Consider the following 72,089-nt stretch of genomic DNA (forward strand, 5'->3'; position numbering starts at 1 on the left):
CCTATAACCTACGCAGAACCGCCACCTGCCATCCTTCTTCTTAACAAGTAGTATTGGAGAAGAAAAGGGCTTCAACTAGGTTGTATCACACCAGATTTAAGCATCTCTTGCACTAGATGCTCAACTATCTCCTTCTGAATGTAGGGAATTCGATATGGCCTTTGATTTGGGGGTGTAGTGAGTGGCTTTAAAGGAATATGGTGATCATGTGCCCTGGATGGGGGAAGTGTTTTGGGTTCTTGAAATACAGATTCATATTTTTGTAGTAAGGGTAAAATGGGTACAGGAGTTAAGGATTATTCTTCACAAGCAGTTATAGCAAAAAGCCTACTTACCATTCCTCTTTTTTTCTTCTTAAGCCACTTATGTACAGCCTTGCCAGACATCATAGAAAGTTGAGTTGTAGCGGTATTAACTTGAAGATTGATGTTCCGTCCATTTTTGGAGAACTACATTGTCAGTTTGTTGAAGTCGAAAAACATTGGACTTATTCCTCTCATCCAGTCGACTCCCAGCACCATGTCACAACCTCCCAATGTTAAGAGCTGCATATCAAACTGGAAGTCGTGCCCTTACATCTACCACTTGAAGGATGGACATTTAGCATCACTAACCATTTTATTTCCATTAGCCACCGCTACCAATAATGAGCTTGTAGGAATAACATGTCCACCACATCTGGTTGCTGCTACTGGTTCTAAAAAACTGTGTGTATTGCCGCTGTCAATAAGGATGGTCAATGTATGCTTCTTGGCTTCTCCTTCTACTCGAATGGTGTTGTGGGAAACGTGCCAGCTAGAGCATGTACTGAAATTTCAACTTCCTCCTCTTGAGTAGGAGATAATGGAGTTTCTATAGGAGAATCTTCTCCAGATTATGTTGATTCTTCATCATCAGCAGCTAACATATAAATCTGTTGTTTGATGCACTTATGGCCTGCTTGAAATATTTCATCATAGTTATAACAAATACCTTTCTCTCCGCGCTTTCACATATTTGCATATGACAGTTTTTTGATAGGTGGTAGGGAACTTGCAGTAGAGGGAGAAATTTTTTTGGTGAAGGTTCTAGGACTTGTAACTGGAGAAGTAGTATTTCTTTGGGAATAGTTGTTTGAAACATAAAGTGGTGAGGGTTTGTATTGGGATTTAGTTTTCTTAGGTGCATTCTCAAGGAGTGCCTCTTGCATTCTAGCTAAGTAGACAGCATTAGTAAGTGTCTTAGGTGAAAACATTTGAAAATGTAATCTAAGCTCATCCTTAAGGCCACTAATGAAACTGGAAGTAAAATATTCTTCAGCGAGGTGAGGGTTTTTGGCTAACATTAAGGCCTTCAATTCTTCAAAAATTTCCTGGTAATCAAGGACAGAACCAAGTTGGCTGAGCTTGTTAAACTCTCTTACAACATCATGACCAAGCTCTTGGAAACGCAAACAGATATCTCTAATGAAATCTTCCCATGTTACCACTTGTTTACCAATCTGGTAACCTTGAAACCAGGTATCAGCCTTCCCTTCTAGGTACATGGAAGCTAGATTCACCATCTGAGAGTCTGACATATTATGTATGATAAAGAATTTTCTACACTTCCGGATCCAGGATCTGGGGTTTGTACCATCAAATCTAGGAAATTCTACCTTAGGCTTAGGTTGTTGAAATTGATTTTTCCATGATGTATAACGGAATAATTAGGTTTTATAATATTTTTACCTAAATTAATTTGGTTTACGTTTGGTGCAGAACCCAAAATTCCGATGTTATTGCCAAGCTGATTGTCTCGATTTGAGCTCCTTCCACCCGAAGCTTCAATGTAACGGTCCACCTGAGATTCAAAAGCAGCATTAATTACACTCATAAATTCCGCCATTGGTTTAACCTGAGCTTCTTTAATTTCAGCAACCGATTTCAACACTGCATCATATTTAACTGAAGAATTACTCTGAGATTCGGTAAGTTCATCCATCTTCTTATTAGAATCGCTTGAGCTCTAGTAAGCTCATCGATTTTCCTTGTAAGTTCTTCAACAACAACTTTGTCATCCATAATAGGTCCAAGTAATAGATGCTCCTGATACCACTTTGTAGTGATCTACACTATAAAGGATGTGAAATAGACCAATTAAGATGAGATTTAGAAGAAAAAGGGAAGAACACAGAGGAAAGAGATAAGAAGAGAGATATTTTTATAAAGAGAGTAATTGGTTAATTCATAGTTGTCCTCACCCCATGACGAACATGCTACATATACCAAGCCATTGGTCACACCTACCACATGACTAAGATAAACACACCCCAACTAGGATAAGGGCGCCCAACTAACAAGACTTATGGGCTTATAACAAATTGGGCATATGACATCAACACTCTATGATTGGTTCCGAAAGATGCACATTTTATTCCCTGCTGTTTACCTGTAACATTCAGAAGAATTAATCCAATGCCATATGTTTTCATAACATCATTATAGGATCCATCATTATTTATAGTAAGGGCGCCCAATTAAGGAACTAACCATCGGAGGTTCTTACGATTTTGTCTAGTTTCTTTTATCTGAGTAATAACATTTTTGTTATTATGTTCATTAGTAAACTGTCTGCATCTGAAAGAGATCTTACCTTGGGAGTCGTCGTAATTCTGAAACACTTTTTAGTACCTTTCAGACCATATACACCATGCTATGATACCTCTCTTAACTAGCTCTCACTCAGAAATTTGATTTTGATGAAGACTATCAAACCAGCTACAAATCTAGTCTCCTAAATTAATAGGAACTCTATCACTCCGCAATTTTCCCATAGTTTCCCGAGTAGTTTACCAGACTGCCTAGTATAACAAATGTTTATTTTTTTTATACACCAAAAATCGGCCTAATAGGGTGACCGATTATTGGGGTGGATATCAAATTTCATATTAGACAAACTGAAAAGGCGAGGGTACCCAAATACCTCAAGCTAAAAATTTTCCTACCTATAAGTCCTTTCTCTGAAAGTGATTGTCTATGGACTGAGTCGAGACAATGCAACTAATCAGTTCACACTTCGTGTGATTGTCTATGGATATGAGATTGAGACAATACAACAACGAAGTATGTTTACTTGATAAAAAGGTTCAGACTTAACCAAACACAATAGGATTGCTTATCAAGTAAATAGGAATTAACGTTTGTATAATTTACTTTAATTATAATAAAACAATTATAATGCGAAAATATAAAGTAAATGACACAACAAGATTTTGTTAACGAGGAAACCGCAAATGCAGAAAAACCCCGGGACCTTGTCCAGAATTGAATATTATCAGGATTAAACCGCTACACAAAATTACACCAACTTCATATAGTTGAGACCAAGCAACTAAATTTATAGTTCACCTAGTTCGGTCTGTATTCCCACGCCTCCAACTTATGAATAAGTCACGTACTTGGAACAATTCCGTTGGTTCGTATTCCAAACAGTAAAGGAACAACAAATCTGTTTGATATCGACTCTCTTCAACCAAGTGATGTGAGTTCAACAAAGGCTCTTCTGTCTATCTCAATAAACTCCTTCGTCAGGTTCTTAGATCTATCTTATGTTCAACTACCAAAGGTAATTGTTAAGATTTTGCAATCAATACTTTTAATCACAAAGAATTGTATTGATACCTATCTACACAACTAATCAATCCAATTTACCACAAGGATAAACCGACTATAGTTGGATCCTCTTATATCGAAACAAGTATTGTGCACATCAAAGATTATAAACTTCAAATCAGAAATCTTCAATATCTTTTTTGTCTTCAAATCTTCTTAGATCTTCAATAAACGCCTGCACATAACAACTTAAATCTCTTGTGATAAATCACGCACAGAACGGAGTCTGCTAACAAGGGATTATCACAAGATCGTCTTTAGTACTAAAAACAGTCTAAAGATCCATGTTGAAGCTTCGATCTAGTTTGCGTTATTCTTATATCGGAAGACAAGATTTTCAAGCATAAACAAACTAGGTGCAATCAAAGTTCAACCACCGCTAGTCAATCACATCAATCGAAAACACAAGATAAACCGCAATTATCTAGTTTCCCACCAACGGTACTAATAGAGCTTCTCAATCCCAAAGAAGACTTTAAACTGAGCGGCCGTAAGATATTTGGCCTAATCAGGTTACTCTCCTCTCCGAATAGGCGGCTTCACCAGTAACAACACAACCGAGGAAGTTTGCTGTCACGAAGGATTAGTTTGCTAGAAATTTAAACTTCAAGTATTTATAGACAAGGAAGTTTGGACACCAAGGAATTTCCAAGACCAAAAATATTCTCAATATATGCAATAAAGTTCCAAATTCAGTTTCCATAATTCCTGGAAATGCTCTGTCCAAAATAATGACCAAAAATCTCTTTGGAAAATCTTTAATTAGTAAATGCACATTACTAATTATCATTTTCCTAAAATAAAATTAAGACCTTAATTAAAAGATTCTTAACTTATTTATGTTTCGATCCTGGTATTTTCTTCCTTTAGCTATTAAGGAATAACTTTGAACAATAAAAGATAAAGATTATTGTACGTGTTCAAAGTATGTCGGCTTCCTTACTTTGTAAGTCCTCTTTCATACTTAGAACCTTGAAACCGATTTTCCACACTTCCAAACAAGTTTAGAATTGGTTCATCTGACTTTCAAGAACTATGTGATTGATTAAGAACACTCAATCACAAATCATGGGTTTAACGGTTCTACCAAAACAAGTTTCGGTTCTACCTCCATCTGAGTATTGTGCATAGTCACACTAACTTTCCAAAATTCGATTGACTAGGTATTAGGATCGGTTCCCCAAATATATGGTATCTAACTTATATGTGTTGCACATGTCCATAGGATCGGTTCCCCTTTGCCTAAAAACGTGTTGCACATGTCCATAGGATCGGTTCCCCTTTCTGCTACAAACTTGTTTCACCTCATATAAGGATCGATTCCCCTTTGTGATGTGTTGCACCTCTTACTAGGATCGGTTCCACTTTACCCAGATTCGGTCATACACAAATCACAAACTCGATCATACCAACTCAGGTGATTACTTAAGATCGGTTTCACTAATAAAAGTCATACCAATACATAAGTCAGGCCTTTGTGAATAGTTTTACCAAGAACACAAACAAGTCATGAGTGGTTATACTAAATCACACATATTGGTTGTTCACAAGATATGCAATGAATAACAATACCAATAAAGCCTGACGATTTCCTTTTCGATTCATAAACAAGTTTATGAACTTACTTCCTTAAAACACATGTAAAACATTGTTTCCTATGATGAAATCCTCACCTCATACCCATACATAATCACAATAGCATTTAAACAATTTTGTCGATGTCTTATCTACAAAATTTAATGGTTAAGCAATAAACCTCGTATTGTATTCCTTAATACTATGTCTATCTAGAGTGTTCATGCTTCGCAGTTTTGTTTTCAATATGCACGACTTGAAAGATACGTTAGGGAATGAAACAGTTCAAGTCAAATATCACTAACCTCAAGTGGAAGGATGATGATGTCGTTGTAGCTTCTTACTTCTTCACTTCTTCCAGTCTTCGCAATACTTGTAATGTCTCATATCCTAATACTTTCAAGCTAACCTTTACAAAGTTGACTCTAGTACATAATCAAGTGACTCTTAAAATGAGTTTTTATTCACTAAAATATGACAACCAAACTTGACATACCAACGCTTGGTGGGTTCAACCGAGCTATGCTCTAACACAAACTAAAGAGTATTTTGTCTTATATGGACTTATATACACTTCCCAGTAATCAGGTAATGTTATTAATAATGTTGCTGAAAAAGCGGGGTTACAAAAACCACACCCAATATTTCGCTTAGCAATCTGTATGGACAAATTCCAATATACTTTCAAGAGAATCAATAAGACTCAATCTTAATAAAGTATATCAAAGAGTTATATCTCTCTTTCTCGATTCAATTCTTACTCAAGCAAATAGAAATCTGCGAGTCTAATTGAATACAAGAGAAATCACTTGATCGGTACCAAAGACCAATGTTCAAGGATCAATCAATTTCAATCAACAACCAAAGGTCGGATTTCCAATTGATTGATTCAAACGCACAACCTGTGATATTTCAATTATATAACAAAATATAATGCGGAATAGAAATAACACAGACACCAGAATTTTTTTAACGAGGAAACTGCAAATGGAAAAAAAACCCCGGGACCTAGTCCAGATTGAACACCACATTGTATTAAGACGCTACAGACATTAGCCTCCTACAAACTAACTTCGGTCTGGACTTTAGTTGAACCCCAATCAATCTCACACTGATTCAAGGTACAATTGCGCTCCTTACGTCTCTGATCCCAGCAGGATACTACGCACTTGATTCCCTTAGCTGATCTCAACCACAACTAAGAGTTGCTACGACCCAAAGTCGAAGACTTTAATAAAGAAATTTGTATCACACAGAAAAGTATATAGAATAGATAAATCTGTCTCCCACAGATAAACCTACAAGTTTTGTTTCATCTTTTGATAAATCAAGGTGAACATGAACTAATTGATAACCCGTACTTGTATTCCCGAAGAAAAACCTAGTATTAGCAATCACCTCACAATAATCTTAATCAACGCGGCGAAAGAAGATATTGTAGAATCACAAACGATGCGACGAAGATGTTTATGATTACTTTTCTATCTTGCCTACCGGAGATAAAGATCTCAAGCCAATCGTTACGATTGTACTCAACACGATATAATCAGCAAGATCAGATCACACAACTACGAGAAAGTAGTATCGGTCTGGCTTCACAATCCCAATGAAGTCTTTAAGTCGTTAACCTGGTTTAAGAAGAAAACCTAAGGTTAAAGGAGAATCGTTTCTAGATAATACAACTAGTTCACACATAAGGTGTGGGGATTAGGTTTCCCAGTTGCTAGAGTTCTCAATTATATAGTCTTTTAAATCAGGGTTTGCAATCAATGTTAGCTTGGTAATAAAGCATTCAATATTCACCGTTAGATTAAAACCTGATTAGATTCAAGCTAATATCTTTCAACCGTTAGATCGAAAACTTAGCTTGTTACACACAAATGAAATGTACTATTTTGGGTTTATGTAACCGTACCTAAACATGAACATTTGTTGGTTCAACAATAGTTAACCAATGGTTATCCATATGAGCACTTTCATATCAACCATGTTCTTCTTCACCATAACTAGTTCAAATGACTCAAATGAACTAGTTAGAGAGTTTTTCAATTTCAAGGAAATCTTATGTAACTACAAAAGACACAATCGAAGCAAAAACGATTTGATTCACTCGAATCGGTTCATGAACTATATAGCCACAGTTTGCATTTAGCATTCCTTAGTTAATATGAATAAGTTCACAAACAATCGTTTTTAGATATAACCATCTCAAGTTCACAAACTTAGTTCGTGGACTTAAGATCCCGGAAGGAGTTCACAAACTCCAGCAGATATTCTCGGGTCGAAAACTTCCGCCAGTACGCGGACTAGGTTCGAGGACTGAGTTCGCGGACTTAGCTCACGCCACTATTCCGGTTCTCTTGATCAACAAATTTCGCAAACTTCGGTTCAAGGAAAAAGTACTTATACATATATGTGTTACCACACAATGCTCATCTCCATCATTGGTTATATAATCTAAACTCTCATTTCAATCATTGAAACATTCTCAGAGGACGTTATATAGTTGTTATTCACAAATCATTTTTCGTCAGAGCAATTTTTAAAGTGATTGAAACATATCATGACTTTCGTCACTAGGTAAAGAGGAACTTGGCCAAAGAAAAAGCTTACCAACACATATTTCGAGAAATAGATAGGCGAGATAAACTCGGCTCGAAATAGCAAATGTGTATAATCAAAGTCTATATAGCAAAACGACTTTTGTCTCAAAATAGGAGATAGAGTAGATATACTTTTGAGTGATAGATAAGTTCAAGTCTCCACATAACTTTTAGTCGATGAAGATCCACCAGTTCCTTGAGTATTCCTTGGTCTTGTATGATGATCTCCATGGAGTTCTTGAGCTCAACTACACTTTCTATCCTAGTCCGAGACTTAGCTATAGTAGACTAGAAATCAAGACTTATAGTTTTAATCACTAACATTGACAAACATGCTTGAGATAGAAACGCATGCGAGTTCGACCGAGCAATGCTCTAACAATCTCCCCCTTTGTCAATTTTAATGACAAAACTGTCAATACATATGGAATACAAAATAAATGAAATAGATTTTGTAGCTCCTATTCCACATGCCTAATCTTCAACATTACTCGAAATCTTCGTCACTTCCAAGTACTCCAATGATCCCAAAGGTTGTAAGTTCAACATCATCGTTGTTGAAAATCCGTAGCTATAACAACGAGAAAACAAGAGTTCTCAATCATTGTTATACAGTGTCATAGTATCATTATATAGTATCAAAGTTCAATTGCATCACAACTTCGAAAACAATACTATGGTGATATGTATCACTCCTCCTTAGTCAATACTCCATCTCACATGGAAACCACTCCCCTTTTCATAATGATCCGAAAACCATATGTATTTGTAGTGTGAACTACATATTAATTCTCCCCCTTTTTGTCAATAAAATTGGCAAAGGTACGAAAACGGGATCCTAATGAAATTTCCGAAAGAGACATTTCATGACCAAAAGAAAGGCACATATCATCTTATTTAGATGCAATCATATAGCCGAAGCTAAATGCATTCATCAAGGAGTTTATAAAGATACAAGATAACCCCTATAATATTCCACAGCCGCACTCCCCACAAAGATTTGGCAATTAAGCACAAGTTCAATTAAGAACTCTCCCCCATAATATGTCATTCCCGAAAAAACAACAAGAGCGACCTTAATTTCAAAAGAAAAGAAGGATTTATTTGGACATAACAAATCACATACAAGTATGAATTTGAATCCAAAATACTCAATTAAGTTAACCACAAGAGATCCCATGATTAATTTAATCAGAAATGCTCAACATAAGTGAACTTATGGAGACTCAAAAGTACACAATTGGATTAATCACAAGAGAACCCATAATTAATATAATCGGAATACACAACCAAATTAACCACAAAAAGTAATCAATTTAATTGGTCATGCTCGACATAAGAAAACTTACGGAGCAACAACTAAATAACCAAACGAGGATGATTAATTTAGTTGATCATGCTCGACATAAAGTACCTCACGGAGCAACAACTAAGCCAAACAATAACTCAGTCGATAGTGCTCAACATAAGATACCTTATGGAACAACACAGTATGTACATAAAAATTGTTGATCGGAGATCGATCTTATACCGTGGAATAAGCAAGGATTCATTCTATTTTCCATCACCATTTGCACAATGACATACAATAGACATAATCCTTGAAAAACAAAAGATTGTAACCTATCTTCCATCAATAATTGACATAATAGGCTTAACTTTTGTATTTGTCAAAAGTTTATTCCTTCTTTTATCAACACATGCATATCGACATATAAAGGACTTAACTTTCGACAAGATATGGGACAATCACAGTTCACGGATGCAAACATACATATCCTATAATAGATTGCAATATATAAAACCATAAAGATTAATATTGCAAAAATCATCTTCCAAACAATTTTAGAATTTAAACCAATAAATCTAAAAACATGAAGATGAAAACGTTGGACATAGTTATGTGTAATCACAATAATGGCTATTCCAAACTTCTAGTTATTCTTCTAAACAAAACAAGAAAAATAGAAGATTTACTAGACAAATAAACTCTTATAGAGAACATGATCTGAAAAACACTAAACCTTGTCAGCAACCAGAGATTGAACATGGAAGAGCTCATCAGTTGCTTTCTTCAGTTTATTTTTCAAAAACTCAAGATTCCTTGTTGCAATTCCGAGTTGTTCATGTACGACCTCAAAAGCTCGAAGAAGATTTCCTACCAGTTGTGATGACATCTGAACAGGTAGTTTGTTTTCATGATCAATGGCATGATAGCATGTTATGAAAACATGATTCTTGTGAAACTCGATATTCTTCCCCTTCTTGACTTCATCATCTTGGTTTTCTCCATTCATTGTGCACACCAAAAATTGGTAAAACCTTTTGACCTTACAGAACTATGTATCAAGAGATGACACATAAGTGTATATAAATAAGTTCCATGGAAAACCCTAGGAAGGCATGTACAAGTTCGTGTGGGTCAGGTGTTCGTGCACAGGTGGTTACGACCCTAAAGTGTGACCAAAAGGAAATAGAATGAAATTTGTGTGTCAAGACTAATAGTTGAGAATCAACAATTTGGAGGAAGCACACACAATAGGGAATATTTCTCAGGGAGAATGATCAGATTATCTTCTAGAGAAGAATTGGAGCGAAGCTCAATAGATTTTAAGATCAAAATAACAAAGAAGGAAAGAAAAACATACAACCTTGACATCACTTCTCAAGGCACACTTCTTGAGACTATGAGCATCCTTCTCAAACTTACAAGAAGAATGCTGCATTGTGCAGCTATCATGTTGTGTTTAGATGAGCATTTTTCTCACCAATACTGACTGCTTCTTTTTCTCCTCCAAGAGGATTTACAGAAGAAAAACTTGATTTACTTGGGAAAGTTTTATCAAGAGGACAAGAAATACCTGAGTCAGCCGCTTTCCTTGTCTTTTTGATGCTCCGTTTGAGTCTGTTTATGCTGATCTTAAGCTCGGAGACTCGATTATTGATATGAATGAAATCTAGAGCAGGAGACTTGGATCCACAGTCTTCTTTAGAAAGAGAACAAAGACTCAACTTTTCTTTCTTTCTCCTATGCCTTTTTCTCTTTTCGGAGTTAGTTTCCCTTCTGCCACTGTCGGTATTTTTTGTTTCAAAAACACAATTAAGAAAAGTCTTATCACGGAATTTTTCTTGATTGTCGACAATGCCTTTTACTCCAACAATATGAGAGACAAGTTTAATAACTTCTTTTGACATCCATGCAAGAATGTTGTGAAGTTTTTCATTCCTTAAACGAAGATGACATCTTCGCTCAGAATGTCCTTTATTTACGCAATAATAGCAGTTAAAGGAATTGTTCTTAACCGTTCTCATGTGAGTATATTTAGACGGGGAAAAAACCTTGTTTCTAGAAACATTACATGCTGCAAAGGGTTTCTCACAGGAATAATTATCATTAGCTTTAACAAAATTGATCTTGCTCGTTTTTGGAGCGTCTATTCCTTTATAGACCAGACCACGTGTATCACGATGTTCTTTACATGCTCCAATCATAGAGGATAATTTTGTAGAGCTAGAATTGAATCTACTCAGATTCTCTTCCAGTGATTTCACTTTATCAAGTGCAGCAGCAAGGTCAGTCTCCAAGGATTTTTCTTTGGCGAGAAGACTGAGTTCTTTGCCATTAAAATATTTTTGTTGAGAGTCATATCTTGCTTCGGATTCCGCAATTTTTTCTTTCAACACAAAGAGATTTCGCAGAAGATTGTCACATTCGGAACTTTTCGAGCGTACATCTTCATCACGATCTTTAACAATAGATTGTAAGAGTTTATATCTACAATCATATCCCTTAAAGGTTTTCTCAATTTTCTGTTTTCTTGACAAAGAGGAGCCATGTTTTTCTCAAGCAAGTTGTTGACTTTTTTTCTTTCAAGTCACAATCAAACAACTTGATATACTGAGTGACTTCCTCATCAAGGCTTTGTCCTTCTTCAGAATCACTGTCATCTGAAAGATCATCCAACTGATCATCAAGAGATTTCTCCCAGTTGAATGCACATTTAGACAATGGACTAGAGACAACGTCCCTTTTAGGAGCTTCACGACTTTGAAGCTCACGAGGATGACTATGAATTGATGTTGCGTTATCAAAGATATTATGATTATCCATAGAGTCGGATCGCTTACAAACACAGATTTGCAAGGTCTTAAACGTGTTTTCCTGCTTTGATGCCAATTGAAAAAGCGAGGGTAAAACAACCACACACAATATTTTGTTTAGGAATCTGTATGGACAAACTCCAATATACTTTCAAGAGAATCATAAGACTCAATCTTAATAAAGTATATCAAATAGTTATATCTCTCTTTCTCGATTCAATTCTTACTCAAGCAAATAGAAATATGTGAGTCTAATTGAATACAAGAGAAATCACTTGAACGGTACCAAAGACCAATGTTCAAGGATCAATCAATTTCAATCAACAACCAATGGTCGGATTTCCAATTGATTGATTCAAACGCACAACCTGTGATATTTCAATTATATAACAAAATATAATGCGGAATAAAAATAACACAGAGACCAGAATTTTGTTAACCAGGAAACCGCAAATGCATAAAAACCCCGGGACCTAGTCCAGATTGAACACCACACTGTATTAAGACACTATAAACACTATCCTACTACAAACTAACTTCGGCCTGAACTGTAGTTGAACCCCAATCAATGTCACACTGATTCAAGGTACAGTTGCGCTCCTTACGTCTCTGATCCCAGCAGGATACTATGCACTTGATTCCCTTAGTTGATCTCACCCACAACTAAGAGTTGCTACGATTCAAAGTCGAAGACTTTAATAAACAAATTTGTATCACACAGAAAAGTTTATAGAATAGATAAATTTGTATCCCACAGATAAACCTACAAGTTTCGTTCCGTCTTTTGATAAATCAAGGTGAACATGAACTAATTTATAACCCGGACTTATATTCCCGAAGAACAACCTAGTATTATCAATCACCTCACAATAATCTTAATCGACGCGGCGAAAGAAGATATTGTGGAATCACAAACGATGAGACGAAGATGTTTGTGATTAGTTTTATATCTTGCCTATCGGAGATAAAGATCTCAAGCCAATCGTTACGATTGTACTCAACACGATAGAATCAACAAGATCAGGATCACACAACTACGAGAAAGTAGTATCGGTCTGGCTTCACAATCCCAATGAAGTCTTTAAGTCGTTAACCTGGTTTAAGAAGAAAACCTAAGGTTAAAGGAGAATCGACTCTAGCTAATACAACTAGTATCACATAGGAGGTGTGGGGATTAGGTTTCCCAGTTGCTAGAGTTCTTCCTTATATAGTCTTTCAAATCAGGGTTTGCAATCGATGTTAGCTTGGTAACAAAGCATTCAATATTCACCGTTAGATTAAAACCTGATTAGATTCAAGCTAATATCTTTCAACCGTTAGATCGAAAACTTAGCTTGTTACACACAAATGAAATGTACTATTTTGGGTTTATGTAACCGTAACTAAACATGAACATTTGTTGGTTCAACAATAGTTAACCAATGGTTAGCCATATGAGCACTTTCATATCAACCATGTTCTTCTTCACCATAACTAGTTCAAATGACTCAAATGAACTAGTTAGAGAGTTTTTGTTCAATTGCAAGGAAATATTATGTAACTACACAAGACACAATCGAAGCAAAAACGATTTGATTCACTCGAATCGGTTCATGAATTATATAGCCACGGTTTGCATTTATCATTTCTTAGTTAATACAAATAAGTTCACAAACAATCGTTGTTAGATATAAACATCTTAAGTTCGCAAACTTAGTTCGCGAACTTAAGTTCCCGGAAGGAGTTCACAAACTCCAGCAGATATTCTCGGGTCGAGAACTTCCGCCAGTTCGCGGACTTAGCTCACTCCACTATTCCGGTTCTCTTGATCAACAAAGTTCGCAAACTTCGGTTCAAGGAAAAAGGGCTTATACATATATGTGTTACCATACAATTCTTATATCTATCATTGGTTATATAATCTAAACTCTCATTTCAATCATTGGAACATTCTCAGAGGACATTATATAGTTGTTATTCAAAAAACCATTTTTCGTCAGAGAAATTTTCAAAGTGATTGAAACATATCATGACTTTCGTCACTAGGTAAAGATGAACTTGGCCAAAGCAAAAGCTTACCAACACATATTTCGAGAAATAGATAGGTGAGATAAACTCGGTTCGAAATAGCAAATGTGTATAATCAAAGTCTATATAGCAAAATGACTTTTGTCTCAAAATAAGAGATAGAGTAGATAGACTTTTGAGTGATAGATAATTTCAAGTCTCCACATACCTTTTAGTCGATGAAGATCCACCAGTTCCTTGAGTAGTCCTTCGTCTTGTATGATGATCACCATGGAGTTCTTGAGCTCTATTACACTTTTTATCCTAGTCCGAGACTTAGTTATAGTAGACTAAAAATCAAGACTTATAGTTTTGGTCACTAAAATTGACAAACATGCTTGAGATAGCAACGCATGCGAGTTCGACCGAGCAATGCTCTAACAGTTGCCACTTCACTTGAATGGTTTTAGATGAGGGGATCAATTTTTTTGTATTAATATAAAAAATTTATCCCCTCGTCAAAAAATGACATTTTGAGTGGGATCTCACTTCTAATGTTAAAGGATAATGTTATTGATTATCTAACTCCAGAGATAAATCCACCACATGAAGAAAAAAAAATTAATGACACTAGGTGGCTTACCCTACCATTATCTTGATATCAGCCAATTTGTTACATACTCTACGAATAAAAATTGTTTGTTGCATTGTTGATGAATTGTGCAATGCCTGTAAGAATCGGATCAATGATAAAGTGTGTGACCTGTAATTTTCTGTAATATTTTTTTCCTTTAGGAATGCAAGACACTCTGCTTGCTCCGAGTCTGATACCCCTTCGACATCCAACGTTCTTTGGAAGTATAAAGAGTATATTTATTTTTTTGTAAAATCCTAGTAAGTTTCAAGATGATTGCTTTTGTAGTCGTAGTTCTTGGGTGTGGGTATATGTTTTGAAACTGATCACGTTCGCATTTTGTCTTCCAAATACTCCGGCTACAACCATTACCAGATTCAACCATTCTCCATTGGGCTGCAACTGACTGTATTGTGTTGTCCATTTTTCAAAAATTATAAGGATGTATGAGCTTCGACAATGCAGTATCCTGCTTCCTCCAGGTACCTATATCCGTACTTCCTTTGAAAAAGAACAGGTGAAAAGAACATTATATGTGCTCTCATCTAGATGCTTGCAGAGAGAACATAACTGGTTGATATAACTACAAATCATAGATAGTCTTTCTCTTGTTGGAAGGTTGTTAGCAAGACACTTCTAAATTGTTGGAAGGTTGTTAGTAAGACACTTCCAGAAGAAGTGTTTAAATTTAAGCCACGTTCTATTCTGCCAAAAGTCTTTCCATGTTACTGGGGTACCTATTGTAGTAGTTAAAACTTGGATAATCCCCATGCTAAACCTTTGTTTTATTTTTTTCATTTTTTCTTTATAAATTTCCTCAAACCACAAAAAAACCACTGAATCTTAATAGTATACATGTAGGTTTTTGAGGTGTAAGAATAAAAGGTAGGTAAGACCTTTTGAAAGTAATTCACGAGAATATTATGTTTCAGCTACGAGGTTATCAGTGTTGACGCTATGGGAAAATCAGGTAACTATGGAAAGTTGTAGGCAGTTAAACATTTGAGCATGAGCAGATGTCAATGTGATACATACAGTAATAAAGTCATAGGGTGATGATATAAACAACCTGGGTACGAAACTCGTACGCTTTGGGGTGGACAATTTACTTTTTTTCTTTTTGAACCCTGATTTTGGGCATACTGAAATCTTACTAGGCATACTGCATAAAGACAAAAAAAGGTTGTGAAATAGCAAAATCAGATTACCCCTTAAGCCAAATTTTTTTTAATGGCAAATCTTCCCTTTACGTATTAGTGTTAGTAATACTGATTAGTGATTAAATATTTTGTTTAGTGATTAAGATAACTTTCAGAATTATAAAGGTTGTTTAGATGATTTTTTGGATCATGGTTCGGCGAAACAGGTTGAGGTTCGGCTGACATCTATGAGCCGAATCTACCAATTGATGAACGGTTTGGCTCACTGAATATGTTTACTGCATGCGCCGAACCTATAATTTTCAATTCCAACCCTTTTTCTAGACACTAGTTCGGCTTATATGAAAGTTTCATAGTAAGCGGAACAACATCCTGAATAGCTCGGAAAAAAATAATTACTGGTTCAGCTTATATTTCGAAATTCGTATGAGCCGAACATCAATTTGTTATTTTTTGGGTTAAAATATTGTTATTGGTTCGACACATATTGAGAATATCGTAATAGCCGAACCTCGTAAATGTGCTAGGTTCGGCACATATTATGATTATCGAATACGCCGAACCCCTATGCATCTCTATCTGTGACTAGGTTCGGCTTGAAATTTCATGAAATTTCATGAAATTTCATGTCGAACTGTTCATATACACTTACATGAAGCTTTTGTGAAGAACAGTTCGGCTAAAAACGCAACTCAATTTTGAGCCTAACCCAACACTGTAACCGTCATTCAATCGATGAAAAACAGCAAATAGGAGATTGGGTTTGTAAAACTTGCTTTCTTATCCTCATTTCCGGAGTTGGATCAGTTGGTTCAATTTCTAGTTCAATTTGTGGTTGATTTTCAGTTTCTACACCTTCATCTTCAATTGGTTCTTCTTCTTCAATTGATGGATTAGAAGACGATTTGGTTTGCCTAGTCCCTGCTTTTATTTGTACGAGTCATTATGTGGTTCAGTTTAATCGACGATCAAATTTTTACGAATCGACAATTAATCACGATGATGAATTTTTTTTTCGCAGGAGGGGGAAGAGTTCGGCTAGAGGAGGAGGAAGAAGAAGAGATGGTAAGGGAAACTGATTTTGATTTTATAGAAAATTGATTTTAGATTTTTGTATCATCGGTATATAGGTAATTGAACTATCCATAGGGTACCCCTTATAAAGTCACTCAAGATGAGACTATTGTTTTGTATGCCTAGAAAGATTTAGGTATGCCCAAAATCAGAGTTCTTCTTTTTTCTTTTCCTAGGACCTGGGCAAGTTTAAACTTTATTATATAACCTTTGGGCTTTAACCCAGTGTAAAAAGAAAAACTTTCTTACAATCCCACTTCTTCTGTTCAGCCTCTTCTTCCGCCTCTCAGTTTCTCTTTTTCACTCTTGAGTAGTTCAGTTCAGAAATCAGATTCGGTTTCCACACTTCAAATCACCAGCAACAAACCAACACCGGAAGGTAAGACAAAGAATCATTGTAATTACTTGTTAGGGTTTTGTTTTTGATTTCAATTTTGCTCTGGAATTTATAAAGCCATGGATTCGATTTGTTTTTCTTTATTTTTGTTCCCAAGATTAAGCCACGAATTCGATTTGGTTTCGCATGCAATAGGACTGTGACTTCGATTTATGTTTGTAAGATTTTGAAAGATGGGAGTTCAGAGTCTGATGAGATTAGACTTTTAAATGTTGGGTTAGATGACTTGTTCGATTATTCGTCTTTAAAGATTAACTGTAGTGGGTTTGTTTAACTCAGTGCGCATCATCAATGAATTTTGATATTCTGGGACTGTTTAATTTTAATGATTCAAGATGCAAATTGATGAATTAAACCAGCCATGGAATATGATGCTTGAAACGAAGCATGGTGAAACCTTTGAGAAATAGAGAAACTTTTAATGTTTCTGCAGTCCTCGGAAGGAGTACATGTTGGGCTCGGACGTACATACATATCAACTTTGTTATGAAATCTTTTATGATGATCCAAGCGGCAAATTTCTGACAAGGGATGATGATAGTTGTTGCGAAGATGTCGCATAACGGCTTTAGTTGGTACTAATGAGTTTCTAGATTTTTGAGAGGTTTTTTTCACTCATAAGAGTTATTCTTCCTCAATAGCCTAATAACTTTAGGAATAGGTTTTAGTGTTTTTTCAGCCTGAGTCTTTATGGAATCAGTTTAGAGTTTTATTAGGATGCCTGAATCTGCATAAATAGAATCTTTGTAGTTTATCAGAGAAGCTATTGAATTATTGAGTTTTCTTTATTATCTTTTGTCCACTACTTGGTGGTCCTAGGTAAGAACTACCAGTTCTTAATAAATTGTTCGTCTTTCCAGTCAATAGGTGCTAAATTGTAAATTGATATTGCAGCTCAAAACATGCCTAAGATAAAGACCAACCGTGTCAGATATCCAAATGGCTGGGAGCTGATTGAGCCCACTCTACGTGAGTTGGAAGCAAAGATGAGAGAAGGTACCTCATTTTCTTTCTTAATTCAGCACAAATGTACAATAGTAGCCTAGTCTGATTTTTATCTTACTTTACTTTGGCGGACTGTTTTACACTGTTTACATTCACATAAAACCAACACGTTCGGACTGTTATATGTTTCTGCAACAGCTGAAAATGACCCACATGATGGAAAGAGAAAGTGTGAAGCATTATGGCCCATTTTTAATATCGCACATCAGAAGAGTAGATATATCTATGATCTTTTCTACAGAAGGAAGGAAATTTCTAAGGAGCTGTATGAGTTCTGTTTGGACCAAGGGTACGCTGATCGCAACCTAATTGCCAACTGGAAGAAGGTGTGTTCTGAGTGTTCTCTCTTTCTAGTAATCGATGAACTACTTTAGTTTGTTTTGTTCTCAGTATATTTAATTTTAAAACAATGGGCTCAGCAAACCATACTACAAATGCTCCTAACTCCTTATCATTTAGTTCATGGGCTTAAATCATATTGTTCAATGCAAAATCCATTATACAGTTAGTTTCTCATAGAAGTTTATATGTAATAGAATCGATTTAAAGCTATCTAACTTATACTTTCCTTGCTGTGTGTCTTTGAATGCAGTCGGGATATGAACGCCTATGCTGCCTGCAATGTATTCAGCCACGGGACCACAACTTCGGCACCACTTGCGTATGTAGAGTTCCCAAGCACCTGAGGGATGAAAAGGTCATTGAATGTGTACATTGCGGATGCAATGGTTGTGCCAGTGGTGACTGATTTTTACTATTTGTAAGTAGTATTTCTGTCTTTTTCTGAGTAATGTAAAACAAAAAATGCTGAAGATTGGTCCCTCTTTTCTACGGGTATTAATCAAAACCGTAATTTCAGTATTCAGGTTGAGGACAATGTTTTCACTTGTTGAGTTATAGACTCCACAGAGATAGCCGACTATCTTTTGTTTTGCATCAAAACGGAAGAAGATTAGCTCGATCGGCTAGAATGGTTCTTGACCAGAGTTTGCTATGTTCTCCGTGCATTTCTTGGAAGAAATTCTGGAAGACCCAACTCTCTCCTAGAATCCTCAACTTCTTGCGGAAATGTATCCAAGGTTGTCTTCATACAGGTGAAAGAATGCATAAGCTATGCAGGAATGGTTTGACTAAACTCTCTAGCAAGTTCTAACTCACAGCTTGAACGAATTCAAGACAACAGTTACAAAAGCTGGGATGGATCACCGGATCTGTTTCTGAAACTGACGTAGCATTTGATGGTGTTTCAAAAAATGCATCATGATTTATTTATTTTATTTATTTATTTTCTGTATCTGACTTGTCTGTATCTGACTTGCCTAGTTTTGAATGAAAATCATCTGACTCATCTGAATCTGAGTCAGTGGTTTGGTCCCATAAGCCGGGGCATATTCAGATGGGTCCGAGTCCTAAGTCATAAGTCGGGGCATATTCAGATGGGTCCGAGTCCTAAGTCAGACATAACTCAAAATAAAAAACAATCAATCTGACCTGATACGAGTCAGAAACCAAATCTGATGCAGACGTGAGTCAGCAGAATAAAACAAACATGATAGGATAGGAGACTAGTGACAACAGTGAGTCCCACAGACCCTAGTTTTGAGCGATTCAAAAACCGACTCAAATCAGTGGGTCCCACAGTACAAACATGGAAGCTCGAGTTGTTTGCTATAAGCCTTGAGCCAGCAGAACAATCTCCTCCGCCACCACTTCTTCTTCTTTTTTAATTACAACCTCCAAAACAAACCAAATGTTCCTGGTTAAAAAATCTCGATTCACACTTAAACCCCAAATCATTATCGTTACAATCCCCATAAACAGATTTGATCATCATCTAGCGAAAGGAAATTCGACCCCATAAACCCTAGTGTTTTTTCTTCTCCACAGACTCTGAATTTCTCTTCATTAAGTTCTTCTTAAACAAATACTTAGATTAGGAAAGGAAATTATGGCGGATTCCGAACCTTCTAATCTACCTGAACGATCTACTGAACCATCATCCACTAATCCTGTGAAAGAACCATCTAAAGAACCAGGTATGTATTTATGATGAATCTTCTTAAATCTTATTTTGTTTCTGTTTACTGTTTTAGTTTCATAAAAATCAAGAGCTGTAACATTCAATTGCTGATTGCAAAAGATTTAGCTTTCACCCTGTTGAGCATAAGGCAATACGCTTTGGCCCCTCTTAAGTTCTAGACCAATGCCAATTGCCAAGAGAGGTTCTTCTGAATCCATCAAGGAAGCGGTATCACACTTGATTATTTTACAGTCAGGTGGCTGTTGCTTTATTTGGTATTTGAATTTAAGTGGGTTTGAATCTCAGTGGGAGATGGTTCAAACTGAGGAGACCATTAGTAATGGGTATTTCTGATGGTAGTATTAGGGTTTAATCTGGTATTTTGCTTTGTTTTTTAGTTTTGAATTTGCTAATTGATTAGTTGTTGTTTCTTTTGTCGTTCTCAGTGTGTAGTTTCTTTCGTAAGCCATCGAAGAATAAAAATATAAGAAAGCGAAAGAATGATGATGAAGAGGAGGACAATGGAGAAGAAGGTTCTTCAGTGATTCAGAAACCCAAATTGGCTCCAAAGGCTGATAATAAGTTACATTTTTCGACAAAACATGTGGCTGAAACAAATCAAGAGCCTGATGAGTCTAGGAGATTTCATTTTGAGTCGTCGAAAGTAATTCAGGTTCAACACGATAGCAGAGCTACAGCGACGTTAGAAACTGAAACTGATTTTTCTAATGATGCAAGGGCGATACGTGAGAGAGTACTTAAGCGAGCAGAAGAGGCGTTGAAGAAGAATAAGGATAAGAAGCCTAGCGATGAGAAGCTTTATAAAGGTATACATGGGTATACAGATTTTAAAGCCGGGTTTAGAAGAGAACATACAGTTGCTGGTGAGAAAGCTGGTGGTGCACATGGACCACTTAGGGCTTCTGCTCATATTCGTACGTCTGCGAGGTGGGATTATCAGCCGGATATATGTAAGGATTATAAGGAGACTGGGTACTGTGGGTTTGGAGATTCTTGTAAGTTTATGCATGATAGAGGAGATTATAAGTCTGGATGGCAGATGGAGAGGGAATGGGAGGAAGCTGAGAAGATTAGAAAGAGGAATTTAGCTTTAAAAGCAGATGATGATGACGAGGATGAGAATGAAAAAGCAAATGCGAGTGATGATGATGAAGATGCGCTTCCTTTTGCTTGTTTCATTTGTCGACAGGCTTTCGTGGATCCCGTGGTTACCAAATGCAAGCACTATTTCTGTGAGCATTGTGCTCTTAAGGTACTTATTTTCTAACCGGAAATTTTCGCTGAATCTCGAAGTGTTTGATAACATATGTTTATTTACGTAGTTGTGTTGCGCTTGCAAGTTTGATAATATATGTTATCATCCCGTAAAACAATGACAATCATTACAATGGTGTAGCCATTAACGTAGAAACCACATACAATTATCTTTTATAATACTTTAGTTAGCTCGCATGGTCTTAGATTATGGTAACAGTACAGTGTTAGGTATGCGTGGGCAAATTTCAAGCATAAACGTTTTATTTGATAAACGAGAGAAATTGCTAATGAAAGAGAGCAACAAGATTTAGATTTGATGGTCATCCATGTTATCAGAAAAAATCTGACGTCTTGAATGGTTCCTGACTACCCTAGCAAAAGTATCTGCATATTTGTTACAGTTTCTAGTGAGGAAGCTAGACTTGAAAGATTTAAACTGATTTAACCTAGTCATTACACTCAACATAACAGACTCACAACTTTTTCTAAAGCACTAGACTTTGTAGCAAAACAATCCATTATGAATTTGTCATCATTTGGAATGCTGACTTGTTTTAGACCTCTGCTGCTGTCCATCTGAACCTGATCACTTCCCTGCTAGCTCTGGTTTGTTCAGGTTTTTGAAACCTAAATTTCTAGCCCTGTGATAGGGATGCTGTTCCAGTCCCTTTTTATGATTTCAATGAGGTCAATGGGACTAGGCTTTTTATCCTCAAAGACTAGGCTTTTGGTCAATTGGACTAGGCTTTTTATACTTTCAGATATGCCATAAAACAAAGGCCAGAAATCTGTGTTTTCTTGTTTACAGAATTTTTAGTAAGCATAAACCTGTGTTTTCTTGTTTTACTGAGTTTTACCTGTAGTCTTCCTGTTTTTGATCTCTCTTTACCAGAATCTTACTTGATTTTCTTATGTCCACAGCATCATTCCAAAAACAAAAAGTGCTTTGTGTGCAACACTCCAACTCTTGGCATGTTCAACACAGCTCATGAGATCAAAAGGAAGATGGCTGCTGAGGGAAAATGATGGCTTGTCAATTCGATCATCTATTGATTTCTTGTGTTATTGAGTTTCAATACCTCTTTTTGTTAGTGTAGCAATGAAGAAGAATATGCGCACTTTTTTGGTCTTTTTCTTTAACTCTTGAATTCACAAATTAGAGAGTTATAGTTGTAGTTGTAATTGTAATTGTATGACCGGTTAATAGAGACTTGTGTAAAAATTGTGTCCAACGCCTAGCTGTTTTGTTTTGGTTTGGTGAGTTTGTCCCAACCCATGGAGTGTAGCTTCCTTTGGTTTGCAATGTCCAGTGAGGCAATGCCCAAAATTCAGTTGTCACAATTGGTTTAGCAATTTGCCAGTTTAGCAACCCTGGCAGCACCTGGGTGTTCTTTTTTTGGTCAAATATCGCTTTTGGCAACAACATTACGGATGCTCTAAACAACCTTGAACAACCTTGTTTGCTCCAAAAGTTTTCATTAGAAATAGTTTAAACAAAGTTGGAGACGTTCACACGGCTGGTAAAAATTCCATACCTACACTTTTATGGCAACCCGCGTTAACATTTTCTTTTGTTTAATCTTGATAATAGGCCTGATCATCAGACATAAATTGCCATGTCAAAATGATTGATAATTGAAATTCAAACAGATATCAGATAATGATAATAGAATTGAAGGAAGAGTGATAGGCGGTTTAGGTGTGGCGTGTCACAGAGATATTCTTACAGAATCCATATATAGAAAGACAATAGAAAAAGAAAAGTCTAACTAGTAAGATAAGCAAAAGACGGCAGTCACAGAAATCACAACCTAATCGTCAGAGGAAACCAAGATACTCAGATTCGTAGTAGCCGAATCCAACACCATCATCATCATCATCACTGGAGATATAACTGCCTCCACAATATTCATCATATCCGTCGAAGTCAATGTCAGAAAGTCCAGAGGGGTCATCTTCATATCCATAGAATTCGTCATATCCATCATCGATTGCAGCATCAAATTCATATTCATCAGTGGAGTCATTTGGAAGCCTTAGTTTTATAAGCCTCTGTTTGCAACTCTTCAGCAGATCTGCTTCTAGATTAAGGTTAAAGCATTGACGGAGATCCAGAGATTCAAGGTGCAGGCAGCCATCGAGAATACCCCTCAAGCCTACATTGGTCAATTTATTCCCGAAAAGATGAAGATGCCGCAGCTGAGGCATGTTCTCTGCAATGGATAGTGCCTCCTCATCAATTTCTATGCGTGGTCGCCTGAAGCAGCGAGAATTCAGCCGGAACGATTTTAGCTGAGGGCATGCTTTCCCAACAGCTTTAAGCATATCCTCTGAGAAAGAGCAGTAACAAATTTCAAGTTCCTCCAGCATGACAGCTTTCTTGGCCATGTTAATCAGTGCATCATCGCTAACTTGATAACAAGATACAAGCCGAAGACATCTCAAGGAACTACACCTGGAATCAGACAATTAGTACAGAGGAGTTAGAGATAATGTTATTAGGCATACAGACAAGTCAATGTTTTAGAATCGGAGGTTGCCAATTAGAATAACATACTTTGGTAAACTATTATGTCACAAAATGAAATCTCTAAAATCATCAGCAATTAGCCAATAACTGAGTACTTCACTGTATATTGGACAGACCTAAAGTAATTTTAAAAAGAAGGGTTTGGATATTCAAGAGCAATATTTTACACAACAGATAAGCATGCTCGAAAGCAGGATTGATCAAAGTCGTAAGAGTGGTGCACCACAATCAACAAAAATTAACTCCAACAGATGAAGTTCACACTGCGATCCCCAGTGCTGGACTTTGTCAGCCCACGAAGCCTATGGTTCTAAGTGCTTTGATAACTGACTGTTAGCCTACAGTTTTAAGAGCATTAAATGCCAGACCTGGTGCACTGTACTGGCTCATCTATTTGAGAGAGAAAATTGCCATAATGTCATTCAAGTTGTTTTAAAATGCATAATGAAAAACAAGGACAGTAATCCCAATAACCTAGATAAAAGAGCTTAAGAATATTTTGTGCCACTTGTGCTCAGTGCACTTTACGACTTTACCAATTTGCTAAGATCAGTAACCTTAATCAATCAGCTGATCGGTTGGCATCTTCAAAATAAAAAGCGCAAATGACCAACTTTTATAAGAAACAATAAAAAACAACAACGGGTATGCCTACATAGTAGTATCATCCGGTAAGAGGATGCCGAGTATTCAGAACACCATAGGTAGGAAAAGCATATATGAATGCGAATGTGTCTATTCTTTCGTTTGGAATATTCCAAATATTTTTTAATGTCTTTTTGAGCACTCACGGGTTCCATTATAGCGCCCTTAAATCTATTTAAAATCTAAATGAAAATGACATTTGATGGGCAACTCTACAACAGGGCAGAGCTAACACCTCCAGCAGAAACAGTAAGAAACCTAATTGATTCGTGTGTGTTTTAAAATCAGTAACATTTTAGCAGAAACTTCATTATCCTAAACAACATACCTAACGAAACAGTTATAATAGACATAATATGGAAGGAAAAGCCATCCGAAACTGCAAATGAACAACTAGAAAATCATAATATGAAATTGAGGTAGAAGATTCACTTACTTATCAGCAATATAATCTACAAACTCATCAGTACCAAAATGTTCCATGGAGAACTCAACCAACTGTCCACAGCTCCTCTTGCCATCTTTTCCATATCATAGAATCCACCATCAAACAAATCCCACCTATTCCTCATATCCACAGAACGAAACAGCAGAGGCTCGAAACTTTTCGCCACATAGAACATACTGATTGAGCCCTAAACAACATATCAATTGCTACTAATTTAAGAAATATATGAGCCAGAACATCAGGAGGCAACTCAACCCAATTTCTAAATGAACTTGGTTCTTCTGTTGAAATCGGAATTTGATTCTCCATGATACTACAATCCATCCTCCAAAGATGCAACAATTCAGACCCTAGCTATGAAATCACTAAATCTCTGACGTTTTAATTCGGGATTTCTATAAAACTTAACCCTAGACAAAATTCTACAGCAAGAATAATTAAAATTCCCTCTTTGGTACCTTATGTAAAGGATGGGAGATTGGGAGAAATGCTGCTGTTGCGGCTGCTTTGGTTCAGCAAATCCTGTTTGTCAAGTGAAATATCGGAAAACCTCTCAAAATCCATTTTTCGCTGGGAGGAAGAATAACTAGACATTTTACGTCATACGTGTTGTTTAAGAGCCCTGGAGCCACACTTTTGTAAAGGGGAAACGAGGGGGAGACCCAAAAAAAAAAAATTATCATTCTCAGGCGCACAATTACTTTTAGGTACCGTGACACCCATAATTATATGAAATTATTAAAAATGTATGCATGACGGATTATGCATTCGCATGACGGGTTATGCATCAGGGGTATAATTGGAAATGCAACTTGGATATAACATATCTAAAAATCCGCGCCTTGGAATTTTACAAATTTTATATCGTTGGAAATTTTTTTAAGAGAGTTACGCAACGAGTACAAACAACAATATTAAATTTTTGTTTTTCACGAAAAAATCGGAGGTGATCATCATTTTAGGCAAAATTTCGAAAACTGACTACATAACCATTATGCAGCCACCAAAAAAGATGCATAACACATTCTGCAGACACATAACGAATTATGCAACCATTTTCTCGACTGCATAACAAATTATGCATCTGCATCTATAACAAGTTATATTGTTTTGGTTGGTTTTAGTGCGTACATAAAAAATTAATGCATAATGCATTATGCAAACATATTTTCGGATGCATAACAGGTTATGCATCTATTTTCTCGATGCATAAAAGATTGTGCAACAAATTTGTCGATGCATAATGCATTATGCAGCCATATTTTCGGATGCATAACAGGTTATGCATCAATTTTCACGACTGCATAACATGTTATGCAGATATTATTGTAGTTGCATGACAAGTTGTGCAGTCTTTGTTTTTGTTGGTTTCAATAGTGACGAAATAAATTGATGCATAACGTGCTATGCAACCGTTTTCTGGACTGCATAACAAGTTATGCAACAAATTTTGTAAATGCATAACAGGTTATGCATCCATTTTCATAGCTGCATAACAACTTAAAACAACACCCAACAGACTAAAAATCAAATCTGATCTTGACATGTTATGCAGTCATAACAACGTGTCATGCATAACTAGCCACCAACTTCACAGCTCTCCATCTATATCTCGACAAAAATCAGACTCTTCAATCTCGGACAACAAGCACACCCTCATATCCATTGTTGCAGACGTAGAATAAAACATCATAGATTCAAGTCAAATCCTGGCAGCAAACCAAGCTGCCGTTGATAATGCTTCTTCTGTCAAAATCTGATGTGCTAAACCCTGTAATGTCGCACCATAAACCGCCTCCAACAATCCTTGTTCGATACAAACACTAAACACCACCAATCTGCAACCATTCATATCATAAAACTGACGGAAGCTACACTCTTTCTTAGCTATTTTCAAGGACCCAAACTCTATCCGATGCTGAAACAAATTGGTACCCAAGTTAGCTCACCCTACTGGCTTCTAATTAACGCCACATCCGCTGCAAACAACCCTTGTACTCATCCCACAAACGCACAGCAGACTAGCAAGGAAACGGTGTGGTCAAGCAGCTGCAGCTGGTTATGTTCTTGTTGTTTAGCCTGACCAAATCTTCCACAGCACTAACCAAATTTGCGAATCACTCTGCACCTTTTTCTTCCTTCTTTTCTCGCTGCCAGAATTGTACCAAACCCTCACCATAGACAACATGTATCCTTCGATATCTTGTTGGTTTCAAACCCACGGCAACAGCACACATCACCCACACAAACATCTACAACAGCATTTGTTTCTTCTCCTCTTCTTAAACGACCCAGATAATCAACAATGCCCATAGCAGCAACCATTGTAACAGCTGCGAACTAGGTGGTAATAAGATGGTGGTTCAGCTTTTCTGTCGAACAGTTGATATACGCTACCTGATGGTGTTGTTGTATGTTGAGAAACAATCTCCTTCAGCTCTCCAATTGCTGCAATTTCACATTCAACACAGCCCAATAACTCCATTTCTTCCAGGAATTATAAACTAGACTCATTCATCATCAATTGCTGTCACAATCAACCACAACAACAACATCTCTTGGACAGAGAAAAGAGGGGATGTAAGAAATTCTTCTTTCCTGGCTCTCTTGAGTTAAAATACAACCCAAACTTCTACATCATCTCGATCTCCCGATTCTTCGAACACAACTACCAAAACCCATTTAATCAATCAGTCTCAGATCCCCTTTTCTTTGTTGATTTCAGTTTTGCAACTTCACCAAATTCCTTATCTGATCTTCTAAAACTTCATTCATAATCAATTACATCAACAGATCAGACCCTAACTTCTTCCTCTCAAACATTACCTCAACTGTAGATGATTCGAATCACAAACGAACCCTTGAATACACCCAATCCAGTTGACAAACGGACCCAACTTGGTTGCTGCAATTTTTAATCTCAATCGAGATTTTGGACTCTGTCGATAGATAGGAAAGAAAGCTGTAGGGAGATACGAATTTGAGAAGAAGAAGAAGAAAAAAAAAAAAAAGACCGAAACATAATTTCAGAAATTATGGGTTTGAGAATAATTTTCTTCCAGAAAATGGGTACGCGCCTGTGTTTTTCTGAGCGTGGGTTTCATAGTAGAAAAGTTTGGGAGAATGGGTCTCCCTGTAGTTTTCACTTTTGTAAACACGTATGCTAAGTGGGCCACCGTGCCTCAAGATTGAACTGGGCCACCGTGCCTCCCGTTGAATCTTGAATTCTCAACTTCTTCTATAATAGAAAGTGAAAACTACGGGGAAATCCATTTTTCAGATTTTCTCCACCGTGAAACCCACAGACAAAAATCTTCATGCGCGCACCCATTTTTTGGGATAAAATTTCTACGAAACCCATTTTTTCTAAAATTCTGATTTCGTTTATTTCTTCATAAATACTCTCAGCTCCTCGTTCTGTCTCAGAGAGACGATAATATCGTCTTCGGTGATCAGTTTTTTGAATACGTTGATCTAGAATAAGATCCCTTATCATTTCCAGCTCTTCTAGTGACCATCCAAACACGCTTGTCATCATATTTCCAGGTATTAGCTCTTGAATCACCATTGTTGGAAACAATTGAGAGGGGATCTTTTAGATGGGATGCAAGCGAGAGAGAAATTTCCCCTTGCGAAGATGTTTTTGCAGAGACTTTTTTGATTAGTATGACATCAGTTGATTTAGATCTGTAAGTAGAAAGACGAAAAAACTTTTTCTCTATTGTAACATATTGAAAATGGGAGTATTTCTGGGACATGGGTGCCATAAGTTGATTTAGATTTTTGCAGGGAACTAAAGAGATTGATTAGAGGATTATTTTAGGAGGATTTAGCAGATTTGATTAAGCTAGTAAGGAAGTGAAAATGAACAGATTGGAAAAAGGGAGGAGGTGAAGAGACAAGAGAGAGAAACATTGTGTCTAAGGAAGACAATCGTGAAGCAATAACAATAATATGATTGTTTATGGTGATTATGCAGGGTAACAATTACAGATATCTTCGTCGGACGACCGGAGTGAAAGTAGTTGCTAACCCGATTGATTTGAATGTTATGAATTTCGTGCAATAACGACAAACGGGAACTAAAGAAACTAGAACGGAAGAAAATTGTGAAAGATGTGAGAAGCAAGAAGAGAAAGAAGATTAGAGAAACCAGTGGCATTGACAATATCTCAAATGTGATAGTGCAAATTCAGAATTAATATTTGTTTCAATTTGTGGAGTAATGACATGCATTTAACATGCAAGTAGGTGTTTTTGGGAAGGCAGTGGAGCTGAGAATCTTTCATTTCAGCTTAAAAAGTGATGTCAGTCTATATTTTCAAGCTCGGAATTTTGATGGATCACGACTTGATGCATGATTGAAGTCGAGATACATATATTTGTTGAATGGGTATGAAATGGTTCTCGATTACAAGGTCCAGTGCAGGCAGCAAATCTGGGGTTCGAAAACGAAGAAGATATGGTGGTTTTAGTCATGTAATTGAACACAAAGAAGTTGGGGAAAGATATTTGTTGTCTAGTTTCGTACGGACTGTTTTCGAATTTCAACAACAATGAAATGAAATTGGGTCTGACCGGAAGTGTAAAGAAAACACAATAGAAATTGTTCTTGATGGATGGAAGAACAAGCAGTCAGTGGTGGTGAACTGGTGATTAGAGACAAACTAAGAAGCTAGAACTGGAGTTTTTTGTGAACGAAAAGTGGGTCTGAAATGATGGTGAGATGCTTGTGATGCTATACATGAATGAATGGGGTAGTATGAACTGGGGTTAAGAGCAGCAATCAAATGTAGTTGGATTTAGTTGGACATTTATGGATGCATACTGCATCGAGAAAATTTGTTGCATAACACATTCTGCAGTTTTTTTTTTTTGCATAATTTGTTATGCAGTAAAGAAAATGGTTGCATAATACGTTATGCAGCTACTTTTTTCTTAGTATTGAAACCAACAAAAAATAAGGTTGCATAACTTGTCATGCACCTACAATAATATCTACATAACATGTTATGCAGTCGTGAAAATATGACTGCATAATGCATTATGCATCGAGAAAATTGTTGCACAATCTTTTATGCATCAAGAAAATAGATGCATAACATGATATGCATCCGTAAATATGGATGCATACTGCATTATGCATCAATTTTTTATGTACACACTAAAATCAACCAAAACAATGGTTACATAACTTGTTGTAGATGCATAACTTTGTCATGCAGATGTGTAATTTGTTATGCAGTCGAGAAAATGGTTGCACAATTCGTTATGCGTCTGCAGAATGTGTTATGCATCTTTTTAGGTGGCTGCATAATGGTTATGTAGTCAGTTTTCAAAATTTTGCTTAAAATGATGATCACCTCCGATTTTTTCGTGAAAAACAAAAACTTGATATTGTTGTTTGTACTCCTTGCGTAGCTCTCTTAAAAATATTTCCAACGATATAAAATTTGTAAAATTTCAAGGTGCGGATTTTTAGATATGTTATATCCAAGTTGCGTTGCCAATTATACCCATGATGCATAACCTGTCATGGGGATGCATAATCCGTCATGCAGACATTTTTAATAATTTCATATAATTATGGGTGTCACGGTACCTAAAATTAATTGTGGGCCTGATAATGAGAATATTATTTTTTTTGGGCCTGCGCCTAAGTTTCCCAACTCTATAAATTAATGCTGTCGGAACCATCAAAATTTATTAATTAAACGAGATATTAATTAACCGATAAATTAATAATTATTAGTTTATATATTTTGTATTAATGGATAAAGAGTATTACATTAACTAGTTGGAAGCCTAAGAGCAACCACAGTGGACGATCAAATCCATAAATATGGTCCACAAACGGGATACAGTGGGACGGACTAAAGAGTAAAAGTTGGACCAAAACCAAATCCCAGACTATATTTGGTCTGAGACCAAGACCAAAACCAAATATAGTCGAGCGAACGTATAAAGTGATCCTGTGATGGGGCGGATGTATAAAGTGATCCTATGATGGGGCGGATGTATAAAACGATCCTGGTTGATGGGGCGGATGTATAAAGTGATCCTGTGATGGGTCGGATGTATAAAGTGATCCTGATGTATACTTTTTTCCCAAGCGAACATTATATGTGTGCTCGACCAAATTTACTCTTCCACCCTAGTGTAATACCATGGACTAAACTCAATTTTGATCGTTTTTTTTTTTGGTCTTTGATTTTGATCGCACCATCGCAGTTGCTCTAACAAGCTAAGTTCCAACGACATACTACTACATTAATTGAACGAGTTGCTATGCTAGCTTACCAGCGAGCCTCATTAGTAACCTAGCCAAGGAAGCCGAAGCGGATGGGGCCCCTGAGATTGTGTCACAAGGGAGCAAGCTAACTCAACCTTCCATGTTAATTCCTGCAATACTACGCCATTGGGGGCTTGAACCTGGGACCTCCGGAAACGCATGAAACTTTATATATTAATTAACTGTCGAGATCCATAAACAAACGGTTTTGACAAACCCTTTTAACGAAACTTACTAACCATAAGATCATGTGTATCTGATGGCTCAAATTTTTGATGACGTGGCATGTAATTTTGGCTTGGCTAATGTTTGGTTGTGAAAAAAATAGGTTTAGGAATGTTAGCTAAACTTTATATCTCCATTGACGATTCTTCTTATAAAATCCGAAAACTCTCCAATCATCTTCCACAACTACCTGTTATTTGATTCATCAGCTATAACATCTAACGGAAGTTGTAAAAAAATATATCATATTTATTTATTTTTGATGGATGATGAATCCTATTTTTTCTAATTTGATCAGTTGGGTCCGCATAAAAAATCTCAAAACTTGATACATCAGTAGAAAAGTTAATACCTCTGATATCGAGGAAAAAATTAATACTCTGATATCGAGCAAAAAATTAAATAATTAATTAATACTCTGATTTCTATTGAAGCACTAATTTGTGTTGGAACAATTGCCGAATTACGCCTGCACAACAAATAAAATCAAACACGAAACAAACAACGTTATGGCTGAGTCGCGGACTAGGTCGCTATCTTTAAGACGTTTCGCGGCTCTGCCTAAGATTGTGCAAGCAGTTCTTCAATGGCGCGTCGTCCCCAGGATAAAACAGCCGAGATTAATCTCTTACACAATCAAGTAAATAAAAATTTTTTTAAAGTTGTTTTTCAGAATATAAAGGATAATTTATCTAACTTATATGATTTCTTTTATTGTAGAAACTACACAGTTTTCCATGCTTGGTTTACATAGATTCTCATCCTTAACTTACACAAAAGTATATATTTCTACTTATGACTATAAAAAATCATACATTGTAGAAACAACATCAACAAAACAAGCATGTAAGTTATTTAGCGACATGAATGTAAGAATCAACAATTTTCTGTTTGCTTGTCTAAAAACAATAGGCTCATAAAAACTTTTTGCCAAAGATTTAAGGTCCTGTTTGGTATAGTTTTCAAAAACAGTTTTCTGTTTTTAAAAACAGAGAAAACAGAAAACAGGAGAAAACGCGTTTGGTAAGGACATTTTCAGAAAATGTTTTCTATCTGTTTTCTGTTTTTAAAAACAAAAAAATGAAAACAACAAATTATTGTTTTCTGTGTTTTCTCTCTTTTTTTCTTTTCTTTATTCTTTTCTTCTTTTCAGAACAAAGTAAGAGATGGGGAATGACTGCAAGTGAGTCATGGCTAATATCACTATCTCTTAGACGAATCTTTACATTTGATCCGATTTAGTTGGTTTTCCTTGTTTTCAAAAACAGTTTACCAAACAATTTTTAGAAAATGAAAACAAGGAAAAAAGGGTATGTTTTTAAAACAGTGGAAAACTACTTTTGAAAACTGTTTTTCAAAACTGTACCAAACAGGCCCTAATAGTTTGAATAACAAAGTTACTCTCTATAAGAAGTTATCTTTCAAATTATAAGCAACAAAATATTCATGACTAAAATTTAGTCTCACTATGTATGCTTTTCTAGGTTTATTCTTAGTGAATTACTTGTCACCTTCATTTTTCTAATTCCTCTAATTCAAATCAAATATGTTAAAACATAGGATATGAAACCCCCACTATTTTTTGACTCAAACAAGAATTTCAAAAAAATATCAAAATACTCCAAAAAATTGTGAAAAAACTAATGAACCAATGATTTAAACCCAAAACGTTTTGCACAATATAGTGAATAAAAATTCAAACAATTTTTGTGAAAACAACATTACCTAATTCACTACTCAAAAGATCATATTTGATATCAAGACAAGTTACTCGAAGCATCTTTATAAAATTCTCAAATATTTTATTTCATCAAATATCATTGCAAGTTGCCTAAGATTTCAAAGTGTAATGCTTTTATGAGTTAGGTAAGATTACATACATGTTACTCAAAAAATTCACCAAGTTTATAAGAAAATATAACATGCTCACATTCGTTACTAACTCATTGATTTCTTAAAAGCATGACAAAATCTCATATTTCAAATATTCAAAATTTAATTCATGTTATGATAAAATATTAATATAATATTCAAACATTTTATCCATAACATATTATTTGTAGTAGTGCAATGATCAAATTCAAAAAATTTCTAATATCAATCTTGTTTATAACAAGATATGCGGAAACTAAATTCTCGCTCATTTCGGAAGTATGAAATATTTAACAAGATTGTTCTACCCAAAGTAAACTTTGAGATCGTACCAAGACCGAAAATCCTAGTGATGTGAGTATATCTCACCACCACTTTCTTTCAAACAATTTGGTTCAAACTTTGAACCATAACCTATCAAAACAAATATGGTGTAAACCAATATATACCAACCTCTCACCATATCCACAATTCACATTAACTTAGCTTGAAAATCGTTGTTAATAACATTTGATATCCTTGCAATGCCATTCAAGAATAGTAAATAAATTCATAATCAATATTGTGTTCATTTCTTGGTGAGAGTTGATATTCACACTAGTTTTGACTAGGTTTCTAATTATTTCGGTTTTGGGTTTGTATATAATTCCATCTCATTAGTTCCAAACTTATATGAGTCACATGTTTATTGTCATACACAATAATTCTCAATATCTTGTTTCCCTAAAATTTATTCTAAGATTGAACAATCAATTTATTCAATTTAGAATGCCATTATTTGATCACTACAATAACTACAAATAGTTCATCAAACATACCTCAATTGCTTTTAAAGCTCAATTGGTTATAAACCATTGTCAATTCACTGCGCACCAACATAGAAATCAGCAAAAATGTTTCTCCACTCATTGATTAATCTCCCGCAATTTTATTTCATTGGAAAATAAAATTTTGCTCAAGTAAGTGAATTTTCACCTGTCACAATCATTCACATATGAACATTTCAAACCAAAAAATAATTAAGGTATATGCACTCACATAATTACTTGAAAATCAACTAATATAGTACTCCAAGTTTCTCTTAGTTGTCAAACAAAGATACAAAGTTATAGAATTATAACATCATACATATACTTATAACTTTCTATTAAGCATATTATCAAACATATGAGGTGCATTAGTTTGATTGCTATCAATGGTATTATTTTTCATTATCAAAACAAGAGTATGAAGTATAAAATCAAAACATGATTTTTAATATAGTTTCTTACATTTCTAATCTCAAGTATCACGTCTACTATTTTGGACAAACATACACAACGATTTGAAATCACCACATCTCTCAAAATAAAAACCCAAATTGAAAACTTGAAAATGGGTTTTAAGATAAGTTCCTGATCAAGTTTCGTGTAATACACGGATTCAAATTTTCTACACAAAGATTAGGAAAAGCGGATTTAATAAGGATTAATTTTCTGCCCGTCAGAATTTTTCAGATACGTTATGTAGTTTTCTAAAGTACTTTAAAAATACTTTTCAGACTCCAAAACTTCTGAAATTTGACATGGATGATTCTCATGATGTCTAATACAACCGATTAAAATTTCAAGACCCAATTCAATTTCGTATAGGAGATAAAAATAAGACTCTACAGCATGTTAAAAACATTCGTTTAACATCAACAATATTTGTCTATGTCAACTGTTCACAAAGAAAAAATATTTAACCATGTTAAAAACCTAGTCCATCAAAATCAGACATAAAATTTAACTCTAGGTATTAGGTTACCTAAAAATTCAAGCATCATTTTCAATTGTCAAAGAAAAATTATACAGATTATAATTCTATAAAATGAAAATAAAACATGATACTTATCGCGTTTAAGCAATTGTTTTCTTTTTGATATCCATGGCAGAATAAAACGTCTTAAAATTGTTGGAACAATTGCAAAATTATGCTTGCACGACAAATTAAATCAAACACGAAACAAACAACGTTATGGCTGAGTCGCGGACTAGGTCGCTATCTTTAAGACGTTTCGCGGCTCTGCCCAAGATTGTGCAAGCAGTTCTTCAATGGAGCGTCGTCCCCATGATAAAACAACCGAGATTAATCTCTTACACAATCGCTCTTGCACGGTGAGAGGATGTGAAACTTCTACACTTCATTCTTGCTCAGAAACTCATTTAGAAAAATAAGAGATGTTCACACACTTATTTTTCTTTCTCTAAAAATCTTTTCTTTTTGATAACCCAAGTCATAAAAGAAAACTCTCTCACAACAAAAAGGATTTCAACAACTCTCCAAGTTCTTTTTAATACCAAAACATAAAAGAAAAACTCTCTCACTAAAATGTTTCAACTACTCTCACAATTCTTTTCATCAAAATCTGATTTATAATAGTCAAAGAATTAAATAAGATTAAATAAAATGCATTAATAAGTTGGTAATTAGCATCGTTAACCAATTCAACAAAAAAAGGTTTTTGACATTAAAAACGAAATTAATTTATTCTTTAAAGGAAGAATAAATGTCACAATAAAACCATTTAAATGAGACACTAATTTATTGAAAATTAATAATTTTTTTAAAACATATAATCCCAACAATTTGTGTTTCCGTTGTTATGAACAAGACAATCGCTACATTTTTAAGCCTTAAGTGATCTTTGTTTAGCCTGAATCTAAAGTTTCACTCTCATAATGGTTACAAAGCTAAACTGTCCATCAAGCACTATCCACATTGTATTGCACTAATCATGATTGTATAATACATAAAAACATATTTTACTTCGTACCAAAATCTTGCGGATATATACACTTGATTAAAATTTTGTGTTGGATCGTCTTTCCCATCAACACTTACTAATATTAATTAAAGCCAAACACTCCCTAAAACTAATTGTGTGCAAAGTCATCGGATATGTGAACCGTCTGATATTTAAGATCTTATGGATGGTAAGTTTTGTCAAAAATGTTTGTCAAATGGTTTTGTTCACCAATCCTCTCTCATTAATTAATACTTTATTAATTTATAGATAAATTTCATATCAAATTATTTGTTTCAATACAAATAAAATACCATATCATATCTTTTACATTTCCTATATAAATAGGATATCAATATCAAATCAGACTTTTATAAACACAACATCCAATCATATTTTTTATTTCCTATCTAAACACAAGTTTAGACAATTTGGATGAACATACAGACAGCGAAATCACTCAAGACTTGCAAAATTTGATCGAGAAGTTGCGCTATCGCAATTCAACGAATATCGAAGATGTCCTAAATTATCTGGAAAAAAATGAAGTTACACAGTTGTTAACCAATGAAGAAATAATCGAGAACGTTATAAGAACTGATAAAGATGTGGAAGAAGATGATGAAAGTTCTATGATAGAGCCACCTTCATGAAACGAGGCTATTAAAGCGGCAATCACATTGAATAATTTCTTGCTGAGCTATGAGAAAACAACACCAAAAATTCTTACAATGATAAAAAAAACTAGAGATGAAATTCAATGCGATACTGATTTTAGCAAAAAACGGAAGACGACTAAATCATTTTTCAAAAATTCTTCGTAAATCATTAATGTATTGAATATATATATATATATTACGGGGAACTTATTTGTAACCCTTTTCCTCTTTTTGTTTATGTGTAGCCCACCATTAAGATCCATTATATGTGAAACCCAACTGAACACTAGTTTACTAAATTAACCTTTTATCCTATTAACTAAACTCATATTTGCTTCTTCTTTTTTTCCAACAAACAATCGTTGAAAATACAACAAGAAAATAGGAAACGTAATCTGTTATTCCTAAATTAGCTCTGTTTGACTTCTTCCTAAAGTAATTCCTTAGAACTCTCATCGCCAGCTAATATTAATATTAAAAGTTTAATTAGAATTCAACGATAATTAGGGCTTAATTAGCTCCTTCAAATTTACTGATAATTATACTATAAATGTGAAAATCCTAATTTTAATAATTTAGTGATAAAGGCGATGTTAACTTGGTGGAATCATTGTTGTGTGAAAATCCAAATTATCAAAAATTTCTATTGTCAAATTTTAGTGATAATTACGAATTTCCACTCGTTCTAATCGGTTAAGTTTTGTGAAAATCACAATTATCAACGGGTCATTGAGATTTCAATTTTTCATAAATAATGATAATTTTAATTTTCAATTGAAACACCCGTGATAAAAAAAAAGATCGCCTCAAAACTAGGTGAAAATTTGATTTTTCCCATATTGTGATAATTTGATTTTTCGTCTACGAAATAGGTGATAAATAGGTATTTCACATGAAATACCATGAAAGTTTGATCTTTCACTTTGGGATGAAAATCTAGTTTTCACAAAAATAACTTTACACTTACGCGAGATATGTGAAAGTCGTTTTCGATTGTGAAAGATGTAGTTTTCATTTTAAATGATATGTAAATTGATGTTTTCACTGGACAATCTTGGAATAACATTTATCACCTTTTAAATAAGCTTCACAATTCGCATCATGTAAAAAGAAACGGAGAAATTTTAGCTTCACAATTCACATCATGTAAAACACATGGAAAGATTTCAACTTTCACAGGATATAGACGTGTGAACATTCTAGTTCTCACAAGTTCGTAATAGTAGCATATCCACATATTTCACCATTGAACTCTTAATCAAGGAATCATGCTAAGTGGAGTAAAAAAAAATGAAAATTATGATTGGAAACTTGCCACATTGAAGACCACTTAAAAACTTACAGATTCAAATAGTTTATATTGAAAATGAGTCTGCCGTTTATAATTTAAAACTTCTTTATATCTCGAACAAACCTTCCGCGCCTCCAAAAACATGTTTGATGTTTCCCATCTAACCAAAGCAGTTTTTTCAATGCAATTTTTCCCATCAATCAAGCCCTAAATCATACAGGGTTACTACTAATTAATAATCAAACAATTGGTTTCAAGAATTTTGGAATTCTAGATGCACCAGCATCTACTTTGTCTCCCACAGTACAATTCTAAAAACGTTTCCCTAATTACTTAATTAGACGTAATTAATTGGATTTAAGTAATTTTGGAATTTTAACTGCACCGGCCGTAATTAGTGGACCGAAAATAACGGCCGTAGACTTGGAATATTTTATCATTAAATCTGTTATTTAAACGTCCACTAGTTGACTATAACTTTTTTTTTTTTGGAAATAATTCTCTTAATACCAGATAATCTATAAAGGCTAATTTAGACCTAATTAAAATGTAAAAATCAAAATCTAATTTAATACTAGTAATCTTAACCGTTGATCTGATATTTTGGGCTACAGATATAAGTAGTCTTAATGATGGGTTTCTGAAAGAGAGAAGAATCAAACTTGGATTCTTCAGAAATTTCCACTATATAATTTATATTTCATATGAGCCCTATATAGATAATCAAAAAAGTATTATCTTATCATTTTAGCGAATTATTAATTTTGGCACGTTGTCTCCGATTCGAGACCGGCCAAAAATATTACTTAAAATAATTTATTAAATAATCGAGTATTAAATAAAAGAGTTTATACTGTAATTGAATCTTTACCGCCATCCAACCCTGGAAGGTTGGTTGCAGTAAAAACATCTGCTAACTCAGACAGAAAATACCGTTCCTCATCTTTAACTTCTAGAATCAGATTGTTTTAAACTATTTCACGCATTTCCGAACTGGCTACTAAAAAAGTTACACCATACCGTCTCATGCAGTGTTTAGATCTTTTATGTTTTTGGTTTGCTTCTCATTAAAACAAGGTCTTTGGGTCATTCTAAGTGTTGTTCTGGGGAACAAAAGCTTTATATATATACATTTGATGACCCACGACCTCTGGTAAAGATAAAAAGGCTCGATATAGTTTTTAGCTGCTAAATTTACCATACTAAACATGACCCAAAAGCAAGGGCATAACTACTTGATGCAAAACGGAGTCTATAACTCAACGGGTTTACAAATTACAAGTGAAAAAATTGTCCCCAACCTGAAAAGCTAACAACAAACTATCTGACCGACGACAATACTCAGATATGTCATATATGGTCCAGCATTTAAGGTGAATCAATTGCTTTTTCTCTGCCAATAAGGCAAATTAACAAAGTCATATAGGAGCAAAATCACTGAGGACAATGTAAATGTATATTTAAAACAAAATTACTGCAAGTTAATTCAACAAACTTTAGGATTCCTTCTTTGCAGCTCTCTTCTTCCATTGATACTATCACTACTATCAAGATTAATAAAACTACCAAAAAGATAAGAAAACTAACAACAGTGTAAGCAACATACTCAATTAATAAGATGCCCAGAGCCTATAGTAATACTCAGATTTACTCCTACAGCATCATAAATAAACATCAGAGTCTCGCAATCGGGAGAGGTTTAAACTAGCTTCACAATCTGGGAATAAGACGAAATCATGATTCTGACTCAACCCAAAGTCGCATACAATCCTGTCTATGACTAATGACTAAAACAAGAGTTGGGCTTAAGCTACATTCAGAACCAGATAGTTCGGCAACAACTGCTTGGCGGCTTGGGTATGATCCAGACAAAATCCCCACATTTTAGAGAGAACCCGAACTGAATAATCGAGCTGCGGGTAACTTTCAAGAATGCAGAACCAGATATAAAATAGCAATTAACTTTCTTAAGGGAGCAAAGAATGGGAGGAGCTATCGGATCCAGACAGATACTGTACGTTCTTAAAATGAAACAAATCTGAGGAAGCTAATTTATAAAGGAATACATAACTATTCTAACAACTGCAGTAAAGTTCAATGTGTTAAATGGTTTAGATACCAAGGAGGGTGGATTTCCCTAATTGGTTGCTGCTAACAATGTAGAACCAGATGCAGCCATTGTAATGAAGAAAAATATTCTAAGTGATTTGGCCTTGAAGGAAACAGTCAAACGGAAAACTGAAACTAAACTGGGAGATGCTCAAGATGTAGTCTAACAATATTCAGAACTCAATCTAGAATGTCAGATGGGCAAGTCCACCGAGTTCCTAAGCATATATCAGTACAACTACTAACAAGAATACTACTACTTTGTTAACAATATTGAGAACCTAACTACAGCGTCTGCAGACATACAATTAGGTAATGGCAGGTGTGAAGTGGGTGTATCAACTATTTACACGAGCACTCTTCCTCTCAGACAAAGAAACCAAAATCCTTGCTGCCATTTGTTCTAGTTCCTAGTAGTAGGTGCAAGGAGCCTAGTTATAATAGCGCCTTATCATGGCCACGGAAATGTAGTGTAGAAATTGGTAGAGCCTCACTAAAAGACGGAAAATTAGCTTAATCACAGATAGTGTAGATACATAAATCATGTTGGTTCTTATAGATAATGAAACGTGCTAACTTATGTACCTATAGCTTTATATTCATGTAAAACAGAGTTGTGAACAGTACTGCCATCTTTGGATGAGTTGTGTCGTATAATGCATTATGCTACCTAGCTACATCAATAAATCATTTTGCTAGCGAATAAGGTGACGAACTGCCGATGGTACTGTATGCCTCTAAGTTCTAGCGTTACTCTACTTTAAAACTCCGTCACCAAATATAAAAGTAGCTACAAAATGCACAAGGCATCACACTTAGAATTTTTACAAGCAGACAGTGATAGAAAGAGGAGCACAACTAGCAAAGCAAGATAGCTGAAATTCAACTTGGAAAGTCGAAAACTAAGTCGTTATACATGACATAGCAATTATATAAGACTCAACATTCACAACGAAAATTACCAGATTAAACGTAGATAGTGCAGAGATATTCCTTCCTACTGCTGCATACACATTTGATTGAATCCTTCAACTTTCTTTTCAAATTCGTACATGTATTCTTCATCTACCTCTCTTGGCACGTCAACCGATTCCATTGTTTTTGTATTTTCTTCTCCTAATGCTCTCAATGAAACCAAGGTGTTCATATGCGGGATTGCTTGATATATAGCTTTTTTATCCTTGCCAAAATCCACAAGTACTTTTGAAGATGAAGAATTTAAGTCATGAATTAGGACCTTTGTTTTTGAGCGACATAAAACTGCCCCCCTACACGTAAGGCCAAGAGAATCTTGGACAACTTCTTGTGAATCTGTGTTGTCAATACTGAACTCTTTAATCCAACCCAACGACCCATCCGAAAACTTCTTAAATAGAAATATATCAGAAGTTTTCGAATCTTTATCAAAGTGGTCAGCCAATAAATAACCCCCCATAACCCCAAGTGTAAACTTCCAACCAGTGGGAAAAGATTTAGGTAATTCAACAAAAAGTTCATTGGCCAAATCAAAAGCCACAATGTTGCCATCTCCAAGCTCCCAGTAAAGAGACCCATCCAGAAATACACCACGAGTAGTAACAAACAGATCCGGTTCCTTGTCGATTTTCTTCCCTAAGTTCCTCCACCCCTTGCCACTTCCAAGTGTATACACCTCAACAATTACAAAATTGGGTTCATTAAACAAGTAATACATTCTAACAACCTTGTATTCGTTCGTAGAAGAAACATAACCAAATCCAGTCAACAAACGTTCACCCCAATCATATGGTCTCTCGAATTCAGGTAGAAACACACATTCTCTGGTGACTGGATTACAGACATAAACTGGTTCATAGTTGACCCACTCGTTATCATGGCTTCCATTTAAACAAACTAAACCATTACACGAGCCAGTAACATTGTAATAGTTAAACGGAGCTGGGTTTAATTTCATTCTTGTAACTCTATGGCAGGGTTGTTCCTCCTCTGAAGAAGAATTTGCATCATAAAATTCTAGATAATGAAATAGGCTGTTTGCATAAAATGGCTTGTCAATCACCAATAGAAAAGTAAACTTACCACCAGAAGCACCAGCAGAATCAAGATTGTTAAGGCAACGAATCAAGTGAGATTGAGCAAATTGTTGACAATTTATCACTTTATTCCATGATTTGGAGACTAATTTACAGTCTAAAACTGTTTCCGTTGGTAAACGTGTTAAGATGTTGGAGATGAGATCTCCTGAAAGCATATTAAAGTTACCCATTTCAAAATTCCTACTGTAGGATGAACGATCTACAGAGTGTTAATTGCAATCTGAAGAAGAAGGGATGACTATTAATTTAGGGTTTTGGGAAGAAATAGGTTTCCGATGTGGAGTGGAGTGGAGCGGAGTGAAATGTGAGTGAGTGAGTGACCGACGTTGACAAGGAGAAAGGAATCTTTATCACTTTTCTAGGGGACTGTTTGGGGTTTAAGCTTTAAAGGACTATGTAGGGTTTAGGGCAAAAACTCAATGAACATGGACTCGTCACTTACGGAAATTCCGACACATGTCGAGACTGTCAAAGTGAAAGTGATGATTTTTTTTTTTTTTGTGAAAGGTGTAGCCAATTCATTAAACTCAAAAATGTGTTTCCATTGTTAAAGGTAAATATTACATAATCAAGATGCTATTTGGGCAAAATTGTTGAAAGGCAAATACTTTCCTCATAATGATCTGCAATTCTTCCCTCCACCGGAAACTAACAATTCAAGTTGGGTATGGCAGAGTATATATGTTGGGCTTGAAATTGTTCTTAGAAATGCAAAATGGGAAGTAGGTAATGGTACTCGCATCAATATCTGGACTGCCAATTGGATTCCTTCCATGCAGACTGCAATTCAAGATTGGAGTGATCTGAACACAAATAATATTCAATGGGTTTCAGAATTATTTGATCCTATAACTCTGCATTGGAATATTCTGCTTCTTCGCCATTTATTTTCTGCAGACCAGGTGAACTCTATTCTCACTATTCATTTACAATTAGATCAGGAAGATAAGTTAGTCTGGCCGTACTGGCATGTTTACAACTGCTTCAGCGTACAAGATGCTTTGTGAAAGGGATTTACATATGAATATTTCAATGGGTTTATCTCAGCAATTTTGGTTAGCATTCTCGAAATTGAAAGTGCCATACAAGTTTCAAATTTTTATGTGGAAAGGATTACATGATGCTATACCTGTGAAAGCTCGCATCTTTAGGCATCTGAATGCTGATGATAAAAAATGTGTTCTGTGTAGTATGAATGAAACTGAAAATCTGGACCATTTGGTACTTCATTGCTCCTTCTCTCAAGCTATATGGAAGACTTTTTTTCCTAATCAGTTCGTTTCCATTGTGCAGCATCCCTCGGTTCTCTCCTGGATTCAGACTTGGCAGCTTAAGGGTTCAAATATAACTATCAAACACACACCTCTAGTTGTACACTTAGCTCTCTGTATAATGCACTTCATTTGGAAACATAGATGTAGGGCTGTTTTCAGCAATATAACACCCAATCATCGACTGTCATACATCAGATAAACTCTTACATGGCACAACATCATTTAGATACATCATTTGTTGCTCATGATCAGTATCATTTACATAATTGCAACTTACATCTGCCTTGGGTTCCTCCTCCTGTGCAGTTCTTAAAGATAAATGTTGATGCTTCATATAATTCTGAATCTTTGTTAGCTGGTATTGGTATTATAACTAGAAATTCTGCAGGGGCCTATGTCATGGGAAGAGGAACATTGAAAAGAGCTATAAATGTTGAGCAAGCTGAAGCCTGGGCTATGTTAGAAGCTATGCAAATAGCAGCTTCAAATGGCTGGTCTAATGTCATTTTTGAGACAAACAATCTGAGTATCAGTAACTTTTTACAGCATCAAACTAGTCTTTGTCAGTGGCAGTGTTTACCTCTTCTTAGAAACTGTGTTAATATGTGTAATAGTTACCCTATGTGGTCTTGTGAGTTTGTTTACAGGTCTTGTAATAAAGCTGCAGATGCTTTAGCAAAGACAACTCGAAAGCAGAATTTATGTGGGAACTGGTGGGGTTATCCACCTGACTTAGTAATTCCTTACATAAATCATGATGTAAGTAATATGTTTATGTAATATAAAGTTTGGCTTTGGTTTAAAAAAAAACATGGATAATAATGTTTGAAAGGATAGTAGGGCATATGTTTTGCCAAATTCTAGTGGATGACGTTGTTGGATTACTTTTCTCATGTTGTACAACTTGGTTTGCCAACTCGTCCGCCGCCTGATTTGCTTCTCTGTAAGCGTGTCGTATCTTTACGCTTGGAATCTAGTGCATTAGATGTTTGATTTCTTTCAGCATTGTTTGTAGGTACCAAGGTTGGTTATCCTCTGATTGTTATAGGAGTTGGATGATAAGTTGGGAATCCATTTCAAACCAAACCTTGTTCCATTGTTGTTGAATTGCTATTCTTGATGTTAGAAGTAGTCCCCATGTTTTTGCTGTGGTTGATGTCGTAATCTCGAAAGGTGCTGCCGTTGCAATTAGTAGTGCTCCATTTGTGTCTCTGCCACCTACTCCTGCTACTCATACTACTTAAAAACATTTTTGAGAATTCGACTTTCAGAAATAAAAAATATAAAAATTAAGTTTGGAATAAAATTTGAAAATGATTACTACCCCACTAAAAATAGAAAAATGTTATAGGGCCTATGGCCCATGGATGTGCGGTCCATAATACTAGGGTTTTCCCTTCTCTTGTATAAATAGAATGCTATACCTATGTAATAGAAAGTTGTTCTCTTTCTTTTCTCTCTCTTTCTTATTATTAATGGTTCTCTCTCTAACTAATAGAAAGTTGTTCTCTCTCTTTCTTATTATTACTCCAAAACGTTATTAAACACGAAGCTAAACCGCAAAGTGAGATTGGTCAAAAAAAAAAAAATTTCTTTTTTCTACATGGATGATAAACACAAGTTGTTCAAAAAAAAATGGTGCTCGGATTTACATCGTCGCAGTTATGGAATCAGCGTCAAGCTAAGTGTTTCTCTTCCTTTTATCGTGGCAGATTTGATTTGATTTAATTTAATTTATGTGGAAAGGAAATCTGTTGATTTGATTTGTACTAATGATGAAAGGAAATCTGCGATGTTAATGGGTGAAAGATGGGACGAAGGGAATCAGTTGATTTGTACTAACGCCAAAAGAAATATGTTGGTTTGATTTGTCGAGCTAAAGTTAGATTATGTTCTGATTCTTCCTGGTATTCCTTAGGATCGTAAGGTATATATCGGCACAATTTATTTTATCTCTTTGAATCAGGCGAATAGGTTTGGTGAGTTGTTTTCACCGTTTAATGTTAATGAATCTTGGTTTGTGCAAGTCTGATTTTTTTTACCTTTCTTTCAATTAATGATTGGTTTGTCGGCCATGACTATTTGATGTATATGTTGCACATGATGCTGATATTTTTTTTAATTTTTTTTATCTATAAAGTCATCATGTTATGTTTTTTCTTGATTTTCATCCATGATATGTATGATGCCGCGTGTATGAGACCGTGAATATATAAATACCATGATTTGTTTGAACCATTTTGATTGGTTGATTTGGTTTAATTTATTCGGCATAGTAGTATAAACCTAATTATCGCAACACTTGTTTGTTTTTCCTATAGATTTCTCGTCTATTAATTAACCTTAAGTGGTCCATATTTTTTTTTTTATGAATCATAAGATCTAGTGACGTATGATACTCTAAGATTATATGTTGTTTGTGAGTCATCTTTGCTATGATGAATATAGTGCCTTATATTTACTTATTTATTTTATTTTATTTTTATATTTAAAGATATTCAGAAATAAATAATTGTTTTAAAGAAAGAAAGAAAAAAATTTCGATTGTTTTAGTGTTCTGTGTGTATGCATTTTTTTTTGGTGACAATTCGTTTTTTGAGTATTTGGCCGTTTCACTTTATGATTAATTGAATTAATTGAATGAGATTCTTGATCTATGATTACTAAGTATGACATAATAGAATTTGATGCTATGCTGTATAATTTTGTAATGTTTTCATTTCTTTCCATTTTGCGGAAAATGCTACGAAATTTCACTTTTAAGTCCCGTAATTCACTTTTGCGAACTTCCGTAACGTCAACATTATTATAATGAAACGTTTATCTTTTTAGCTAGATTATTTAGTTTCTGACAAAAATGAATTAATGTTAATTAATATACAATTTGAACTTAACAACAAAAAAAAAATTTAATTAATGTTAATTAATATATAATATCCATAATTATCTTCCACTCATAAATAAGATTAATAAAATATTAAAATATAGGGGTAACTATTTAATTTCCTCAAATACATTCATGAACATGCAAATAAAATTAAAATAATAATAATTAAAATATATTCATGCATTCATGCAAAGTCAAATATATGGATAACTATTTAGTTTCCACAAATAGGATTGGTTTCATTTTTTGAGCGATGCCGATTCACAACTCACCAAAAATTTCTCTCCTGTGATTCTCCGCAAACCTCTTCCCTGCACGAAGTTGATTATGTTTTTCTTGCTATCATCGACCTTCCCCACTTCTGATTTTATTATTAGTTACCAATTGTTTTTACGTTGTTGTCTTAATCTTTCGTCTTCTTTTTGAAGCTGCAAACCCTAGTTCCATAGGTTGTTTTAATCAATGTTTGTTATGATTACCTCGAGCTAATCTAACTTGATTTCTTGTGATTTCATTCTCCTTTTTCAGATTTCATCCCTTCTCTCCTTTCCCAAACCTGATTGGGAGGATTAGGGTTTTCAACGGAAGCAGTGGTCGAGGTGAAGACCCACTTTCTATATACTATCAAATTATTCTAATTCTACAAATTTTGGAAGTGGAAGCGAATCTTCTCCAATTTTAAACTCTGGAATTGTTTATGAATTCAGAAGCGCCTAGTTTACTTCATTCACTCGTGCAAGTAATCCAGGTATACACTCTTTTTAGCAATCATCCTTTATTCCTTCCACCGAGGTTACAAATTCAGCTTTCTTCCCAAGTTTTTAACTACTCTCTCTTGCGCAATATACAATTCAGTAGCATGAATTACACTTGGCAAATTTCAAGTTTTGAACTTGATTGGGAATGCATATATTTACATACCCACTATCTTCACAACATTCATACAGAAAGATTTCGCCAAAGAACTCATTTCACAAACTACACAGCTCACTTGTGTGTCTCAACCCAGGAAAAGCAAAAAGTTTACATTGTCTGCAAAGAAATCTTGCTAAGTCAGTTAATCAATTCAATAGCCTCTTCTTCAACTGGTCTCAATACCAATACTAGTAACTCTCTGAGAAGCAAAAATTTGTCAAGAAGAAACAACAAGCATGTCAACCTGCAAGGAAAAGGGAGAATTATTGATTCTTATGCTCTAATCGGATATGTTTGTAGAGAAAGTGAAGTCACTAGAATATGTTGTCAGTTTTGCAATCAGGCAAAGATTGGGTGCTCAAAACGAAGTGGTGATTATTACAACTGGAAGGAGGAATGTTTTCATCTTCAGAATACACTCAAGAGGGATCTTTCAAAGAGTCTTAAGGGAAAGACCACATTCAGTAGGAGGACACTTGCTAGTTCTACTACCTTGGCAGTTTCATATGAATATGCATAGAGCTATTTTTCAATTTGAAGTCTTTTTATTGAGTTTAGGCTCAGAGCTGACCTGGATAGAGACAACATTCCTTTTCAGATTGCATATCAAGCTGGAGAACCAACTACTATTTTTAATAGAGATCCAACTGGTGTTATCAAAGCAAAAGTTAGACTGGGTGTTAATCTGCCTATTGTTAAAAAAGTGCATATAACTCTAGAGGATGGAGAAAGAATTAAAGTAGCTATCTTTTACCTGGGATTTCCATCAGCAACATGTAGAAGTTGTTATGTTTTCAATCACAATGAAAACTACTGTGGGATGATTACTAATGTAGCTTGGATGGCTGTGCCAGTTCTAAACTTGCAAGGTGTTAACCCTTTTGAAGAACAAGTGGAAGAATTAGTGCAAGTTATTCAGCAAAACATGGATATACAAAATGGTGATGGAGCTCAAGCTAATCAAGAACCAGTTATTGAGGCTGAGAATAATTATGAGGAAGTAAATGAAGCTGGAGAAGACAACATAGCTCTTAATGTGGCTGAGAATGATACTGAGGTTTCAAAGAACCAAAATGACGAAGGGAATGAAGAGGTTAATAAAGAAATTATTGTTGATATAGGGGTTGATAACTCAGCAAATGGAACTTATGTGTCAGAAATCAACAGATTTGACTTAAGAACCAATAAGAGAAGGAGGACTGAAGATGTTATCTTGGAAGCTATGGAAATGAAGGGTTACATCCAAGAAATTGATAGAGCTCTTCATGTTCTTGCTGATGAAGTTGTGAATGATGGAGTTTCTAGAAGAATGGAGTTGGGTGAATCTTCATCTAGAGAAGAAATTTTGAATGACATTGAAGGTGTGGACAATGTATATGGTCTTGGTGGGTCTGATACTCTTCTGTTGCAGATGCTGGAAATCAAAAGCTCTCAATAAACCAGGTTCCCTTTTATCACTATTTTAAAAAAAAAATCTGCTCTTGATTTCTGCTTTAGCCATTTAAGTTTCCACATCTTCTCCTTTTTTAATCTTTGCAACCAAAATTTAGCCCTATTCTTGTTTAGTTTTTATATCTGTTCGAAGTATTATCTTTTAGTTTTTATTAAAATAAAATTTTTCCTAAATTTTGAGATGAAGTTAATATCTTGGAATTTGCAGGGAATAGGAAAACCCCTTACTAGAAACCACTTAAAATTTATCCTAAGGAAACATAACCCTGATTTCTTATTCCTTGCTGAAACTAAAGCCACAGAAGACAATATGAACATCTTAGCTAGAAATCTTAAGTTTCATAGCTGGTTAGCTGTCCCTAGAATATGCTTTTCTGGTGGGATGCTCATAGCTTGGCACAATAACATATCTGTAAGATGCATTGCTGATTTTTTTGACATATGTTTTTTTGAACTGCATGATTGCCATAATAACTGTTGGAATGTGATTTGTATGCATGGGTCCTTAAATGATTTAGGAAAGAAAATGCAATGAGACAAAATTAACTATTTTTTTAGTTTAAATCCTAATACTCCCTGGATCATTATAGGTGACTTAAACTTTGTGTTGCGTTAATGATAAGCAAGGTGGGAAAGACATCACTCATATTAATAAATCCATTCATGACAACATCCATAGTCTTGGACTAATGGATCTTAGATTTCAAGGAATCCCTTTCACATGGTCCAATAACAGAGAAGGTCACGAAAACATTAAAGAAAGAATAGATAGAGTGCTCACTTCCCCTGTTTGGTTTACCATGTATCCTGATGCTTTAGTTAGTCACTTGTCTAGAGTAGGTTCTGATCACACTCCGATTTTGCTAAATTGTAAGCCTGTTAAGATTAATATTCGCAAACCTTATAGAGTTATTAGAACTTGGTTTAGTCATGATAATTTTAAAAAACATGTTGCTGATAATTGGGACTGTAATATCAGAGGCTCCTTTGCTTTTAGTTTGCAAAGAAATCTTAAAAATCTTTCTTACACTCTCTCTGAATGGAACAGATCTTTTTTTGGTAACATTTTTCAAAATATCGAAAATCTTAATTAAAAAATAGAACATCTCCACTCTATGGATCCTTTACCTATGTTAGAAATAAAAGATACTCAGAACAGCTTAGAAGTCTGGTACAACATAGAATATGATTACTCGAATCACCTCTCGAAAGATAAATTTATTAAAGACTTTGATCGTAATACATCTTTCTTCCATCAATACGCTAACAACAGAAGAAGAATTAATCATATTCACACTCTTAGAGATGATACTGGTCTCTGGATTGATGACAACACTCAATTATATAATATGCTTATCAAACATTTTAAAACAATTAGCATAACTAACAATACGCAACACCTTAACTTACTAAACAGTCTTATTAAACCTTGTATTAGTGAAGCTGATAACAATAGTCTTATTAAGATTCTTGATGAGCTTGAAATAAAAAATACTCTTTTCAACATGAACCAATGGGGTGCTCCTGGCCCTGATGGTTATCCTGCCGGTTTCTTTAAAGAAAACTGGGATTTAGTGAAATCGGATATCACTAACTTTGTTCAAGATTTTTTCAGGAAGAAGTTTTTACTTAAAGAAATGAATTATTCTTACATAACTCTTATTCCCAAAGTTCAAAACCCCTCCACCCCTAGTGACTTTAGACCTATCAGTCTTAGTAATACTACCTATAAATTGATAGCTAAAATCTTAACAAACAGAATAAAACCTATGCTTACTAAGATTATTTCTCAAAACCAGTCTGCTTTCATTCCTGGTCGTCAAATTACTGATAATATCGTAGTTGTGCATGAAATCTTACACACTATGAAGAATTCAAAAAACAAAATGGCCACATGGCTCTAAAAATTGATCTTTCTAAAGCATTTGACAGAATCGAATGGGATTTTCTGAATCAAACTCTCCTCTCTTTTGGTTTCTGTGAAGATGGTTGCCATCTTATTATGCAATGTGTTTCTACAACTTCCTTTTCTGTTCTTTTGAATGGTGTTCCTGGTGAAAGGTTTATTGTTTCTAGAGGAATCAGGCAAGGGGATCCTTTGTCCCCTTACCTGTTTATTATTTGCATGGAAGTGCTTTCGAAAATGCTCTTTAAAGCTGAGGAAGATAAACTTATAACTGGTGTTAAAGTAGCTAAAACTACCCTTACTGTTTCACACCTTTTTTTTGCTGATGACTTCTTTTTATTTGCTAAATCTAGCCTTATTGAAGATAAAAATTTAGTTAATATTCTTAACACTTTTGGTAAAATGACTGGTCAAGTAGTAAATTTTAACAAATCGGGTGTTTACTTCACACCTAAGATGCATAACAAACATTGTAAAATTATCTCTAAAATCTTAAAAATTAGAAAAATCTCTAAGAATGATAAGTATTTAGGAACTCCGCTTTTCTTTGATAAAAATAAAGTGAATAATTTTGAACCTCTGCTTAACAAATATTACACTGTTCTTCAAGGCTGGATTGGAAAAATGTTTAACCAAGATGGTCGCACTGTTTTAATAAAACATGTTCTTAGTGCTTACCCTAATCATCAAATGCAGTGCCTCGCTTTTCCTAAAAGAACTTTAGATAATCTTGATAAGATTTAGAGAGATATATGGTGGCAGAAAAAGAATAAAAAATGTTATTATCCTAAAGCCTAGCCTAGTATTACTAAAGATATTCGGCAAGGTGGACTAGGGATTAGAAACCCGCATAAACATAATCTAGCTTTAATCACTAAACTGGCTTGGCGGCTACTTCACAATCAGGAACAATTATGGGCAAAAATTCTTAAGCATAAATATTTCAGAAGACACCACCCTTTAAAGAAAACTAGAAAGCATAAGAACTCGTGGATCTGGAATAGTATCAGAAAAGGACTTGATGTTATTAATTCGCATTATATCTAGCAAGTTAATAATGGTGAGACAATTAACATTTGGACTGATTTCTGGCTCCCCAACCAAACACAACTTTTAACTCCTATGATTTATGACTGTAATATGCCTAATTATGTCTGTGATCTTATGAATGCAAATGGAGATTGGGATATGTGCATTATTAGTTACTACATTGATATTGCTTATCATAATGCTATTAAAGTTGTTGCTACTACCACATATGAGCATGATAGAATCAGATGGAAATCTACGACTTCTGGGAATCTCACGACTAAGTCAGTTTATAATTACCTGACTAATCTTCAGTTTGACAAAGATGAAACTAATTTCTGGAAACAGATTTGGAAACTTAATATTACCCCTAAAGTGAATATGTTATGTTGGAAAGTTGTGAATAATGCTCTTGATCTTGAGAAAAACATGTCTAAATATGTTAAGGATACTGAACCATACTGCCTGATGTGTGATAATCAGAATGTTGAGGATGAAATGCATTTATTTGTGAATTGTAGCTTTTCTAGGAAGGTTTGGAAAGCTTTTAATCTGAATAACATCCACCTTAACAGTGGAAATACTAATATCTTGCAATGGTTTAAAACCTGGATGAATGTTAAATCTCTTAATGAAAAGCACAATTTGATTTCTTTTATCTTGTGGTTCATCTGAAAATATAGGAACAATATGCATTTTGATAATGTAGTGCCTGATGTGCAAAAACTGATTGATAATATTAGAGCATCACACCTGAAGTTAAGTCTAGATAGGGACAATAAAGATGGTCATGTTTCTACCGATGCTAATAAGTCTCATTACAACAGTCACAACTCTGACAGTGACAATTATGATTGGTTTATACACTTTGACGCCTCTTTTATTGAAGATGATTACAGTATGGGATATGCAATCTCCACTCTTGATAAAACAGGGACCAGAAAACATTGTCGAGCATGATGCAGCTGGGATTCCATCCCCTTAGAAGCTGAAGCAAAAGCCGGAATTGAGGCGATAAGGTGGATGAAGGAACTAAAACTACAAAATTGCTGCATAATCAGTGATTGTCAAATCTTGATGAAAATTTTGAAAGGTGAAGCAGATCCTGAAAACCAACCTTGGAGGTCTCAAACAAGCATCAATAGATGCAAATTTTCTCTTATGCATTGTGTTTCGGTTTCCTTTATGTATAAAGGGATAATTGGCCTTTGGTACTCGGGTTTTGTCTAAGACTAGGCTTTGGTCTAAAATTTTTCCAATGTTAGTGCTTGGTACCTGGACTGGACGTTGACCTATGTTGACTAGATTAAGTTGAATTTTAATTAAAGGACCCGAATTATTTTCATTATTTTATTTAAACCGTTAGATCCTTGTTATCTCGACGGCCAATTTTTTTTTCATAATAACTTAACCTTAATCTCTTCTCTCTCTTTTTATCTTCTTCCTCTCTCCCCCACCTCTGCCTCCGACATTTTCTTCTTATTTTTTTCCTTCGTTATTGATAGATTAGCTGAATCAGAACCAATGTCGAATTTATTTTCTTCTTTCCCTCAAATCACTCCGAAACAATTCCAAATTGCTCCCATTCAATTTCACTTTTAGGGTTAGTAATTCGTGGGTCTGAAATTGAAATTTAGATTTGTATTTGATATTTGTAATTGGGTGTCTTGCAATTGAACAATCATTATTTGTGAATTGTTCAAAATATTTTATTGTGAAGTTCATTAGTTGATAAGATGAAGATGATATGAATATAGGGTTCTTTTGGATTTTGTTATCAAGAATCATCTTGGAATTGGAGGGAATCGGGAATAACAAGATGATGAATTAGGGTTCTTCTGAGAGAGTTTAGTTTTAAAGTCTAGGGTTTTGATTTGTTGCTGCTATTTTGATTAGCTTGATTTTGGATTTTCAGGGTCGTAAGTATGAAGAAAAGATGGTCGAATTAACGGGGTTCTTGGTGGAAGAAAGAGATCTATTAATATATTAATCAAAGACGAGAAGTAAATGAATTTGAGATTTCCAATCAAACAGAGAGAAGAAATCAAGGGTTTGTGGTCGCTATGGGTGGATGAATTGAACAGAAAACAAAATTCCTACCATGAAACAGGTTGAGGAAGAAATTGGGGGTTTTGAAATTAGGGTTCTACTATTTGTGGTGAACACCATGGGTGGTGACGTTGAGTTTGCGACGGAGAAGCAGTTTGGTGGAATTGAAGCTGAGATGGAGATAGAGTATGATTGGAGGAGTCTTCTGATGGTTCAAGATCTGGTGGTTTGAAATCAAAGCTAGAGAAGCCGAAGAACAGGTGGTATGAATTATTAGAGTGAAAGAGAGAAAGACGGTGACGATGATGGGCTTGGAGAAGATTGATTATGTAAATGTTAAGAAAACCAAGGTTATTATAGTAAGTGCATAATATAATTTCATTTTATTTTGTAGTTTAATTAATAAATTGGTTTATTAGTAATTTTTAAACAGAAGTCAATATTTAACCTAGTCAACGTAGGTCAACGTCCAGTCCAGGTATCAAGCACCAATGTTGGACAAATGTTAGACTAAAGCCTAGTCTTGGGCAAAACCTGAGTATCAAAGGCCAATTATCCCATGTATAAATCTAGAACCTATGTTAATTTCGAAGACAAATTAGCTAAAGAAGTAAGATGTAGGAAAATCAGTTATTTCTCTACGGAGAATGAAAATGGAAATGTAATGTCAAACATCCTAGAAAGAGTTAATCTTGGATTAACTCCTATCTTGTATATTTTGCAAACTTCAGCTTATATATAAATAAATGTCTTCTTATCAAAAAAAAAAATTTAGTTTCCACAAATACATTCATGCACATGCAAATATAATTAAAATATATTCATGCATTCATGCAAAGTCAAATATATGGATAACTATTTAATTTCCACAAATACATTCATGCATATGCAAATACAATTAAAATAATAATAATTAAAATATACTCCCTCCGTCCCACTATTAGATGACCTATTTAGTTTAAAGTTTTGTCCCACTATTAGTCGACCTATTTCATTAAACAAGGAATATTTCTAAACATATCATTTTGATTGATTATCGGTAGAATAAGAAATATGTATAATTTAATATTCATGTTTATATTCGTTAAGTAGGTGTTTTAAAATATTTTGAGTCCTGTTATTAGGAGGGAAATAACGGATACGAGAGGGAAAGAAATTTACAAGTTTCGGTCAATTTCGAGTCCAAGTCAAAATGTTAAAAATGATTTTATTTTTTTTCTAAGATGCCAGATCTGTCCCTACTGTCATCTCCACTTTCTAATATGCTTATCTGCATCGAACAATAGCTAACACCAACGTTAATGATTCGATTCTAACTTTCACTGATTTGTTAGGACGTACTATTAGTTTTAACTTTTAAGAATAAGCAAACTCTCTTGTCACAAGTTTTTAGCCTCTTTGTATACCCATTCAAATACCTGAGCAATGATGCACAAGTGGATTTAATCTGATTTCATTAACAACGTCCCCCAATTCATCATTTTCAATTAAGATCATACCACCGATCAAAAGAACAAAAAAGATTAAGAACCAGACCCAAATCGTCCATATGTTCTGCCCCTTTTTCAGTAATTGGTCCAAGCACGTCAATGACACCATGATTTACTACCTGAATAAAAAATACTCATGTATCACAACTTGTTTGATGTTAGTATCTCACAATATTGCTAGTATAAGATAATTAGAGAATTAGGGTTTATAACACGGTAGGAGTTTAATTGGTTTTGGGTTGCTTTGGTCGTTAGGGTGAAAAGAATATTGTAGACATTTTGATATTTTATAATATGGTCAATCCCTCCTCTAAAATTTTTATTCCCTCCCCAGAATCCTTTCCTCCTCAAATCCATTCTTTTCCTCCTATTAACAGGACTTTGATTTCAATGATACAGCGTTTATGAAAATTCATGGTATAGTTTGAGAGAAATATCAATTCTATATTTTACAAATTATTATCATAAGGGTACAATTGTAAAAAGTACTCCCTTTCATTCCTTGCCTTAAGAATTGTGCAAACTTGAACTAGGTCATCTAATAGTGGGACAGAGGGAGTATTCATATTCATGCATTCATGCGAATTGCAAAGTCAAATATATGAATAACTATTTAGTTTCCACAAATACATTCATGCACATGGAATACAATTATAATAATTATTATTATTATTTCGTATAAATATCACACTTAATTATTTAAATTTAAAAATGATGTCATTCAATTGTTTGTTTTGATTCATGTGAAACCAAAACACTAAACTGCACTATTGCCTTTTTTTTTTTGAATGTGCGTGTAACTCTCCATGGACTTTGAACACGTTATGACCTTAACGAGTTAACACTACTGACTGGATCATCATAATTTGGCCGTCAACCGGGTTATAAATATTTTTTTTGGTAAGGTCTTTTCCAGTTGGACCCAACTCGGGGCAAAAATGCATTTTGGACTCAGAAGTACTTGAGCATCATTGTGCATTTGAGGTGGAAATCATTTCTTTGAAAAGAAAAAGGAATATATTCCTTCGTACAACTTTATGCCAATGACAACGCACTGTCTAAAAGGTAGAGCTACATATTTCCTTGCGTTTCTAAACACGTGCATCCCAATTTTGTGGAAGAACTCACAAAAAGTGATGTGATTCAGATTTTTTTTCTTTCTCCCTCTTCCATTTTTTTTACTTCATCCGTAAACTAATGAACCAATATATGTTAAAACATCAACAAGAGATTCACTGTCTTTAGTAGGCTATTCAACCTAAAGTAAATGGTTGATATTCAAATGAGATTCTCTTGACCCGTTGAGATGAAGAAATTTCTCAAATTAAGCTAATCGTAGAAAAATTGGAAATAATAAGAACTCCGAAGTAATGAGGGCTAGACGTACTGACACAAGTGAAGCATGTGAAAAGATTTTGGAATGAATCTTACCGGTATTGGTACATGCAACGCAATGTAGGTACCATAGTAGCAACCAATTTCCACTGGAAAGGTCATACTTTAGACATCAACTCTAATGACAAGAAGAAATTTGCCTGGCCAATTGACTATTTATTTGAATTCGACCCAATGTCTGCGCTTATGGAATGAAAAGTACATCATTCCAACGAGACATCAATTCTCTATAGCACTTGAGATATATCCGGATGAAAAATATATCATCCCCTGAAACGTAACGTATATTCACTCCAAAGTATTTGAGTTCAATATCACTTTTGTTACTAATAAGGCCACACCACTTATCTAATATCTCAAGACTCAATGTCTAACAAATGGTGGTTTTGCTCCCACTAATTTAAGGAATATACACTAGTTGTGACTACGAGGATTGGATCATCGAGCGCGTCACTTCTCAAAATTTATTTTCAAGATAGAACAAAGACATCACAAAATCTCTACATGTACCGAGAGATAATCATACCTTGTTATATTCCAAAGAAAGCCATGCAAATGGATATCATGTGGAACCTCACAGTGATGAGAATGTAATTGATTTCATCTTTTATAGTCTCAAATATATTTATAAGGAAATATATTTTAGAGAAACTAATGAGTCAATCTAGTGAAATGTAATTCACTATATTATTTGGATTATTGAATCCATATTGACTCCGACGATCAAATGTTGGGAATTGACTCAGGCTTTGGGCATAACGATAACAACTTTGGTTGTAACGTGATCGTTTTGCAAGGACTCATATGAACATCTGAAAATAAAGGGGTCTAACAACCACACTCAACAATTCGTTTGGCAATCTGATAGGACTTACTCCAATATACTTTCTAAAGAATCAACTAGACAGACAGACTCAATCTAGAGTAAAGTATGTCAAAGTGCTTAATATCTCTAACTCTTAATTCAATCCGCAATCAGCAAATAGAAATCTGTGAGCCCGATTGAATACAAGAGGAGTCACTTGAACGGTACCAAATACCAATGTTCAAGTGTCAATCAATGTAAATCAACAACCAAAGGTTGTATATTCTAATTGATTGATCTTAACACACAACCTGTGATATTTCAATTATATAACAAAATATAATGCGGAAAAGAAATAACACATACCAAAATTTTGTTAACGAGGAAACCGCAAATGTAGAAAAATCTCGGACGTAGTCCAGATTGAACATCACACTGTATTAAGCCGCTACATACTCTAGCCTACTACCAACTAACTTCGGACTGGACTGTAGTTGAACCCTAATCAATCTCACACTGATTCAAGGTACAGTTGCGTTCCTTACGTCTCTGATCCCAGCAGGATACTACGCACTTGATTCCCTTAGTTGATCTCACCTACAACCAAGAGTTGCTACGACCCAAAGTCGAAGACTTGATAAACAAATCTGTCTCACACAGAAAAGTATATAGATTGAATAAATCTGTCTCCCACATAATACCCAAGAGTTTTTGTTCCGTCTTTTGATAAATCAAGGTGAACAAGAACCAATTGACAAACCGAACTTATATTCTCGAAGAACATCCTAGTATTATCAATCACCTCACAATAATCTTAATCGACTAGCGAAACAAGATATTCTGGAATCAAAAACGATGAGACAAAGATGTTTGTGATTACTTTTATCTTGCCCATCGGAGAAATTAATCTCGAGTCAATTATTTCAATTGTACTCAATACGATGGAATCGGGCAAGATCAGAACACACAACTACAAAGAAAATAGTTAGGTTTGGCTTCATAATCCCAATGAAGTCTTTGAAGTCGTTAACATACAGGGTCTCTAAGAAACCTAAGGTTAAAGGAGAATCGACTTTAGTTATGCAACTAGTAACACACAGGAGGTGTGGGGATTAGGTTTCCCAGTTGCTAGAGTTCTCATTTATATAGTTTTCAAATCAAGGTTTGCAATCCAAAGTTACCTTGGTAACAAAGCATTCAATATTCGTCGTTAGATGAAAAACCTGATTCAACCAAGCTAATATCTTTCAACCGCTAGATCAAACTTAGCTTGTTACACACAAATGAAATGTACCCTCATTTGTGTTTATGTAACCGTACCTAAACATGTACACCATGTTGGTTCACAAATAGTTAACCGAGGTTAGCCATATGATTACTCTCATATCAACCTTATTCATCTTAACCATAACTAGTTTAAATGACTCAAATGAAACTAGTTAAAGAGTTGTTCAATTGCTATATTCTCATAAAAGTATACAAGAACACAATTGAAGCAAAATCGGTTTGATTCACTTGAATCAATCATGAAAATTGTAGCCACGTTTTGCAAAGATTGAATTCCTTATTATATAAATGTTTATGTTCATGTTTAAAACCGATTTTAGAACTTTAACCTTCAAGTATGCAAACGGGTACGCATACTTGAAATACATGGATTAAGATCGAGTTACACCAATATGCAAACGGGTACGCAAACTTCAAATCCCAACAGAAATTCTCGGACATGAACTTGTACGCCAGTACGCAAACAGGTACTCATACTTAGGTTCCCGGATTTGTCAAACCAACAGGTATGCAAATGGGTGCGCATATTATGGTTCCCGGGCATGGATTATATATGTGTAAGAGTGCACAACATGACATATCCAATAGTAGTTAAGTGTTCTAAACTCTTATTTCAATAATTGAAACTTTCTTAGAGGATGACAATAGCCGTTTTTCACATACTATTAGCATCAAAGCATTTTTCAAGTTATTGAAATAATCATTACGAAACATTCCAAGGCAACACCAAATGATTGTATCACACAAACCATGTAAGATGTTACTCCGCAATTTTCACATGATATAAGATGAACTTGGTCGAAGCGAAAGCTTGCCAACACATATCTCGAGAAATATGTAAGGGGGATAAACTCAGCTCGAAATCTCAAATGCGTATATAGAAAACTATATCGTAATACGACTTATGTCTCAATATAGGAGATAGAGTAGAAATAGACTTTCCAAGTGATAGATAAGTTTAAGTCTCCACATACCTTTTGTCGATGAAGTTCCACAAGCTCCCCTTAGTAGTTCTTCGTCTTCAAATGATGAACGTCGTGACAACTAAGCTCAACTACACAATCTATGTCCTAGTCCGAGACATCTACAAATAGGCTAGAAATCAAGACTTATAGTTTTGATCACTAACATTGACAAACATGCTTGAGATACCAACGCATGCGAGTTCAACCGAGTAGTGCTCTACCAATCCCCCCCTTTGTCAATTTTAGACAAAACTATCAATACATATGGATTACAAAATAAATAAAAATTTGTAGCTTCTCATCCAAATGCTTGATCTCCTTGGCATCTTCAACTCGACTCAAAAACTTCGTCACTTCTAAATACTCCATGATTCTAAACGTGTTCAACTCAGCATCATAGTTTTTGAATATCCGTAGTGATAACAATGAGAAAACAAATGCTCTCAATCATTGCTATACAGTGTCATAATATTATTACACAACATCAAAGTTCAATTGTATCACAACTTTGACAACAATACTATGGTGATATGTATCACTCCCCCTTAGTCAATACTTCATCTCAACATGAAAACCACTCCTCCTTACATAATGATCTGTAAACCATATGTATTTGTAGTATGAAATTACACATTAATTCTCCCCCTTTTTGTATATATAAATTGGCAAAGATACGAAAACTAGTGGGATCCTCATGAAATTTTCATAGAGATACTTCATAACCAAAAGAGAATAGCATGCCAACTTATTTAAATGCAATCATAAAGCCGAAGCTAAATGCATTCATCAAGGAGTTTATAATATATAAGATAACCCCTATAATATTCCACAAGTTAAATTAAGAACTCTCCTTCATAAAATGTCATTCCCGAAAGAACAACAAAGGCGACCTTGCTTTCACAAGAAAATAAGGATTTCTTTGGACATTAACAAATCACATAAGAATATGAATTTGTATCCAAAATACTCAATTAAATTAACTACAAGAGAACCCATGATTAATTCAATCGGAAATGCTCACATAAGCAAGCTTACGGAGCCGCACAGTATTTACACAAAGATGTGGATCAGGGAAAGACCAATACTTCGAAATATCAAATATTCATTCTATTTTTCATCACTATTTGCACAACGACATATAATAGACTTAATCTTTGTGAACAAAAGTTCATCCTATCTTCCATCAATATTTGCATAATGACATAATAGGCTTAACTTTTGTTTGTCAAAAGTTCATTCAATCTTTTATCAATATTTTCATAAAGACATATGAAAGACTTAACTTTTGACAGTGTATGGGACAATCATAGTTCACAGACGCAAACCCACATATCCCATAACAAGTTGCAATATATAAAACCATAATGATTAATACTGCAAAAACAATCTTTGCCCTTAGAAGGTAGAATCAATCTTTTCGCACGTATTTACACCAAGAGTGGTTACAAAAGGTTTATAAAAATATTTTCTTAACAAAGAAGAACGTACAAAGTCATTAAAGACCATGCGTCATAGTTCATATAAGATGATTGTGAACATTCAAGAACCTCATAACAATGCGTACTACTGCTCATTCTTGAACTTCCTTCTTTATGATTCACCAACATAAATATTTTAAAAACTACAAATGATCTTAGGAGAGAATTACTCCAAGAATCCAAGTGACCAAGTCCAGCAGAAGTAGAACAAGTGCGACGAAACGGGGCAAAAAACACTCAAAAACAATATACAGGACAAAGACTAACCTCAACTCATCCAAATTTAGGATTTCTCATCACCATTTGAAGAGAATTCAAAGAGGAATAAAATTCAAAAAGAATTAGGTTATTCCGAGTTCGGACTAAGAAGTTACGGCCAAAACAAGTTTACCGAAAAACGACATCTTTAGGACAATATGCATACGGGTTTGCAAACGAATTTTTGTGTCCTGGAGTAGTATGCAAACGGGTATGCGTACTAAAACCCATGGATTTTGATTTTAAATGATGGTATGCATACCTGGTATGTGTACCATGAAGTCCAAACATCCCAAACTACTATTTTCAAACCTTAAACACAGATCAAGTTAGGTAGAAATGAACTATAAGCAAGGTACATGGATCATTATAAGTACTCTAAGCAAAATAAAAACACAAATCTTTCTCAAGTTTATAGACATACCTTTTTAGAAGAATCCAATCGAATTCTACAGCCTTACCGAACATAATCTGTGCGCCCCAATTCTCGTGCTTCCCTCACCGTATACAAAGCAGGGCATTCCTTGGTGAGGATGCACTAAAAACACACTCAAGTTGTGTTGAGGTGAGCAATGTCTTGATCACTACAGGTGACTTTTGGATTATCATGAAAGAGATCCAAATCCAAATCCAAATCCATCTTTCCAAAGAACTTTTTAGGTTCCAACATCATGGATACTGCCTTTTCCATAGTCATGGAATTTTCTGGGAGATCATTCCTTTTCATACTTAAAACATCATTGGCTTTCTTTGGTATCCACTTCTAAGTGCGTTTAGGAACAATCGGAACCTTCTTCCCATTACTCTCTTCTAGAATTATCAGAAGAGAATTCGATTGAATATTCTTTTACAAGTTAGTCTTTCTCCAGTTGGGAGCATCGGATTTTGTCTTCGTCTTTACGAAGTTATCCGTTTGATAACCATTAAGCTTGTGAAAAGGATTCATATGACGTTTATAGACAAATCTAGGTTTATCATAGCACTGATTCCATTGCCTAAAGGTTGGAAATTTACAACCTATAACGTTAAGGGGATTAGTCTTAAAATATGATCTTGGTTTCACAACTTCTTTTGATTCCCAAACACGAACATCATGAAGTTTCTCATTCCTTGTACGGAAACGACATCTTCTTTCCATGGGACCTTTATTTCCGCAATAGTGGCAAATATAAGGAATGTTCTTACCTCGATCCGTGTATGCTGACTTTGGAGGTTGATATACTTTGCTCTTTTGAACCTTAACTGCCGGTGAAGGTATTTCACTTTTTCCATCAGCGGAAACCTTTTGTTCAGAAGAATTACTAGCCTTGACAAATTTTACCTCTTTGCTAATACTTGGAGCATTTATTCCCTTATAGCCCAATCCTCGTGTATCACGATGATTTTTACTTGCTCATAACATAGTGGTTAATTTGCTTGAACTATTATTGAACTTTTTCAAGTTATCTTCCAACATCTTGATTTTATCAAGAGCAACAACTAAGATCGAATTACGCCAGTACGCAAACGGGTACGCAAACTTCAAATCCTAGAAGAAATTCTCGGACATGAACATGTACGCCACTACGCATACTTAGGTTCTCGGATTTCTCAAACCAACAGGTACCCAAACGGGTGCGCATACTATGGTTCCCGGACATGGATTACATATGTGCAAGAGTGCACAACATGACATATCCAATAATTGTTAAGTGTTATAAACTCTTATTTCAATCATTAAAACTTTCTTAGAGGATGACAATAGCCGTTTTCACACACTATTAACATCAAAGCAATTTTCAAGTTATTGAAATAATCATTACGAAACATTCCAAGGCAACACCAAATGATTGTATCACACAAACCATATAAGATGTTACTCGGCAATTTTCACATGATATATGATGTGTGTTGTAACCACAACTAATTAACTGGTAATATAGCGGTAGTAAGAGATCGTTCCCACAGAGAGCTGTGCAATTGATAGGTTATTTATATTAGCAAAATCAAAACAAAGGGGGATTGTTTAAAAGTGAAATAAAAAAAATAAATAATAAAAAGATGATCAAGGAATCCTTCGCCGTTACCAAGCGATAACTGGATTAGTATACTTATCTATTTTCGTAAGAACCATTCATCACCAACCGTAGGAAAGAAGCTAGAGCAGTGCTATCCCCAAAGTTCCTCTTGTAACCGGATACCGAAGCGCTCGCATATCAAGTTCTATCCAACTGAACCACCAAGTAGTAGCGCACTCAAGGTGTAACCCAATGGAAGCTTTAAGTTATGTGAACTTAGGTTGTTCCTAGCAGTTAGACTCTTAGCGCAAGGTCCACTTACTAGTGTTGTCTTCACACATGATTGCTCCACAGAATCTCTCTGCGAGGTCTCATGTTCTCTACTTGTGTAAGGATTATTCAACAATTACACGGATATCGTAACCCTTTACTAGCAATAAAATGATCAATAGATTAATCCAATTGTACACTCTGAATAGATTTATATAATAATATAGCTTCACGCTAGAACATTGAATTCATCCTTAATCAACAAAGGTTTTAACTTCTCATGATTACACAATTACCCGGTTTCCCCCTAAAGGGGAAAACCCTAAAATATTAATGAAGAACAAAAGTATAATATGAGATGTAGAGATATTCGATATATAATATTAGGTTAAGAAAGTGTTTCTTATATAGTCTCCAAATTATAGAAGTGCACGTGCATCAATTCCTGGTCGAAATAGGTCACCAAAGTTGCCAAAAATAAGTCACGTCCAAGGATGTCCGTGAAATCGAGAGAAAACAGCCACATGGGCCCTTGCAAGACGTCTGTTAAGTCCAGACCATACAGTATTTGGCTTGTCAGTTCTGGGAAACTGACATCTTATTTTCCCATTCTTTTGTTACGATCAGAGCTTCCCATGCGGAAGTTTCCCTGTAACTTTTCTCTTCAATTCTTCTTTTACTTTGCGGCTAGGACTTTCTGGCGGTATCTCCTCCTGTATCTTTTGAGTCTTTTCTTTCCATTCTCGGCTAGATCGTTCTATCCGTAAACTTCCCCGAGTACTTCTACTCTTCTTAGTTTTCTTTCAATACCAGAGAGTTCACTGCCAACAGTTAACATCGACCATCATCCATCATTAATACTGCCATGACATGCAGAATCGAGATCACCAGCTTCCATCATACCTTGGCTAACACCACAACTCAACTCCATCTCTGTTATTCAGTCTCACCACTGCCATTGGAAGAGATCTTCATCATCACCACAACTTGAGTTCTGATCCATTTCTCGCCTAGACTCGACCATCATCGAGTAATCCATCAATCAATGGCAGCAATCCATCACCAGCGTCCCTCTGTTCTTCTTGATCTCTCCCTGTTATACATTGTTCTCAAACAACAATGAGAACCCAACTGTTAGAGCATAGCTCGGTCGACCTCGCATGCGTTGCTATATCAAGCATGTTTGTCAATGTTAGTGATCAAAACTTTGAGTCTTGATTTCTAGTCTATTATAGCTAAGTCTCAGACTAGGATAAAAAAGTGTAGTTGAGCTCAAGGACTTCATGGCGATTCATCATACAACGATGAAGATCTACTCAAGGAACCGTGGAACTTCATCAACAAAAATGTATGTGGAGACTTGAACTTATCTATCACTCAAAAGTCTATCTATTCTATCTCCTACTTCTTATGAGACAAAAAGTCGTATGCTATATAGACTGGATCATACACATTTGACATTTCGAGCTGAGTATTCACTACTTATCTTTTTCTCGAAATCTTGTGTTGGTAAAGCGTTTCTCTTTGATCAAGTTTATCTTCACCTAGTGACGAAAGTCATGAAAAGTTTCAATTACTTTGAGAATTGCTCTGACATGAAACAGTCTGTGAATAACGGCTATATAACGTCCTCTGAGAATGTCTCAATGATTGGAATGAGAGTTTAGATTGCATAACCATGTATTCCTTAATCCGAAATTTCCAAACTTTGTTGATTGAGAGAATGTCTCTTGCCGGGAATTTCTGCTGGGATTTTCCAAAAACTCGTTTGCGTGTTTAGTCCGCGAACTGGCGGAAGTCTCTTTGCCGAGACTTTCTGCTGAGTTTGGAAAACTCTGCCGGTTGCCTTAAGTCCGCGAACTTGTTTGTAAGCTTAAGTGGTTATGATCTAAATATGTGCTCTGAACATGAAACTTAAATTACGAAGGAATGCTTTATGCAAACCGTGGCTATAAAGTTCATGAGCCGATTCATCGAATCGAATCATATTTGTTTCAATTGTGTCTTGTGTAGTTACATAGATCTCATAGAAATTGAACAACTCTCTAACTAGTTCATTTGAGTCAATTGAACTAGTTATGGTGAAGAAGAACTAGGTTAATATGATTGCTCATATGGTTAACCTTTTGGGTTACTATGTTGAACCAACATACACGTACACGTTTGGGCATGGTTTTCACAAACCCAGTAAACGTATACCCAAGTGTGTGTGACAATCTAAGTTTTCGATCTAACATTTGAGAAATATTAGCTTGAATCTAAATCAGGTTTCATCTAACGGTGAATATGGATTGCTTTGTAACTAAGGCAAAACCCTGATTTGAAGGCTATATAAAGGAGACACGTCTGTGTGATACTAGTGCGCTCGCTAGAGTCGATTCTCCTTTAACCTTTGGTTTTCTTCTCTAAAACAAGGCTAACGACTTAAAGACTTCATTGGGATTGTGAAGCCAGACAGATACTACTTTTATCGTAGTTGTGTGATCTGATCTTGCATCTTCTATCGTACGAGTACAATCTATTGATTGGCTTGAGATCGTGAGAGTTCTCCGATAGGGAAGATAAAGAAGTCACAAACATCTTCGTCTCACTGTTTCTGATTCCTCGACAAACCGCTTGTGTAGTCAAGAAGGATTGTTGAGAGGTGATTGATTAATCTAGGATGTTCTTCGGGAATATAAGACCGGATTATCAATTGGTTCCTGTTCAACTTGATTTTATATCTTAAGAAGGATCAAAACCTAGGGTTTTTCCGTGGGAGATAAATTTATACTTTGATAGAATTTTCTGTGTGAGACAGATTTGTTTATTATCAAGTCTGCGGTTTGGGTTGCAGCAACTCTTAGTTGTGGGTGAGATCAGCTAAGGGAATCAAGTGCGCAGTATCCTGCTGGGATCAGAGGCGTAGGAGTACAACTATACCTTGAATCGATGGGAGACTGATTGGGGTTCAACTATAGTCCAGTCCGAAGTTAGCTTGGAGTAGGCTAGTGTTTGTAGTGGCTTAATACAGTGTGTATTCAATCTGGACTAGGTCCCGGGGTTTTTCTGCATTTGCGGTTTCCTCGTTAACAAAACTTCTGGTGTCTGTGTTATTTCTTTTACGCATTATATTTTTTATATAATTGAAATAATACAGGTGCGTTAAAGATCATCAATTGGAAATCCAACCTTTGGTTGTTGATTGACCCCTGGACATTGGTCTTTGGTACCGTACAAGTTATCTCTCTTTGATAAAGACTTGCAGATTTCCATTTTCTTGAGTAAAGATAAAATTGAGAGATTGAGATATAAACTCTTTGGTATATCTTTTTATTGATTGAGTCTAACCGTCTAGTTGATTCTCATAAAAAGTATATTGGAGTTTGTCCATACAGATTGCTAAGCGAAATATTGGATGGTGTTGTTAGACCCCCGCTTTTTCAATTGGTATCAGAGCAGGCAAACACGTTTCAGACCTAACAAGTCCGTGTTTGTAGCGATCTGACTCTATGGACAGAGGTGCTATCTCTATTAACGTACCACCAGTCTTCGATGGATCCAATTACTTATGGTGAAAAATTGCTATGCGAGCTTTTCTTCAATCGCGTGATTTTTTCAATCATGGGTATATGTGGTTAATGGCTATGATGCTCCTGTTGTGGAAGTTGGTGATGTAAACGTTCCCAAACCTATTGGTGAATACACCGCTGTTGAGATAACTGCTGCAAAGCAAAATTCCGACGGTTTGAATGCTATCATACATGCCTTTACCCAAAATCTTCAGCATCATGTGACAAACTGCACTAGATCTAAATATGCTTGGGATATCTTAGAAACCGTATTTGAAGGCAACTCCAGTGAAAAGGATGCTAGGATTCAAAACCTTAATTCCAATTGGGAGAACCTTCGTATGTCAGATGAAGAAACATTTGATGAGTTTAATCACAAAGTGTCTGAAATTGTTAATGCATCTTTTGCATTGGGTAAGACTATTCCTGAAAAGGACATTGTGATGAAAATTCTCAGATCGCTGCCATCTAGAAACGAGTCTAAAAAGCATGCCATCGTTAAGGGGAATAACCTCGATAATCTTTCCAGAAACACCTTGGTTGGAAATCTTAAGATCTTTGACCATGATCATACATCCAAAGTCGGTAAGGATGTTGCCTTTAAAGCACAAAAGAACACTAAATTACTTGTCAAAGGTAAGAGTGTTCATGTCTCTGAGGATGATCAGTCTGAGGATAATTTTTCGGATGAAGATCTTGACAAATCAGTCTCCTTGATCACAAGACAGTTTAGGGATCTTCTGTTGAAGAGAAGTAAACGATTTTCAAGAGACAAACCTAAGTCATCAGACAAACCTCACGGTCGCGTACCTTCTAAAAACAGGGATGCTGACGAGGCTGATGATGAGGACATGCCTCAGTGCTTTAAGTGTAAGGGTTTTGTCCATTTTTCTAACGAATGCCAAAATCGTAGAAAATACATTGGGAACAAAGGTCTAGCTGTAACACTTGATGAAATGTCTGAAACTTGTGATTCCGATGAAGATAGGAAATCAAGTGTAGTGCTTCTTTGTGAAAACATCGATTTTGATACTTGTAGCAATACATATATCAACCTCAATGGGTTCAGAGAAGAGGGAAACCCAATCAAGATGGAAGATTCACTGAATCCGGTAACTGGAAACCCTATCAGTGATGTTTCAGGATCAACCGTATGTCTAGATGCTTGCACATCTCAGATGCCTGAATACAATCCAAGATTGACGCGCTCGTTTTGTTCGATGAAAGGACACGAACTATCAAGGTGTTACAAATACAAGCACCAAATAAGGCACGCCAGCAAACTTCAACGAAGAGTAGATAGATTAGCAAGGAAGCTGAAACTTTCTCAGAAGACCGCCGAGGTATGTAGGATCTTATCTTCGTCTAAGAAGTTGGTTTCCAAGGATATAATGAGACCATTTGAAAAGAAAATATGGTCAAATCGTTTTGATAGACAGAGATCAGAGGATTCCTCCCATGAGGAAAAGATGGACAAATCGTTGTTGATCGCAACACAACTTGATTGTGTTGTTGGGAAAATCTTGTCTCATGTGCCTGTTTGAAAAGAGACAAGATTGAGTGCTGATCCAGGCTTCACAAAAGTTTTTCCTTCTTTTCTTAGATTTGTTATTTTTTTTGTCTATCAAATAAAAGAAAGGGTTATTATCGACAATTCTACTCTTTATAGGGTTTTAGAGTTGGGCGTATACGAACCTGTCAATAGATTTCGAACCCTACATTCCTTTTTTTTTCCTTTTGACATCCTTTATAAGACTGCTTGTTGAGTTAAGTGATTCCATCACACAAATCCAGTTCTTCATAACTGTTCTCAAAGCACTATGTCATCATATGGAAAGGATGTCAACATGATTGTTAAGTCTTCAATCAAGGAAAAGAGAACTCATGTTTCTAAGTCCCTGAAAAGAAAAAGAAGGAACACAAGAAAACCCAGGGATCTTCCTTCTAACTCTCAGAAGTTTTCCGATGTTCTTGATGATTTAAAGGAAATAAGAAGGGAGATTTATGAAATAAAGTCGCTCGTGTCTAAATCTTTGGAAATTCAGAGGACCCTAATTCGACCTCTTCAGCCAAGACAGTTCGTGGGTATTGAAACTTATCTCCGTGAACCTTATGTCTCGATGGTTGTCGATAACAAGGAGTTCGGGAATGATAAAGAATTTCTCAAAGAAATTGTTGCCTAGTATGTCTTCTTTTTGGATTAGTTGGAAGAATAACTAGCATTTTGAATAGCGACAATTGTGACTACACATAGATATTTTTGTTTTCATCTTCTTATGTTATTTTTTTAGGTTTATTGGATTTTAAATTCTAAAAATACTTGGAGGATGATATTATTGCAGTATTAATCTGTTTTGAAGTACTGCAATATTTTTATGGGATATGTATTGTTTGCATCCGTGAACTTGAAGGTCCCATATTGTGTCAAAAGTAAAGTCGTTCATGAATTGATATTCGTATTGATGAAAGGACGAATTGTCTTTTGATAATTACAAAAGTTATGCCTATGCAGTCATTTATTTGATGGAAAATAGGATGAAATCTTTTGTTTGACAAATAAAGTTTATTATGTCGTTATTCAAATAGTGATGGAAAATAGAATAGATCCTTGTATGTTATCCACGGTATTGATCTTCATTGATCCATTTTGTTATGTTTTACCGTGAAGGCTCCATTGTGTATCTTATGTTGAGCACCTTACAACTATGTCGATTAATATTGGCCTTGTTGGTTGTTCCATGAGATGCTATATGTTGAGCATTCTTGAACTAAATTAATCATCTTGATTGGTTATTTAGTTATTTGCTCCAAAAGTCTTCTTTTGTCGAGCAAAATCTTTTGACAATTAAATTGATTGCTTCGGTGATTAGTTTGGTTGTGTATTCCAATTAGATTAATTATAGGTTCTCTTGTAATTAATCTAGTTGAGTTTTTCATATATTCCACAAGTTCTTGTTTTGAGTATATGAACGGTTATACTAATCGTGTTCTATTGGTTGATATAGTCGTATATTCCGTAAAGTTTTCCTTATGTTGAGTATTTGAATGATTAAGGTAGTCATCTCCGTGTGGTTATCTTAGTCGTAGCTCCGTGAGTTTTCTTATGTTGAGCACAATCAATTAAATTGATCACTTTTGTGGTTTGACTTAGTTGCATATTCCGATCAAATTAATCATGGGTTTACTTGTGATTAATTTGGTTAAGTTTTGGATATAGAAAATCATTTTTATGGTTTTTGGGGTCCAATTAAAAAATCCTTATTTTCTTTCGAAATTAAGGGCTCTCTTGTTGTTCATTCGGGAATGACATCAAATGGGGGAGAGTTCTTTTGAACTTGTGCTTAATGGTAATATCTTGCAGGGTGTGCGGCTGTGGAATTTTATAGGGGTTATCTTGTATCTTAAACTCATTGATGAATGCATTTAGCTTCGGCTTTATGATTGCATCTAAATTAAGTTGGTATGTATTTTTCTTTTAGTCTATGAAATTTCTCTTGCGGAAATTTCATTATGATCCCGTTCTTTTACCTTTGCCAATTTTATTGACAAAAAGGGGGAGAAATAATGTAGTTCACACTACAAATACATATGGTTTTCAGATCATTTTGTAAGGGGGAGTGGTTTCCATGATCGAGACGGAGTATTGACTAAGGGGGAGTGATACATATCACCATAGTATTGTTGTTAAAGTCGTGATGCAATTGGACTTTGATGTTACATAATGATATTATGACACTGTATAATAATGATCGAGAACCTCGATTCTCTCATTGTTATAGCTACGGATCTTCAACAATGGTGGTGCTAAACTTAAAACCTTTGGGATCATTGGAGTACTTGGAAGGACGAAGATTTCAAGGAACGTTGAAGATTAGACTATGGAATAGGAGCCACTAAAGTTTATCTTTTTTGTATTACATATGTATTAATAGTTTTGTCACTAAAATTGACAAAGGGGGAGACTGTTAGAGCATAGCTCGGTCGACCTCGCATGCGTTGCTATATCAAGCATGTTTGTCAATGTTAGTGATCAAAATTATGAGTCTTGGTTTCTAGTCTATTATAGCTAAGTCTCGAACTAGGATAGAAAAGTGTAGTTGAGATCAAGGACTTCATGGCGATTCATCATACAACGACGAAGATCTACTCAAGGGACCGTGGAACTTCATCAACAAAAAGGTATGTGGAGACTTGAACTTATCTATCACTCAAAAGTCTATCTGTTCTATCTCCTACTTCTTATGAGACAAAAATTCGTATGCTATATAGACTGGATCATACACATTTCACATTTCGAGCTGAGTATTCACTACTTATCTTTTTCTCGAAATCTTGTGTTGGTAAAGCGCTTCGCTTTGATCAAGTTTATCTTCACCTAGTGACGAAAGTCATGAAAAGTTTCAATTACTTTGATAATTGCTCTGACGTGAAACGGTCTGTGAATAACGGCTATATAACGTCCTCTGAGAATGTCTCAATGATTGGAATGAGAGTTTAGATTACATAACCATGTATTCCTTAATCCGAAATTTTCAAACTTTGTTGATTGAGAGAAACCGGAGGAATTGGCTTTGCCAAGTCCGCGAACTGACAGAAGTTCTCTTGCCGAGAATTTCTGCTGGGATTTTCCAAAAACTCGTTTGCGTGTTTTGTCCGCGAACCTAGTCCGCGAACTGGCGGAAGTCTTTTTGCCGAGATTTTTT

General features: G+C 35.2%; 4 protein-coding genes and 1 pseudogene across 10 annotated transcripts; 3 read left to right on the forward strand and 2 right to left on the reverse strand.

Annotated features, from left to right (window-relative positions):
• Positions 1 to 17,014: 17,014 nt before the first annotated feature.
• On the forward strand, positions 17,015 to 19,538 carry LOC113328338 (protein BUD31 homolog 2-like). Of its 2 annotated transcripts, none has more exons than XM_026575456.1 (5): positions 17,015 to 17,144; positions 18,057 to 18,158; positions 18,306 to 18,493; positions 18,760 to 18,927; positions 19,027 to 19,538. In XM_026575456.1, the coding sequence occupies exons 2-4, from the start codon at positions 18,065 to 18,067 to the stop codon at positions 18,913 to 18,915; spliced, it is 438 nt and encodes a 145-aa protein (XP_026431241.1). In that variant the 5' UTR covers positions 17,015 to 17,144; positions 18,057 to 18,064; the 3' UTR covers positions 18,916 to 18,927; positions 19,027 to 19,538. The 2 variants fall into 2 exon arrangements, with proteins under 2 accessions (XP_026431241.1, XP_026431248.1); XM_026575463.1 differs by having other exon boundaries at positions 19,034 to 19,538.
• A 328-nt stretch (positions 19,539 to 19,866) lies between these two features.
• On the forward strand, positions 19,867 to 22,737 carry LOC113284697 (zinc finger CCCH domain-containing protein 1-like). Of its 2 annotated transcripts, none has more exons than XM_026534174.1 (3): positions 19,867 to 20,203; positions 20,634 to 21,460; positions 22,387 to 22,737. In XM_026534174.1, the coding sequence occupies exons 1-3, from the start codon at positions 20,116 to 20,118 to the stop codon at positions 22,489 to 22,491; spliced, it is 1,020 nt and encodes a 339-aa protein (XP_026389959.1). In that variant the 5' UTR covers positions 19,867 to 20,115; the 3' UTR covers positions 22,492 to 22,737. The 2 variants fall into 2 exon arrangements, with proteins under 2 accessions (XP_026389959.1, XP_026389960.1); XM_026534175.1 differs by having other exon boundaries at positions 19,867 to 20,188; positions 20,631 to 21,460; positions 22,387 to 22,679.
• A 384-nt stretch (positions 22,738 to 23,121) lies between these two features.
• On the reverse strand, positions 23,122 to 25,674 carry LOC113328353 (annotated as a pseudogene).
• A 15,626-nt stretch (positions 25,675 to 41,300) lies between these two features.
• LOC113298450 (F-box protein At3g07870-like) lies at positions 41,301 to 42,548 on the reverse strand. The gene has a single exon (XM_026547239.1). It carries the CDS (start codon positions 42,546 to 42,548, stop codon positions 41,301 to 41,303), a length of 1,248 nt encoding a protein of 415 aa, XP_026403024.1.
• A 2,560-nt stretch (positions 42,549 to 45,108) lies between these two features.
• LOC113284723 lies at positions 45,109 to 54,518 on the forward strand. Of its 5 annotated transcripts, none has more exons than XR_003328381.1 (3): positions 45,109 to 45,579; positions 47,068 to 52,934; positions 53,757 to 54,518. XR_003328381.1 is itself a non-coding variant. In XM_026534177.1 (3 exons), the coding sequence occupies exon 2, from the start codon at positions 48,275 to 48,277 to the stop codon at positions 48,890 to 48,892; it is 618 nt and encodes a 205-aa protein (XP_026389962.1). In that variant the 5' UTR covers positions 45,109 to 45,579; positions 47,068 to 48,274; the 3' UTR covers positions 48,893 to 48,897; positions 52,731 to 54,518. The 5 variants fall into 5 exon arrangements, 4 of the variants coding, with proteins under 4 accessions (XP_026389962.1, XP_026389963.1, XP_026389964.1 ...); XM_026534177.1 differs by having other exon boundaries at positions 47,068 to 48,897; positions 52,731 to 54,518; XM_026534178.1 differs by having other exon boundaries at positions 47,068 to 48,897; positions 52,741 to 54,518.
• The last annotated feature ends 17,571 nt before the right edge of the window (positions 54,519 to 72,089 follow it).

Source organism: Papaver somniferum, chromosome 1, assembly GCF_003573695.1.
Source record: "Papaver somniferum cultivar HN1 chromosome 1, ASM357369v1, whole genome shotgun sequence".
NCBI lineage: Eukaryota > Viridiplantae > Streptophyta > Magnoliopsida > Ranunculales > Papaveraceae > Papaver > Papaver somniferum.

What these genes read in the sequence shown, in the direction of transcription:
- LOC113328338 (XM_026575456.1), top strand. Translation starts at nt 18,065, where the DNA reads ATGCCTAAGATAAAGACCAACCGTGTCAGATATCCAAATGGCTGGGAG. An exon ending in GGAAGCAAAGATGAGAGAAG is followed by an intron (nt 18,159 to 18,305) that starts GTACCTCATTTT and finishes TTTCTGCAACAG; the next exon opens with CTGAAAATGACCCACATGAT. An exon ending in TAATTGCCAACTGGAAGAAG is followed by an intron (nt 18,494 to 18,759) that starts GTGTGTTCTGAG and finishes CTTTGAATGCAG; the next exon opens with TCGGGATATGAACGCCTATG.
- LOC113284697 (XM_026534174.1), top strand. Translation starts at nt 20,116, where the DNA reads ATGGCGGATTCCGAACCTTCTAATCTACCTGAACGATCTACTGAACCA. An exon ending in AGAACCATCTAAAGAACCAG is followed by an intron (nt 20,204 to 20,633) that starts GTATGTATTTAT and finishes TGTCGTTCTCAG; the next exon opens with TGTGTAGTTTCTTTCGTAAG. An exon ending in GTGAGCATTGTGCTCTTAAG is followed by an intron (nt 21,461 to 22,386) that starts GTACTTATTTTC and finishes TTATGTCCACAG; the next exon opens with CATCATTCCAAAAACAAAAA.
- LOC113298450 (XM_026547239.1), bottom strand. Translation starts at nt 42,548, where the DNA reads ATGGGTAACTTTAATATGCTTTCAGGAGATCTCATCTCCAACATCTTA.
- LOC113284723 (XM_026534177.1), top strand. Translation starts at nt 48,275, where the DNA reads ATGATTACTAATGTAGCTTGGATGGCTGTGCCAGTTCTAAACTTGCAA.